General features: G+C 31.3%; 1 protein-coding gene across 4 annotated transcripts; it reads right to left on the bottom strand.

The window, feature by feature from the left end:
• Positions 1-568: 568 nt before the first annotated feature.
• Positions 569-44,882, bottom strand: LOC111041962 (protein Tob1-like). 4 transcript variants are annotated; one of them, XM_022326424.1, is made up of 5 exons: positions 44,630-44,882; positions 34,630-34,724; positions 8,559-8,970; positions 5,522-6,102; positions 569-1,818 (listed from the first exon to the last, which is right to left on the bottom strand). In XM_022326424.1, exons 3-5 carry the CDS (start codon positions 8,955-8,957, stop codon positions 1,221-1,223), a joined length of 1,578 nt encoding a protein of 525 aa, XP_022182116.1. In that variant the 5' UTR covers positions 8,958-8,970; positions 34,630-34,724; positions 44,630-44,882; the 3' UTR covers positions 569-1,220. The 4 variants fall into 4 exon arrangements, with proteins under 4 accessions (XP_022182116.1, XP_022182119.1, XP_022182118.1 ...); XM_022326427.1 differs by having other exon boundaries at positions 5,549-6,102; XM_022326426.1 differs by lacking the exons at positions 34,630-34,724; positions 44,630-44,882 and adding an exon at positions 11,186-11,326.
• Positions 44,883-60,948: the final 16,066 nt, after the last annotated feature.

The raw sequence follows: 60,948 nt of genomic DNA, 5'->3' as shown, positions 1-60,948 counted from the left end.
AATATTTTAACTCGAAAAATGAATATTTATTAATTTAATATTATTATTTAATAAATTTTTTTTTTGGTTTTTGTACCTATTTAGAGAACTGAATATTTGATGTTCACAGAACACATATATTTTGATATAACACATTAATGTAATGGATCGTAAATCAATTGTTTAATCAAATATTCAATTGTATTTCTATATAGTATACGTGTATATAATAAGTATAATATTAACCTAGACGTAAAGTATCTTTAATTATTATCATCGGACTCTAGGTATATTATATATTTATGTATATAATGTACGTGTTATTATTATCATAAATTAAGGTCTAATCCTCTCATTGGTAAAAATATTTTATTTTTTTTAAAAAAAAACATCTCATTAAGTCTGTACGATAAGTCATAAATTGCTTAAAAAAAATAAATTTATATATGCGTTAATTTAAAAATATTAAAAAGTTTTAGTCAAAAATAAGAAAAGAAAAATAGTGTAAAAAAACTAATTATAATACTTGTGGGTGATCAATCACATATTATAATAATATATGCATTGATGTTATTAAAATTGTATTGTATTTTTTTTTTTTTTTGTTATTATAATATATTTTATTTTATTTTCCCGAAGAGAATAAACATTTTTTTAAAGTGTCTGCGCGAATTGTAGAATTTATTAAAGTAGTTGAAGTATTTTTAGAGCACTTGGCCTAATATTACCTATATCGATAAATATTTAAAATGTTGTCAATAGAGATAATTATAGTTTTAGAAGCCGAATGGTAACAGCAGTAATATATGTATATAATGTTTTAAAATGATGACGACGGGCGGGATGAGACAAGCTCGCTGCAGTCACGCAATTAAAATACAGGAATTGGAAAAACGGAAATAATATAACATAATAATAACGGATGTACCTATACCTAAAAATGTAATGTAAATAACTTTCATTATTTACGTTTAAAGGCTGAGAAGGGGAAGGCGCGCCAGGGGGTTTACTTATGTATGTATAATGTATATAATATGTAATATATTAAAAGAGGGTATTATATAAAAAATAATAATAATGATAACAAGGTGGGCGGATGGAGGGGGATGGGGCGGGACGGTCTTCAACCGTTTAACTAGGTCAAGAGGGAGGGTGGGCCACATTGGGCGGCACAAGGGGAGGGGGTTTGGTGGTGAAAGGGGGCGCTCTTAACCGTCTCTTGTCGGCCAAGCCGGCCGAAATCAGTTGGCCACCAACAAATGTTGGAAAGGGCTGGACCTGTACGACGACGACGTCGACGATCCCAAGCCCATGGCGTTGTAGTTGTCCTGCATCTTTTGCTGCTGTTGCTGTTGCTGCTGCTGCTGTTGCTGCTGTTGATGCATCGGAGTCACGCCTGACTGCATTTGAAGCCCCGTCCCATAGTTGGCCGGTGACAGCGGGCCCATGGGTGAGCCGCCAAAGTGCTGTGGCCCGAAATCGCCTCCGAAGTTCTGCCACCCGCTACCGCCGCCGTTGGCAAACTGCAATTGTGGTGGTGCATAATCCGCGCTGGCCATGTTGCCGCTGTTCCTGTGATAACCTCCTCCGTTGGACTGCCGTGGCCTTTGGTAACCGGCACCGACACCGCCGCCTTGGTGATTGTTGTTGTATTGCTGCTGCTGGAAGAAGTAGTTGGACGCCGCGTCGCCGTTCTGGCCGCCACGGTGGTGTTGCTGCACCGGCGACACCGGACGTTGCTGTTGTTGCTGCAAGCCACCGCCACCGCCGACCACAATTTGTTGCTGCTGCATGGCCGCCCGCTGCTTGATGTAGTTAGCGAACTCGGTAGGTGACATCCTGCGGAAAACAAAAAACGAAAGTCAGTCACCCCCATTATTCGTTGGATAACAGCGAAATTTTTAATTGTACACGATTATAACTCACAGTACCCACCACTGACGCATGCGCTAACGTTATTCGTACCGGTGTCATATATTATGCACCTACTTCCTTCGCGGAAAAATAAAAAATTACAAATTCTCCGAAGTAAATTACTGAGAGTAGCAATACTAAAAACCCTTTGGTTCGTGTAAAATAAACGGCTATGCATAGTTACACGGGGTCGCCCTATACCCTACATGGATAATTAATCAATTCGAAAAGGCAAAAGCTTCCACAATCCACTATAATCCAAATAAAACCGGAGAAGATGTTCATTTCAAAATCGGTGATTAACAACCAAATCTCTAATCTAAAACCACGATTCTCGCAAGACTTCTTTCTTTTATTACATCTCTTGTATAAGTACACATTTCAATTTGATAACGACCGTAGTCTATAAGACATATTTAATACTATTGTTCTATTCGAAAACACTGTAAAAACATTAAGTTGGCACCTATACCCTATGATGATTGTTGAAGGTTTGACGTCAAAAAATATTTTATTTTTGGTGGGTACTATAATTCTATCAGCTATAATTATTGTATTTGTATATAAGTATACACTTGATGCCTAGCTTCCTATATTAAGTACTGTAATAATATGTACTTTAAAACAATAGAATTTCGTCACGTAGGTGTAATATTACGATTTACGAGCAGAATAACGTTCGAAACGAGTGTGGAATTATAGGGGGTTTTAAATTTTGATTTGTCGTTTTCAATCGGATTTCGGCCGTTTTTATTTATTCAAGTGCTCAGAAATAATTTCGTTTTCGTCGATAAACAAACTGTAATAATTTCTCACGCTCTCTCTCCCTACCCCTCATTCTCTCTCTCTTTCTTTTATTCGTGTAAAATATGACAAACAGGAGCGTTTCTTAATTGAAAATGTGTAGGTAAGTGAAAAAACCTAAGATGACATACTATATTAGATATTTGAACGCGAACCTCGCCGTCGGTTGTCTTCTTATAGGTATGAATTATTAGATGTATAGCAACTATATAGCCATGCGAGTAAACTATATACGCTTGTTGTGTACATGTATATAGACATTAGGCGTTTTCGAAAAATGTTTACTGCTACTGTAATCGTTGTAAATATTTTAAGACTAATACAGTGGGTGTGCTGACCATCGTTACCGCAACATGTTGTCCAATAGAATTTCTCTGGGAAGTGAAAGTAGTGTTTTGAGTGGCTGCTATTATCAGTTATTACGCCCATAGAACTATGCTAATTTTAATTTATATACGATGATATCAGTTTGGTTATATTTATATTGATCCAAAGTTCAAAACACAACGAACCCCTTGTATAGGTATATAACTTTTACATCAGAAAATTAAAGATTTTGTAAATTATTTGTTTTCACTGCGATGATAAATCGGTTTATTTTTAGGACTCTTTAATCATTTTCGGAGGCTGTGGTTATTTTTACTCGATTTACGTAAACAGAGTAACAAAAAAAGGATAATATTTGTGTGGATTATGACCCAGATCTGAATTACGTCTGAGTTGCACACAGAGGACATATTATTATTACTAATATAAACACGCGTGTATTTTTTTTTAGGCACAGATTGACGGTTCAATAACCGAAGAAACAACCGAAATATTATCCGCAAGCTTTTGGGGACATCTGTCACAATTATAGGCATGCGCGTTTCGTATTGGCGAGTATTGGCGCCATTCGTTAGACACCTTTTACAGGCGCTAAGCCTCATCGTTCGTAGGTACATGGTATACCTACATGCATATAATGGTATAATTATGTTGTATACACACATACATAGGTATCTGCAGTATAGGCCCGCCACCTCGCAATGACGTCGTTTCGCAATACGGACGGACGGAGTGACCTCTGTGCGAAAAGAGAGAGAGAAAGAGGGGAAGTGGTAGAGGGAGAGAGATGGGAGTGGGAGAGTGAAAAGGTACACGCACGCCGCGATAATTCGCGTGCCCAATCGGTCGCAACGACCAATACGCGCACAATTAATTACACGCAACAGGTGCGTGTATATACAGGATGCTCTAAACGGCCAAACACATAGGCGGCACTATACAGGCGTGCGCACGGGGTACATTCAGGGTAATCCAAAATCCACTATGAATACTCCGAGAAAGGGCTCATTTTTATAACCTCGAATGATAGTCGATCAAATCGATTATAAATGTGACTTATAAAAAAAAACTCAATATTAATAATTTTTAAATTAAGTATTCGTAAATAAATTGTCCTCGGAAATACGCGTTTAAGAAGTTATACACATATATACGAGATAAATTGTAAATGTTAGAAGGCTTAAAACTATATAAATAGTTATAGTTTTATAAAAAATGTTATATTATTGTGACAGTTATAACTAATCAGTAATCATGTGATTTTGTTACTGTATTTGATTTAGCAGGGCCTTTCCCATTTTAACATGGATATGTTTTTGGGTTTTTTTTTCTCTCTTATTGTATCCAATACAACTTTTTTTTACTCAACGATTTTTCGTAACCCTTTGTTTATCACCATAGAATTGCAAATCAACAATTATTACTCTAAAAATCAATCTAAAATATCTAGTAGCATATGCTACTTTATCCTGGGAGGGGGTACTGAGTACTTGTAAATTTGTTTGTATTACACATTTACATACCAGCCAACGAAATCTGCGCACGCCTATACCCATATAACTGTATAAATAATATAAAATCGAGTGAAATCTCGTCTCGAAAATCACGTCTATAGTATATTTGTATATATACTAGGGATAAGATACGTCTCTATATACATTATTCCTTCCTTTAATATCATATGGGTGTCGGGTGATATCCATCGCGTTTTCGCCACCCACCCAAAGATAAAAGTATGATATATTACGTATAATATGTAATCACGTATACTTTTAAGTCGTCCGTGACCTTGTCTAACCCTCAACTCATGTACGACCATCGGCGTCAACTCTTCTAATGTCGTTATAATAAATAATAATTTACGCAGGGTGAAATCGGTAGACTACTAGACTCTCTACAACAAATACTATACATAGGGGATACGCCGATAAATAAATTATTGCGATAGTGAAACCATAGTTGGATCAGTCCATTCCATCAAACTCTATAATAAATTAATAACACCGGATGAGCTAATACATGATTTTTAACTGCAGTGTAATTTTATGGATGCGATTGTACAGCCAGGCATTATTTTAACGATAAGTAGAACTCTGGGCAGTTAGCGACTATAGGAAAATATAATATATTATCAAAAGTTCAATACCATCGTAACGAATTAAGTCGAGTTGATAGCAAAGCGAATAATAATACAAATCACATGATGAGCACGGCACCTAATAGTGGGATGTTCAAAGTTTCTACGGTTAATATTTTTCGAACCGCAACGAAAAAACGACGGAGGAAATGTCCATCTTCGTCAAAATGTAAATTTCAAATGATTATAACAATTAATGCTGTCTATGGGTATTTTCGATGTTTTTGAAGCAGCAGTCCACCCACCCAACCGCCGTCATAAATGACCACATCGCCAGCGCGAGCATTCAATACGGCACGCATAACGCATCGTCATGGTCAAAACTGTACTAACACTCATACTAGGTACGTGTCCGCCTACTTTTCTATAAAATCAGTCATCAGAAACCTGTTAGCTCGCTTGTTGTTGGACTTGAGTTTGGTGCTGCCGAACTTGGTCTGCGCGAACGAGGCAGTTGTGAACGTCAACGGCACGGACGGCTGTCGGCACGGCACGTAAGCGCCAGCCGCGACGGCCACTGCGGGGCCGCCACCGTTCGGGCTCCGCGGTTGCTGTTGCTGTTGCTGCGGCGACTGCTGACTGTTGCCGTTGCTTGCAGTGCTGCTGCTGCTGCTACTGCTGCTGCTGCTACTACTGCTGCTGCTGCTCCCGCCACACGGCTTGCCGAACAACAGAGAATTGTGCTGTGACTGTTGTAGCTGTATTTGCTGTTGCTGGAGGTGAGGATGGTGTTGTTGTTGTTGCTGCTGTTGTTGTTGTTGGTGGTGGTGGTGTTGGAGGTGGTTATGATGCGTCGGCGACGAGTTGTTGGAACCGCTGCCAAGCGTTGGCGAACCAACCGAACACTTGTCCGGTGGCGAAATGCTCAGAGAACTCAAGCTGGACGCTACTGAATCGATGGGCCGGAAACACTGTGCTTCGGGGTTGAACGTTTTGACGACCTGCAACACACGCAAACACAAATCGTTAAATAAATTAAAAAACATACTGCAGCTGAATTATAAAAATATAATTGCAGTCTGCAAAACACTGACTTGCATATTGTAGGATTATCGATTTTATAGTTTTAACATTTACGTGGCTTTTATTTAAAACCAGCTTTATCCTAAAGGCGTGACCCAATCGATAAATATACATACATACATACATACATACATACATATATATATATATATACATCATAAGGAGCCTATCATAAATTATGTAAGTACAGTGTGGTCTTTTGAACGTAAAGCATACCCTTAATATTTTAGACAGTTGTTATTTTTCAATTTTCTGCCAGATAGGTGCTTTTGATAATAAACATTTATTATTACAAAAAAAAAAATAGTGAAAATTGGTCTTTTTTATAAAAATGTAGTGTAATAATAAGTAGGAAGGTACTTCAACTTTTATATAATATATTATGATAATATTCAAAACCATAGAGTTGAACGAGAAAATAAGTGGATTACGTTTAAAAAAAATCACCCTGTATGCGAGCTCCGAAGGGATTAAATGTTTTAGCTTTTGTCGTATTGTTCGCCTCCACGCATGTATAGTATAATTATATACGACACGTACACTCGCACAGTATATTCAAACTTTCGTTTATTATAGCAACGTACGCTGAAATATGATATGCGTTACGATAATTCCAACGGCTCAATCCCCTATAGACTTTTATTTTCCATTATATAAAAATAATTTATTTAATATTTAACCTTTACCATCGCTCTATAGTCTATTCTCTCGAGGAACGAGTTTCGTTGCCCGCCAAGACAGTATTCTAATACAGATGCTTATTGTATTGGAGTGGCACCGTGACCGCAACGTGTATTTTAATATACGCCCATGTCTTATCTTTTAATACAATTTTGAGAATAGTACACCAGCAAACAATCAATATCTCCCTATTATACTGGTAGTATTTAATTTATAAAATTGCGTACTAAAATGTACTCGTTTCACCACTCTACCCATTAATTATAAGATGTTAATTTACAATCTTTCTTGTTCGTTTTCGAAGACACTAAGACTATTCAACTTTATAAAAACTACAATGCAGTATTTACCGAAAGAGTAAAATGTAAAAAATGTATTAATGTATTTAAGTAATTTTGTACCACCCAAATGAAAAAAAGGCTTCTAGGTTTCAGGATTAAAAATAGTATGGTCAGTATTTAGACAACTTGACAAGTCCAACCGCGGTAGACACGCGTCCGAAGTGACCGCGACCGAACAAATTGTTTACGGTATACTCGTAGGGAATGGTCAGGAATGCGTAACCGCGATATTTTCAGTCGGTCAATCTTATTCGAAAAGGTCGCGGCGGACATTGTCTCCTCGTCGGACTCCCCATCCGTCCTTTATCGTACAGTTTTCGCATTATTATTATTCCTAACCTAACCTACGAGTGCGCATAATAACGTATACCAATTGTGACATAGCCGAGCCCTATTGTGTTGTGCAGTGCCACGGAATTCCGGCCGAAAATCTCAATGAGTATACCTATGAGTAATGACCAACCGTTTTTGAGACGCCGTTCATGTTAGGTAATATATTATAGAACCCTAAATACTGTGTAGTGGACAAGCGATACTGATGATCATCTCCGGATCGATGACTCGTGTCGTTCTACTCGTTCTTCTAGGATTACGCGAGAGGAGGTGGGCATGTCAAGGTATAGGATGCACAAAGTAACATTTATAATTCACGGATTCCTTGTATAGGATTGTAAGAATATATTTTACGTGGTTTCGTACTCCAGATGGGAGTAGAGACCGTTATTTATAAATTAGAATTGAATGTGCCCAACTATATACATATTATCAAAGTATATACGAGAACTTATAGGTTTGGAAAATCTGAAGAAAACGTTGGTAAAAATAAATAATAATCGCGTAACGTGCTGTATGATGCCAATAACGCATTATTACTGCATTGTATACCGATAATCATGGTCAGTATAACATTATCACGTCATTACAGTACATACTATATATACCTACACTGCAATATCTACATAATATATATGTATTATCGTGTTTTTTCGGTCGAATTTCTCTAAACTGGCGACACATATGCGCATTTGGTATATATGTCACTGTAATGACGTACAAGTCAGATGTTACAGGTAAACTGCAGAATGATTTGCTCACGTTGTGTAATAATATTGTCGTGCCCTGCGAAAATGTATCCGTCACTCTAGCACGCGCCCAGACTCGCTCCACATTCACCTCAGACCACAATTATTATGCGCACTGCATCAAATCGATTCTTCATCAATAAATTATAAAAAAACATATTCGTATTACGGGCATACGAGTTCGGTTTTATATAAAAAAACAAGCAGGAGGCAAGTCAGTTCTAGACAGATCCCTAAAATACATATAAATAGGTTGGGAACACGCATTACCTCTCGGTCGGCGGTCCGGTCGTCGTGTGTGTCGAACTGGAGGCCACCGCTGTTCTCGTTGTACAAGATCTTCACAGCACCCTTTTCGCCGATGCGGTAACTGACTTCGCCAGGGTCCACCCACACGGCCAAATCCTGCGGCAAGTTCTCCAGGATGTCCTGTATGGCCACGCCGCTCTCACGGGCCGCTTTCTCGAACACCGGGTCTATCGGAGATCCCGTTTTGATGCACCGGTACGCCGAGCCGCGGTACGGTTTTTCCGGGTACCAGTGCCCAGCGAATTTCTCAGTCAGGCACTTTTCCAGCTCTTCGCCGAATATGTTCACTCGTCGTCTTGGTAATTTGTTGTACAGGTACGAGATCACAAAGTTCAACGCTACGCTAACCTCGATATGCATCTTGACGCGATTTCTGGAAAATAATATTTAAATACTTTGTTAATATCAATCGATATGACGAATTGCATAAAATAATGTGCAAAACATAATATAGTTATAGGACGTGCGAGTGTGTGACGCACATAGGGCATCAATCACCTTAGGTCCTTAGTTATACATAATATTATTATATTCACGCTTCACATCATATAGCCACTTGTGGGAACACACTATTAACTGGTATAGTAAACCTCCGTACTACTGCTATTTAGAGTTATTATTATTATTATTTACGTTTAATTTATACCTAAGTTTTTAATTTCTAAATAAAACCTCGGTTTTTTGTAAGTTTAGTATATATATTATAAAATGACGCCAAAAAATTGTCTAAATATGCAAAGAGTATGCATAGATGTTGTACCTATATGTATATTATGTAAAAACATACCGATAAACCTTATCCTATCTATACGCTACTATACACGAATACTACATGTACGTATAGTATGTAGTATATATGTTCCTTGCAGTTGGCAGACGATCACTGCATATTTACATAAATGTAAATCTGAAATCTAAAGCATAAAGTAGGTACCTATTGTAATTTTGTTTTAAATAATTTATATTTACATACATTTAATTTTATTTATTTAAATATAATTGAATAATCAGGTATTCATAAATTGAAAAGTAAAGAAAAATCAGGGGAAAAAAATTGTTATACATTTTATTGAAATATAAAAGGTATTAACTATCATGATATAAAGGTATCTACCACCTACATAGTCATTTATAATACAACAATCACGCATGGCACGCACGATCAACTTAAAGCTTAAACAAATATTATGCTGTGGCATTGTTAAAAATTAACATATTTTTAATTAAATGAGACAAAACCTCAAATATCAAAGTATAGCCTGTTTATGACCTATGTCATACGTCATGTCGTCATGTTTATTACATCCTAATCCTCAACATATATTATAATATTCACGGTGGATAAAATTGCAAAAAATGTATATTTATAAATCATTGTTGAGATAAATATTTTTATTACATTTTTATGCTAACATATATGTATGGACATTGATATCTATAGAGGCCAAAGGCTACACACATATTTAATATGTATAATATTATATTATAGACATCGCCGTCGATTGGAGCACAATAATTATTAGTTATTACCATTATTACTCTCTCAGACGCATTGCGACCGTCGCGATCGTACACACTCCTACTAATACTGTGCGTATTCAGACGTCGGCCATACTTGTATAGTATTATAATATATTATTACGTTGAGCCTAGTAAATATTGGTTGATTCGTAATTATATGGATTAGTAGCCAAAAAAACTATACATCGCAAAAGCCAGAAACATCACTATAAGACATAAGTATAGTATAGTATACTGCAGTGCTGTATAGTCTAATGCCTAGGTAACTAGGCATTGCCATAATAGGTAACTATTTAGTATTTAGGCAATTTAAACGCTATACAGTGCCACACGGTCGATTTAGGAAATATGGTGCGGTGGCGAAAACGTCGGCAGAACAGCTTATAACTCATTGACCTAGAAACACATGACCGATTGTGTGTGTACTCGTACACATATGTGCAAAGGTCGTCATCATGGAACAATCGGACGATTGTTTTATTTTTCCAAGAACTTGGCGCCGCTTTCGGCCAGAAAAACAATATCGCCAAAACTTTAATATGCGGTAAGGTAAGTTACCTATATTTATGTAACAAATTGTCAATTATATAATAATATCATATATTACTATATACACATTGCAATATACCTGTATACATAAATTGCTAAATACATATTATAATATAGAATTGCTGACAAATGACAACCTACGTATATTATATAGGTACTACAACACTATAGTGTAGTTGTGACTTGTGGACGTAAATGTAATGTGTCAAACACATTACACCTCCCATGTGTACATAATAATATATTATTTTAGACGAATAGTTGACGTATGAACATTGCATTAATAATATATTTACCGAATTCAAACGTAACAGGTCAAGATCGATACGGTTTTATCCGAACGAGTGCAGCAGCTGCTGCACACGTCTGCATCGACTGCAGAAACGGTTCGCCTACATAATACGGAGGTACGTCACCACGGGAGTATGACAAATCTATGATATTCCATATACACCTACTAGCTATAATTTTTCTACGGGGTTTTACGCTACCATACACGCATAATATATATACGTTACCGATATTATACAATTTAAAATATGACATATTTCATTGTCACTGTACCGCGTTCATCATTACACTGCATTACACACCGGACTGGGATTTACACATTGACGCGATAATATTTCGTTCGCAACGCTGCGCACCGTTACGCGCGCATACCTACACTGAACGATATATCCGCAGTCCGCGCGGGTCGACCTAACGACTAATTAACATCCGACTACTGGGCACAATATTGTACCTACGTGCGCATTACGATTGGGCTCGCACACGCACACACGAATGTGTTCCTGTGTAGTCAGTTCTCGTGTGTGTGTGTGTGTGTGTGTGTGTGTGTGTGTGGGTGTGTGTGTGTGTGTGTGTGTGTGTGTGTATAAGTGTATGTGCACTATGACACTATGTAGTACATGCGTTTTATATATTTCCAGATAATTGATACATGATCGTACTAGGCAGTGCATCGTACCATACATACCTGTATTGTGCGATACACGCGATAATGGGTAAACGCATTGATATAATATATAATAATAGGTATATACCTAAATGATAGTATGTATTTATATGTATATATATATATATGCGCGAGTGTATGACATAACGCGAAGAGCAACACTGCTCTAAGGTCGTCGCATGGACTACGGCCCGTTTGGCTCCGGTTAAAACGGCCTAACCTATATATTCGCGCAGCGTCGACGGATATATATATGTATATATATATATATACACTCTTCTAGAATAGAACCGTTCAGCCCTAACCAGGATGTTTGGCATCGTTATTACGGCCATTGTTCGTATCGCGACCGAAGGTCGAACTAATATAATGACACAAATCGCAATAATATTACACACACACACATATATATATATATACATAATAATAATATACAATATATATTGTACACGCGTAAATGTATATAATGGGCCGATTTTCGTCCGTCGCTGCTGCGGTGACAGTGCGTTTCGTCAAGTCCTGTACGGCAGCACCGCAGCCAATGATATGCCTGTCCTTTTTACGGTTTATAGGTTATAGGTACTTGCCTATAGATAGTTACTGATATCGATAATATATTATGGGTAATAGAATTTGTAATTTTAAGATATTCAAAATACCCATGGTTATATCATACACCCATATTTGTCCTCGCCGTATATCACAGTCACCCCTCGACCCGCGTATCCGTACTCCTCTGCAGTATAATGACGGATGCTTCCGGTCAAAACTATAAAGACTTCCCCGCGACTGTAGACATATTTTGAATAAGAAATGGAAATCTACGAATACGGCTTTAAAAATATTGACATAAACTATTGGTTACTCCGCGGCCCTCCGTACAGTAATATTATTATAGTCCAAAATCGAATTTCAAAAATATATTGATTAGAAAAGAGTTGTCGGGGAAGGGACTGACGCGATTAGACATCCTATGCATTATGCAGGACGATTATAGTTCATAAACTTAAGGCTTAATATTTTTAACGAAACCGAACGACAACCGTCGTCCGTCCGTCGCACACATAATATTATACTCCTATCTCAACTCATTATGGCATGACGAGGAAACCTGCCTCTCCACTCCCGACCACAGCCCGAAACCAACACCTTCACCTTCACCGTATATGCACGCACACACATCACGTGTAAGTATAATATAGTATTTATGCACGTCGCCAACGGTATATTATATATCACTTTCGAGAAAAACGTAAAACATTCGAAGAAAAAAAAACGTTCAAAACCAAACGAATGAACGCTGTGTACAATATTATAATATTATACCATATTATACATTTACCATGGTAAAGGTAATGGGCGTTCGAACAAAAATGTTCAACGAAAATTTAAATAATAATAAATATATATATATTATATATACAATATACATGTGTACATTGTACACATTACACACATAATATAATATGTCCATCGGCGATTGGCTGCGACGTGGTCGCATATATATTGATCCGTTGCCAATCGTGGCGGACGTTTTTAATGTTCTTAAAATAATATTCAACGGCGATTCAGCCAAGGCCGATGGGACAAACAAGACACTAATTTGTTTTTTTACTTTAAAAAATGTTTGGGACCGTTTAGGCTTGAGTATATTATTATGTAGTTAAATACGAAAAAAAATAACATTATTATTTAAATGCACAGTATATAGTAAATATATTTAGTAATAAACTTTGGCACTTTGCGCTTTATACATTACAACTGATATTATATTATATACATTGTAAATTTGTAACTAAAAATAAACACACGTCGTGTCTGTGTTGTTTGTCCGCCGCCGTTGTCCCCAAATTCAAGCACGTTAAAAATTGTCAAAAACACTCTTCTGTCAAATATTTAATAATCGAAATTTCCACGTGCGACGTGCAAGTATCTATATTGGAAGAATAGTTTGGTAATGAAGAAACTAGACGTATAAATCCATGATGCACAGTTCAATATCAATATAAAAGTTTTTATTACGATTAAATTAGATGGATTTGTTTTTTTAACTGTGTTTAAACTCTTTTTTTACCTAACATTTAATACTAATTGCATTTTTAAACCTAATTGATTTATTTTCATCGTGTAGTTTGGCATTTTTATTTTAAGAATTTTCTTAAACTGTATAAAACTCGTTTTTATGCTAAAATATGGTTTTGTTATAGGAATAAATTGTATTTTATTTAACATTTATAAAAGTGGATTTAAATAATTCAAACAGAAATATTATGTTTCGCAAAAAGGTGTTAATTAATATTGATTATGCAATCTTCTAAAAACATGTACTACTGTGCATTATTATTCAAACGAAATTGATTAAAACGACGGCAGTCAACACAAAAATGAAATAATACAATATTGATTCGAACCACCTTTTATAATATAGAGCAACCTCTTATTTATAATAATGACAATAGAAATTAATCGATTCTGCAAGTGAAATGAAAAAAACAAAAACAATAATAATTCAAGCATTCGATGATGGACAAGTCTGACGGTATATTATTCATACACATATAACTCCTAATAATCATAGTAATAATATAATAATCACCACTCTGTACACAAATGGTTTTACGTATACTTTTTGTTTCAACACGCTCGTTGACTGCCGTGGTTCGACAGTCGTCGTTATTGGGAATAGGAAAAAAAACATAATTTCGTATTGAATATTCGCACCTTGAAAAATTGCGCACATAACGCGACAGACTGATGGTAATTAGAGACGATTGTATTGATAGACACGTGTGCCCCGAGGTATAGCGCATTAGCGTGTGCAGCACAGCAAGCGTTTCCAGAATTAATATTATAATATTATTGTGAATGATGTATTTTGTCGAAAGCTAGTTAGAAACATCCTCGCATTACTATATTATATACTACCACGGTACGTACATATTATACGACTTAAGATAACTTACTTCAACTTATTTATATATTATAATAATAATTACAATAATGTGTAGGTGCGCTTCTTCTTTAACGCTCACGAATCACAATATATAGGTACACAGCTATTATTGCACTGCGTTGTTATTCGTACAATAAGTCATTCGGGACATTCGTGTGCTACATAAGAGCGCATTGCATAACTATATATAAATACAACAGCATGTGCATATACCTGCTATGTATGATCATAGGACGTACTTGCATGTGTATACATTTTGTACAGTATTGCATATTATTCTAGTTTCGACTAAAAGTTAATCTATTGTGCTTTCGTAATAATATTATACATATACACACATAATAAACATCAAACGAAATCGGTGCAAAAACGATAGTGAAATAAAACCGGAATTTCGATATACATAATAATTATTATGAACACGCATGTACAGTATGTATATACCTACTCCGGTCACCATTATACACTTATTGTATTTAAGGTGCAATTCGATTACAAATTATTATTATTATTATTATAATTTCTATTTACTATTATATCGGGCAAGTATTTATAATGTCATGTTGATTGGCGAGTCTGGTGCAAACGAGCCTGTCTACCAGTATAACGACGAGCAACAAATAGGTCGAACGAGAATATTTAGAAATATTGGCCTTCGTCCGTCAGTGCACCACGGTTGATGGTTTTTTTTAAATAATTTTAAACATCCATAACTTCTATTGGAGGCTAAAACAATGTACACACTTTACATTTTATAATTTTGATTTTTACACTGTGACGTTCGCGAGGAATCGATAGTAATAACCAGTAAAATTCGCTGGCAGCAAAAAAAAAAAAAAACGATCTGAGACCTGCCTGCTAATACTTTTCTCGCACACGAACGCGTATAATGTAGCACACAGCTCATACAGCTTTATAAAAGTTTTCTAAGCATATAATAACTGAGGTGTATAATATTTAGCGATCAAATCACAATATAATATAGTATACGTATATCGCCCTGTATGCAAGACTGCAGCTGTGCCGTGTTTCGGCCATCAGCAAACAACGAGAGCAAATGTGTAAATCGCGTAAGTCCACGTCAAGTAGGCAAAATCGAATAAAATCAAAAGTAATTTTTTGTGTGAGACTTTTCACACCCATATTGTACAATATATAATAATCGAGTACTCGGCCATCACGGGCCCACGCGACGATCCTGCAAATGTAAACGGTCGTCGCCCAAAGTATAGTATTGTACATCAATTATTAATATAGTACGTCTCTGAGGTCTGATATCCAAGTGCAGGGGGGGGGGGGGTAATAATAATTTAAGTGCACTTCTTGTTGCTTGCACAACCACGCAGGAAAATTTGATGTAAAATATACATATAGGGTCGATCGGGCCGACCATTTTACATATTTTTATTATTAATATGTTATGGACTGAGCGTCCCTCGCATACCTACCCTGCCGCGTGGGTTGTCCATTCAGTGCCAATATTAAGCTGATATGGCCAACAACCTTGCATATTATGATAGGACGCAAAGGGTATTTTATGCCATCGTTTTCTAAAAATGTGATTATCACTGTTGTGTAACTTCTCTCTCGCGGCTATCGGTAAGTTTCTTTTTATAGGTCCAGGCGGCGGGGTCGACGTCCAAAATCCAAAAAGTTAAACAACCGTCGAGTCGCGTAATTGTTCATAATCGTACGGGCGTACGCATTATTGTCGACGGTGGACACCTATTCAGCGATTATATTATTTTATCGTAGACGATGTAATAATAAAATAACGTTCGGTTATCGCAATAACGACGACGGTTCTAATATTGCGATAACCGTATATACCACATATCGTACGCGGCCGAAGGAGCAGGGTTCACACTCCACCGTCGTATATTAACTCGCCCGTGCACAGCGTAAGATAATAGTATACAGGGTGGGCCACGGGAACAGGGTCAAACACGTACGAGACACGACTCTATTCTGGCGGCCCACCCTTTACGACTCGGTGTATTCCATAGACCGTGTGTTCCTAAATTCATCAGATCGGTCAGCCGCTGGAGGGGAGGTAATCAAGCCGATTGACTTATCAGCAATCTGCTATTTTTCGGATGGACTGAAATGAAACTTGATGGATTTGATAACAATATGCAAAAGTTTAGGAACACGCGGAACGTAAAGGTGCCTTTACACCGTATCGTGTCGTCCATTTCCAATTTCGTTCTTGGTAGAATGGTATATATTTGGTATATACTAGGTTAACGAATGTAACCGCGTATCATGTTGGCATGGTTTTGATAACAATTATATATTAATAAATAGGTTTATAAAATTATTTATTATTATCAGGAGGATTGAACCACGACTGTTACCGCACGATGACAAGTTGAACTTATTTCAACTTTCTGGTAACGCCTGGTAACATGGTATATTAATTAGGTAACCACAATATTCAGCCAATCAAAACACTGTAATTTTAAGACGACATCCTAAATTATGGACGACACGATACAGTGTAAAGGCACCTTAAGAATGGTGTATTCTCTACTGCGAAACTCGGTCGACACACGCCTCTCGAATATTACAGCCGGTCGTACCTGCAGTGCTCGCGGCGAACGGTGCAAAAATACACACTCCGTGTACAATAACCGTAATTGCACACGTGCGTGGTACTGCAGGTGCCACAGCAACAATAATGTTGTGTACAGAGTTGGACGTGCAGATATTGTAATACCGGCAGGCAGCAGTTGACGGCGTCACGGCGACGGTAGTTGTACAGACGGTCGCGGCGGAAGCGTTGTGGTGCGGGGGAAAGAGCGGGGGAACGGGAGGGGGTTTGCGCGTAAATCGCACGCGCCGCGATCGACGCGGGTACGGGGAAAAATCGTTTTTAAACAGCAGGGATGGAAAACGTTTTAAAAAAACGTTAGCAAACGAAAAAAACTCAAACACAGAAACAACAAATAAAACGACTACTGTAAAAACGACAGCAAAAAGATACCGAAAACCGAAATAAATATAAAAATGAAAATAAATTATACAATGATAGCAAAAAAAAAAAAATACTTATTATGCTGTATCGCAAAATTGGTTCCCCTAATAGCTGATTCTTAAGTAACAGATCAATGCGTATAAAAGCAATTTTTTGAATTTTAGATTTATTTCTTGTAGGTAATTGCGAGTAAAACTTTTGAGTTCGGGATTATTTGTTTTTTTTTTTGTCTAGAAATAGTGCTTCACTTAACTAATTCACTTTTAAAACTTAGAGGCTTTTTAATTTCCATATAAATTATAAATAAGTATTTTAATTTAAATTCAAAACTTTTCAGTTAAGAACGAAAAACAAGACAAAATTATCAAAAAGTTTATTTGAAAACGATATAGAAAAATAACAAAAACTATACTCTTTTAAATCGAAAAACAAAAAGAAAAAAAAAAGTTTTCCATTCCTGGTTTTTAGCATATTTTAATTTTTTAGTGCATATATCTTTTGTCATTTAGGTTGTACTATTTTGTCAGCATCGCCTCGTATACGACGTGTAACACCCTAACCTAACCTAACCGAGGGTAGAGTGTTCACGGGTGGCCATAATGACGCCCAGATAGATCTGCACCCACGTCACGACCGCGTTCCTTTCATTTCCACGCCACACGTTAAGGAAAACGTTTTTATATTATGCTCAGCTCAGCGAGACGATAGGCGGCTAAACGAAAATTTCGTTTCCCACTCTCATCCCTTACCCAAGACACCCCGCAGCTTGCAAAGTGAAACCGGTCTCGATCGAGGCAATTTGTCGCTGGTCGCGTGGATTGACTTCAAGTTTTTTCGCTGGGACAGGGCGTATAGTAATTTTATTATAACATTGTTGTATTTTGCTCTTTGGGTTTCAACGAAAATAATTTGATTTCATAACATTATCACATAGGTATGATTCTGCGGTAGCGTACCTAAGGGGGGGGGGGGCTAGCTAAAGCCCCGCTCACATTGGCCGTGTTGTGGTATACATATATTTTAAACTTGCTATATGTAGTATGTACGACTTTTTATTGAAACTAGTTTGTTGGGATATCAAATTCTGATTTACTTTGTTTTGCTCCCACCGCCCCACAACCTTCTCCCAACGAAAAATCCTGGGTATGATTCATACAAAATGTAGCAAACATGCTACTGCTTCATATATCATAATATATATTATATTATCTCGTATCTCGCAAGTTTATAATATATATACTTACATACTTGCAATAATGCAATATTATTTGTACATCGTAAAGCATTCGTGTTAGTAAATGGTTAGGCCACCCATGACCGGAATCTCGGGTGCGTCTTGTGGTGTTTTTAATTTTGAACCAGTTGTCCTCAACGTTTCTATTTATTTTCTTGCAAGCAAGCCGTTTTACCTTTGGTTATAAACCTTACTTTTTGTGCGTATTTTAAGGTTACATAAATTATTTACTGGGCGCTCCAAAGTATATGTACTTACCGATAGGTACTCCAAGTTAATTTCTTTTAATACATAATTTATTACATGTCATCACGCAACCACAGCCTAAAATGTTTGAACTTCTTGTGTATTGTGAATGATATATTATTATATAATATTTGGTTATAATATTAGTGACGTAGATAATTTTGGAGGTTCGGTTAAAACTTTTTAAAGTATTTCTCAAATGAATTGCATCCCCTTCACTTACGCAAACTGCGATCTTGTCATGTCCAAATTACGACACGTTCAAAAACAACGTTGTTTACAATACTATATACTCATATATTGCTACATACTATGTAGGTATATAAATTATATTGCGCGATGACGACGATAAATATGTTAATCATTAACGATAATTATAGTGCTATTGCAAGTTTGATAGAAAACTGCAGTTCGTAAAACCTACATAATTATATACATATATGTAATTTTATTATAATATACAACCTATAGGCTTACTGACAAACGCCAATTAGATTAATATATTTTGTTAATATAATTTGTACGCATGCACTAATAGGTATAAAATGAAGAGCTATCATAATATAATATTATTAATTTAAAAATGCCAAAAGCGAGATCTTGCAGGAATTATATCGATCATACATTCTTTATTATTTTCCACAATATTATTGTATCTATATTACCAACAAGGCATAGCAATATTATGTAAAACGAACGTCGTTTTTATCTTCTATACACACTTGATAATATTATACTGAAATCTATATAATACTCATAATTTTGGTACAATCGTGAACTCTTGACAACAACTGAGCATAGAAGTGTAAAAGTAAATAACAAAAACTGAGCGATTGTTTGTCTTACGATAACGCTAAGAAGAATTTTCATTATGAAATTAATTTAGAAATAGGTGTAGAGGTACCTATTACAACATTCATTAAAAGCTTATTTCATTTAAATCGAACAAATACATTTAACAAATCTAACACAATACGCGATAATTAAATCACTACGAATTACTCGAGTTTTGCTTGGTAAAATAAATGTACATATTATTATTATATTATTTGATTTCAGTTTGTCTAAAAAAATCAGCATTCCATAGTAAATACCTTTTGAATAAATCACAACATGTACATTTTTGTTATTATTCTGACGTAATTCTTCTCGGGTCAAAAATATCATAAAATTTCTTTTCCGAGAAATAAAAAACCCATGAAATAATATCTGTATACGAATATAATAATTTATAATAATTATGTTTAGTCGTGTAGTATAGGTATATACCATCTATCAGATATTCAGATGCTTACATATTATTATAATATAACACGGGAAAACTTAATTTGAAAATAGCAAAATTATAAAGACATTTCTTAATCAATGTCTATTATCATCTAAAGCGCGTAGATTGTATAAAAAATATTATGGTAGGTACACCTATACACCTATACTTTTTACAAGTCTTATCCATATTTTATGGATATACATCTTCGAGACGGTTATGAATATTTAATTACCTACATTAGCTATTGGCTATTGCGAATTTTTCAATTGAATACGTACATATTATTCACGCATAGTTAAATCCGAATGTATGCCGTATATTGTGTACAATGACACGTAATGAGTGTCCTCTGTTTTTTTTCTCGAAGGTTTCTGATTAGATATTTTTGTGAAATATTTTTTACATGCACGACGTAAAACTGGAAACAATAAAATTAATATATACCTACATCATAATATATGGAATATTTTTTACGGGATAAATATACACGCGTATAATATATGTCTCCGACCATATAGTAATTATACCATTGTTATGGTTGTGTGTGGAAATTCATAAAGCTAACCTTACGCAAGGTCGAATTCATTAAAGCACATATTGTAAGCGCCACGCGAACCGCGGACGTTATATTCGTACATTATGATATAGTGGAGAGTCGTAGAGTATATAGTAATAATAATAAATGGCAATAATAATGTTATTTTTTACTACTCCGGAAAAGCGTTCTTGCCCGAATGAAAGTCAAGGTCGAAAAGCAACCACTCCGCAATCGCCATTCACCCTATCCCGGCTACCCCTATATAACCTACACCTAGTAATTTATTTAATTCTATAAATGTGTAGGTATATGTGTGTGTGTGTGTGTGTGTGTGTGTGTGTGTGTGTGTGTGTGTGTAAACATGCGATATTGATTTTGTTTTGTTATTTTCCTTTAATACAATATAGGTATTATGTTCAACGATACGTATATACAAATCGAAACGAATATTTTTCTCATTCCGTAGTAACCAAATATTTTTGCATTTATTTTTTAAAGTGTGATAATTTAGTTAAAACTGTCATATTATGTTTAAAATGAACAATAATTATTCAGCGCGTGTGTGTTGATGCGACTTGTGTTTATGTACATCTGAAGTACGTGAAACTCGAGTCTGTTTAGTATAAAAACGATATAAAACCGAATAATTGCATTTTTATAATAATATACTCGATTCTAAAATGTATGAAAATAATTAAGAATAAAATAATTTTTTGATCAACGCAATGTCGTATAATATGTCACATCGGTGTAATTGCGGAGAAATATTGTTGATCGCACATTGCCAATAAAAAATAATGTTAAAATAAATTAACACCAAACGATAAAAAAGAAAAAAACACCATTTTAAAGATAAAACCTAGCGACGAATAAAGATATATATATATATATGTTTAGGTATGCACTAAAAAGTCGAATAAAAATAAACATGTAAATTGGTATTTTCATGTTAAATCGATTTAAGTCAATTATTATGAAAATGTTCCGTTTTGTTGATAAAAACATAGCTGGTAGCTACATGAATAAGAAAAGTATAATAAATAATAATAATATAATCAAATGTATTTCGTTTCGTAATTTATTTCAAACTACGTGTGGAAAATCATTTATAATTTTTGAAAATTATCAGTTGTGAGTATTACTATAACTATAATGTGCCTGTCAAGTCAAATAGGTAGGTGGGTATACTGCAGTAGTACCTTGAATATACTATCAAATTGGTCTTATAGCTAACAATATTTCCAATAGTGGCACTCCGTGAAACCATATAATATAGGCTTATAGCATATATGACGTATACAAAGTGGTCAGTGGACCACAGGGTATAATTAAAACTGGGAAAAGGGGAAGAATAGACTTATCATCCCGAATTAGTAGGCAATGTACCTCTGTATAATAATGTAATAATAATTTAGTTACAGATTTACTCTCCTCTTTTCAATATATTAAAATCGTTAAAATGAACTCTACATAATAATATACGCTCTTTGCTCGGTAATACATATATTATTATTTTGATGATAATCGTTATTTTGAATTAAAATATTAAATATACTCGTCCGACGTGCAGCGTTCAAGGTTGAAGAGCGGATCGTATAATACTTGCGTATTGTGTTATTTTTTTCGCAGTTTTTTGTTTTTTATCGACCAGTTTCAAACCGCACGCGATACCTCCACAGCAAACCTGACTACACAAGCGCCTGTTGTTTTGGACGCTCGTTTTACGAAATAAAAAAAAAAAAAATGTACCTATATTAAACTGTTTACAGTCGACGGGCTCCACCGATGACTTTGCACTATTTGCACAGTTGACGGTGCTCGGCAGCGTAGCTACGTGGCCACGGTATATATTATAATAAAATAATATTATATGCACGTCATAGGTATCGTCACCATACTAATAATGACTACGGGGGCGGCACACGCGCATACATAGGTATTCTGCAAATATTATATTATTATACTGCAGCGCGCACTTAGAATATTACACAATATTTATTAATTGCCCGTCGGTGGGTTATTATTACAACAAGTTGGAGTATAAACGTTCGGTCGAAATATACCCGGACAAAAATAATGTTTTTGCTCTAACAACATCACGTCGGCATCGACTTGTAAATTATAAAGTTAATAACAACTAAAATAATAATTAAATCAAAGTTCACCACCAAGTCCAGCTCACCGTGCACATATAATACATACAATGTAATATGTATTAATATATGTGTGTAATATATAGATGAGTCTATAGGGCTCGGCAGTCGGAACAGTCGAAAAACTTTAATCTTTGATGCAATCTATAGTTGTACAAAAATTTGTATAATATATAAAATCTCATTCGAAACGCCTGTGTTTTATGCATGATTAAAAAATGCCGCTGATAGTACAAAATAACACGACGTGTATACCGTTATTGGACCACCGTCATCAAAAATATTATTATTTATAATACGAGTGTTATGTATTAATACCGTATTATAAAATTAAAAATATAAAAAACAATTTCACTGAACTTGTAAATTTAGATATTTTGCCCTTGCATATTTTAGTCTGGATATTTTTACCTAGAATCACGTTATCATTTCATACTTATATAGACTATAGAGAGATATAATTTATACACCCGTTGATAAATATGTATATGTATGTGCATTTTATACGCATATTATTATGTATAGCCGTATAGGTATACGTAATATCATGATTATCCTGAATGGACTTCAAGTTCGGCGGCGAGGAGAGGGGACCTCGGTGGTACACAAATGGGGCTGCGAGTCGGGTGGTGGTTCTACGATCCGAGAGAGCGTAACCGTTGGCAACGATCGGCGTGACGTCACGCCAAAGCGGTATCGTTACGTCACGCGTGCGACGGCTCCGACGAAATGTAGAGTAGGGCAAGAGTGTAGTAGCACGCAGGGGCTCTATCGACTATGCGGGCAACCCCATCGCAACCCCCTCGGAAGCCACAGCCGCCACCCCCCCCCCCCACATTTGACGGTAGACGCGTACACGAAGGAGGCCCCCACCGACGGCTCGCGCCAGGTCGACCGTACGCCACGCACACGCACACGCACAAGCACCCGCGAGAATTGTCCAACTGTGAAATCGGTAGGTATAAAATACTACGACGTCGAAACGACTGTCGTCCCGTTAAAATATTGTATTACTCATCGCCTGTGATGTCGTAGAAAAACTTAGATATTCTTCCGTAAGGTCGTAATCGAAGTTTTGGCGATATTTTAACATTTTACAATTTACTTTCGACGTTTTCGTTAAGCGATCAACGACTACGACGACGACGACGACGACGACGACGACGTGTGTACGAGCTTCGCAACACAATATTATTGTTGTTAATGTGTTCACGAGAGACGTGAGGTCAGTGAGTCAGTCGTAAGTGTAGAGTATAATATGATATTGTATGGCCAGACGTAATGGACGAGTCGTCGAAATTTTGATTCACTCGGACGCCAATAAACGCATCTATTACACTTAATACACGCGTATTTGCACGCGTGTGTGTAAGATACGAGTATTTAATATCTTATAATACTATACTATTATTAAGGCGTAATAGTGTGCCCATCGCTTTCGCCATTATCCGACGTTCTGCGATCTTCATAGAACTGCGATATCGCGCAGTTTTTTTTTAAAATCATTACTCGAACATCGTCTCGCGAAAATTACTATTTTTCGATTTTCTTTTTTCCTACCAGCCACCCGGAGTGATTTTCCCGTATACTAGCTACTCCATGAATACACGCAAATAATAATAATATGTATAAGCTGCGGCTGCACAGCTATAATACTCGACATTCGGGTTTTTTTCCACCTCGGCCTTGTTTATCACACTTTTTCCTCATCGTCAACCGTATAGTACGATAACATCATTATAATATTATTAACATGCGGTATGATATCAATAGGTAATAATATACCTACTGCAATATTATAGTACACACACATATTACGGTACCTGCAGTATAATAATATTTACAATAATTTGTTTGTAGGTTTTTTTGTATTTTTTGCGTAATTATAAAAGAGGTTCTCACGTAATATTGTAAGTACATTAATTGTAGAACAGGATAGGTTACGTAACTATAAGCAACTTTAAACCGTATCGCTTAACGTTATGGCGCCATAATCCGGATTGTATGAATATTTTTTAATTGTTTTTTATCTGCTTCTCAAAGTATTAAATATTAATTAGACTAACAAAAGACAACACCGATTATTTGTTCAAATATAATAATAAATATTGTATCTTCTGATGAAAACTTGGCAATCGTTACCTTGCTGCAAAATAATTTATCATGAATATTTATGAAGTATAAAACTGCGGTTTACCTTTTATCAAATTCCCATAAAACTTTACGAAGAATTGGTCAGATTTAACTTATATAACTATTAATTACATAAGCAAATTATTATATATTTTGCTTTATACCAATATTGCATTTTATTAGATAACATTTGTGGTTTTTCGTTTCCCGATTCCCATAACTTTTTGCAGAGGATTAGGAAAATGAAACTTATATAAATATATAAAAAAAAGTTTACTCATATACTATAACATAGTTTATACTTTATAGTTTTTATACAGAAAAAAACCAAACATTTTTTTATCCATGAATATGTATTAATAAAATAAAGTTGAGTTATAAAATATATAATATAATGTATGATAGGTATATATTGGGTACGTCGTAATACATTTTTATTATTTTCGTCTTAATTGTGAATAATAGATACAACGACGTTAACATAACATTGTATAATATCGAGAATGTATAGAAGAAGAATCGTACGAAAAATAGATACCTATTTATTACTTATTACTAATACAGTATTAGTAATTAGTGCGGTAAAATTCACAAAACTATTTGCATGAAATAATGTTGTGAAGCAAAATGTTGATAAAAGCTAGAACAATCTGTATTTCATTGAACACGAACACAAATTAAAATATGCTCAAATGATTTAGACCAACAGTGGCACCATTTGGTACCAGCAGGCTGCAGGCGTAATCGAGACAAACAGATGTAGAACAACCGCATGTGCGTGATAAATTCAATATTTGCTAAACATCGGTGATTTCTTTAAAACCGCAAACAAAATTAGGAAGTGAATACCACATATTTAGATTACATTTTCCAAAAAAATGTTTGAATTTATGCAAACGGGTAAAAATGGAGATAAATTGTGCAATAATATCAACGAAGACAACTGTTAACGACTGTGTTATCGGTAAACGTTAATTAGGCAAGCCATAAAGTCATACCCGGGTAACTGTATAAAACAGTATAAACGATAAACGTCGCATCAAAAAAAAATCACAGGTTTTATTAAATATATCGTGTGCGTGTTGTCAAGTACAAACGGTCGGCCTGTAAATTGTAATTTTATAATATTTCGTAGTATACGACACGGCGAACACGTATAATATGTCGTATGCATAATAATAATAATAATACTATGGAAAACGACTGACGAGTATCATATGACCGCACGTGACAGAAATCCAAAGGATAACTACGCGCGGCGATCGTGATGCGATATAAGTATAGCTCGCTTCACTGAGCGGGCACAGGCGTCATCGTTCTTGAGAAGTATGCGAGGAAAAAAAAATGTATATAAAAATTAATTACGGCAGACAAAACATTTGTCGCGTGGTCGTGCACAAAGGTACCGATTGCCAATTATGTCGTTTTTTCGGCGTTTATTATTATTTTTTTGGCAAGCCTTTTTGATGTTTTTTGTTGTTGCGAAAACAAACATATTATTATCTCCGTTATAAATATAACATTTATTACACACGCCAAAACCACGCACACCTCGGACGGACCACGGACGGCCAGCTGCTGCTGCTGCTGCTGCGGCGGTGGCGCGCGGTGCCGCTCGCTATACCATTATTACTATTATTATTATTATTATTATTATTATTATTACTATTATTATCATTATTATTATTATGCGGCCGCGCACACACACCTTAGGAAAGGATGGCAACGACGACGGCGGCGGCGTTGGACACCCGCGATTCGTATAAATAAACACGCCGACCTCTTGACGAAGAAGACGAAAAATAGACGTGCGCGATCATGGTCGGAGCATCATCGTCGTCGTCGAATGGAAACTTACATTCGACCCGACACGTTTTGCTGCGTTTGTGATTAACACCGCTGTTGTATAGAAGGTATACGGTCTCAAAAATAGATTAGACTATTTGCGGCCAACGGTTCTTCTCCAGCAGGGAGACATCACACACGCACGCATTCGAAAAACTTATTATCATTATCAATTCGTTATTTCTCTTCTTTACACGCCCATCGTCGCATAATTTGATAATACATACACGATACACGCATTAACGACGTGATTTGATCCCTTTCGGCAGCTCTGTCTCTCAGTCGCTCTGTCTCTGTTTTTGTCTCTCTATCTCTGTCTTGGTCTCTCTCTCTCTCTCTCTCTCTCTGCACATAAAACATATTATACGTACCATGTGTGTTTCGTGTGGTGTTTGCACGTTATAATATTAGTGTAGTGTGTAGATAATAATATACAGCAGATACGTGCATAGATAAAGATGACGGAAAGCAGAGCAGCAACACGGCTTTTATATTTTAGGGTGTTACACTGTAGTTGTGTGTACAGTTGACTTTGTATCTGTTTTATGACTGCTACGACGACGATAATGATATTAATATTTAATATTATATTACATATTAAAATATAAATTATTATATCTTACAATACACGCTTATACGATACCCGTGCGAGTATACGGCGACAGATTTAACAAGCCCCCGAAAAACTGCCATCTCATCGTGTTCTATATAATATTTGAAATAAATGATTGTATCAGCATTCGGTGACTATCAGCTACGCAAAATGTGTGAACGCGGCTTATGCGACTTACACACGAGTAGTGTTCGCACACGGAATCGAATATCGACGCGTAGGTCAAATGACAAAAAGTCGACGACGACGGTAGATGTGTAGATGAAAAAAATGAAAAATCGATTTTGTTAAAATTACATAACAATAGTTATTTATGGTAACAATGATGTTATAATAGGGAATCAAATGATATTTTTGCGATCGAGACGACAGCGGTGAGCACTGCGCATCCAATATTTCAAACTGTACCGAACAGCAGTTATCGTGATAATAGTATAGTTAGGTCGTATAGGTATAACGCAATAACATATTATTTTGAAATAGGAAATTAAACGAATTATTGCAATAATTTATTTTGAGTGAACTGTGGACGTGTAAAAACAAACGGATGATGGTCTGCAATAAATCGTTTTCACGACGATTATGATTTATATCGATGTAGGTACATCTTTGACCATATAATATTACAATACTATATTGTCCGCGTGGCAGTGTCGAGTTAATCGCCGTATTGACTGACACGGTTCCATCCAAGTACGAATATATATGATATTATTATATATGTAGGTCATGGGGGCTGCAATGAATCGATATGACAACCACGGCAGAGCAAGTAAGCCTTGGACGAGTTCCAACTGACGGACAAGCTCGCACATTTACAATATGCACGCACATACCGGCCTGTGGACGCGGACGTGATGATTAAAATAGTGATCGCTTTTCGGCACGACGACGATGATCGGAAAACCATTTCGATATCCATATCGACAGATTACGGCTAAACGGCCGTCTCGAAATGGGTAGGTACAGTACGACGATTGAATAATAATATTGAGTTTATCGGTACCATATTGTACTACAGCAGACTTACAGTCGTCGTTGTGTTTCTATGATCACTTTTTCTAACACGTTTTTTACTGCACTAGCGCGCCGGGTGGTTTAACTACGTCCCCTAGTCGAACGTCACGTCTACAACAATATTATAATATAAAGTGGTGCTACACTTTTATTGCTCGTACCTATTATATTATGTAAAATCTCAATTCAATATTTATATTCATTAAATTTCGTTTTTCTGTATCTTTTTTTTTTATACTCATAATACAGTAATATTTAAATCACGAATCAGAGACCAGAGAGTACCTATAGTAGAAACAAAAAAAAAAATCAAGAAATGAATTGAACCCTACAGCAAATATTATTGCACGGCCGACTCGATGATTCGAAACGTTTGCTGCCGTCATTCACAATACATCACACAACGCGTGGACGGAATCCGTTTAGTTAGCTATTTTTGAGCATTGATCTTATAACAGTTTCAAAACGACAATGTGATATAATAATACGAATAACAGCGACATGTGCACAACCGACGGAAATAGACTACGACTACATAATATGGTCTCCTACACGATTTTTATATTTATAATAAAACAACATTATATAATATTATACATATATCACTATATATACACACATTTTATGCTATGACAAATTCCATAATTTGTTTTCTTGCTGTGGGTATAATATCGACCAACAACTAGAATGTATTTAGGTATTAAACATTCTGACGAATCCGAAAACAATGTGTACCATGTTGAATGTTGATACGTATTTGTTTTATACCACAGGGGAGAGTATTATAATATAGCAGATACCTTAATATTATCATAATACACGTTCGTTAAAATAAAAGTAAAACTACTTGTACAACCCATATTAAAAATAATAACGTTATTGCATTATTTACCCACGTGTTGATCGTGTTAAAAAAATACACAGATGTCTCAACTCTTCATTGGAACGTTGCGTATACAGTCAATATAATATAATATAGTTCAAGAGTATAATATTATAGATATTATTTGGTGTAATAATTTAAGTGATTTTGAATTTCGATAAAGTTATGTATTATTATTCTGATAGATACCCACATCTATAAGAACGAACGATATAACATAATACATTAAAATCAGAAGAATAATAATTATAATATTATAAAATAATTGAATTTTATCATGTCAAGTTTAGTTATACAAAGCCTTAAAATATTAAAAGATATATTTTATGATAATAAACATTAAACTGTATATACAGAAACAAAATAAGAAAATTAAAACCACTTTACAATATCTGTTGTAATAATATTTGCTATATGGTATAGATATTATAATTATATATTGCTATTTTTTTTTTCATCAAACGATTGAATGATTAATAATTAATGATGAATGATGATCATTGCAATGTTTCATTTTACACATTATTTCGCAATTATTAAAATCGTTTTGTTGATAAGATTAACAGCACTTATAGAATGATAGAAGAACATATTATAATTATTTATACTATTAAACATTATACTTATACATTAAAATAATAAAATTAATAGTTTCGACATAGCGGACGAAAAATAACTTTTTTTTGCAATAATGCATTTAACGTTTTCGTGTGTCGAATCGAAGTCAAGGCGAAGAGTTTAGTTCCGTTTGTTTGCTGCCATACATGTGTTTTCGAAAAAAAAACGATACTTTGATAGTTTTCATAGTACAAATTATTGTTGGACATTAATTTAAGTAATAATCGTGATGTCTTGCGATTTAGTTGGTTTGGTTTCAAAATAAAATACAATTAACCTTGCGAATGACACTCTCGTGTGACTTCTTGTTTTGTTCTGCAATCACATACGATCCAACATTTTTCGCCTATCTGTTAATCATAAACAACGATTGCATTTACGTGACCAATTTTATATGCATGCAAGACCATTGACCGGTTAAGGAGGTGGCCGCTGCATTTTTAGACCACTGTTAAGCACCAATTAATTTCCATTTTTTTTTGTTTTAGAACATTTGCCTACCTGTGTGTTTTAACTTTTAAGTGATATTGTTAGTATAATTTATACCTAACACATTAAAGAAAAATTTTTTTTTTTATTTTTTAAATTTATTAAGGCTTCAAAAACTAAGGCTTTGTTTTAACTAGGTATTAAAGAATGAAATATAAACTAATATACATTAAATCTAAAAATAGTAAGTGTATACAATTTTTGAGAAAAAACATTATATTGTTATTAAATCATAACATAATGGCTAATGTAAATAATTAATTCAAATTTAATGGAATAAAAATATTATAATTCTATGCCACTGTATACAAGCATAGGCTGATTATGTTTACTCTAATTATACATTGGTATTTATAATTTGATTACTTTATCATTAGCAACAAATTAAATATTCGATTTATTTCCACGAAAATTATGTTTCAATTATTCGATGTTTGACCTTATATTATTACAGTCTTATTACAGTTTTCATTAACGCTATGTTTGGTGTTTATAAATACATATTTTTTATTGATAAAAATCAACCATATTAAAAACAAAAATATAATTGAAAACTTTTGTTAATTTTTGAGTTATTAATTTTACAATACTAAAATGTATTTTTTATCATTTTATATTACTTAATAAAATATAAATATACTTCATTTTTATAAAAAAATATTTTAATGAAATTATAGATATGGCTATTTTTTCAGTAAAAAAAGCTTTACGTTATAATTGTAGTTTAATAGCATTTTAGCATCTACAAAGAATTATCGGTGCATAAATTAATAATATTATTAATCACTTCTTAAGAAATCTGTTCTTATAAAAGTGAAAATTATAGTATTTTACGTTAACAACCGACAACCACATTTAATATACTAAATACTAGAATATATTATATATATATATATATATGTGTGTGTCACACGAATGTATAGTATACCCATAATCAATTTTACGAAATTGACAAGATTACAAGTATGTGTTTCTATAACTCAGTCAAAAGTTATCTTCAAAACTAACTATTTTTTATCGTTAAACGTTGCAGGCAATAGGTACCTGTACAACCACAATATAAATTATAATAATATATAAAACAGTTCAGTTTTTCTACTCATAATCTTATGTGTGAGCATAAGGTTCATTGACAACATTTATTATGGAATATAATAATATATGTATAATGTATATTGTATATGTATATTGTATATGTGTATGTATAGGATACAAATTCCTCACCTTCATAAGTTCAGATAAAGAACTCGTGTTACATTTGAATATTATGTAATATCAGTAAGCTAGGTGAGCATTGTTTGAATTTGAATGAAACATCCTGTCAACTTTTTTTTAATATTTAAATTTTTACATCAATTAGATACAAATTTTAATTTATTTTACATGTATTTTTTTTTTTTAGAGAAAATTGTTTTTCTTATTTAATAATACATTTTTTACATATTTTTTTGCAGTTCAAGCTTGGAAGTTAGGTAGGTATTAGATTATTTCTGTGTAGTTACTGTATCTATATATAGTATGCAGCAACCTTAAACTCTTTTGGAAAGGTCAGACACATTGAAAAATGAATATCACACAGTGATTAAGCAACTCGTTCAATATTGTGTCTACAACGTATAAAAAAAAACCAATTTGGTTATCGGTGGCGTATAAATAATATATAATTAGACGTTGTAATTTAAACACGTGGTCCGGTGTCCGTAGAAATTGTGCGTCAACATCATCGTGCTATTATGTATGATTAATAAAAATAACTTTGAAAAAACCTCAAGTCAAATATATTTGAAAATTATGCAATCAACTATGAATAGTACATTATAGAGGTACAAAGGGAACAATCGTTTTACTTGATCTATGGAGAGTGAAATAGCGTTTGTGTGTGTGTATGAGAGGGAGACAGACAGACAGACAGACAGATAGAAAAATAAAACCATCGTCCTATACCTACATGTCGATCTAAACGAAATGATAGTAAACGGTCGTTCACGTTAACCCGTTGACCCGCAGGTGTACGTATTACATATACAGTAGTAAGTAGTAGTTATAATATCATATAGGACCTCGCGCACTTATTATTGATTTATGTCGAGGTCTTTCACCCGTTGAAATCATAATAAAGTGATCTATAGGACAAGGTTTATCGAGTTAGAAATGGTCCGAAGTTTCGAACGAAAACGAAACTTGACATTTTGCTTTGGCTGGGGCCATAATGGTACTTTCAAAATAAAACGAGTTGCACTAATGCACTATTGTCTATTTCTTGTTTTATGTATACTGTATCAGTCATCAAGTACTATAAATAGGGTACTGCAATAATTGTATATTTATTTCACAATATACAATAATATTATCTTGTTTTTTTTTTAATTAATATAAGTTGATATTTTATTTAAGAGGATCACAATAAATTAAAAACAAATTGCAGTGTTTAATTTGCATTGATACAACATATTATTATATCTAACAAAGAACGAATACAACAATAGTAATATTGCTCGAACGCTACCTTCATAAATAACAGAATAATATCATAACGATACATGTTGATTTAAACTATTTTATTCATTATCGTTCAACACAATAAACTCGTTCGAATAATAATTGTTTTGAACTGATTTGGAATGTCGGCGGCTATAATATGGTGTCAGAATAGAACCTATATAGGTAGGTAGTACGTTAACGTTTTAATGAAATAATATAAAATTTGTATAGATACTCAATACAATATTATAATAATATATAAGTATAATATTTAATTTATAATTTTAAGTATTCGGAGATTAAGTATTTTTTAAGCAAGTGATTTCGTTATTATAACGTTTTGTGAGAATCAAAGCTATTTCTTAATTTTGACTACCTGTAGTATCGTTTGTTTACCCTTATATACTAGCATTTTAATAAATCGTCCTTGAAATACGTTATCAGTTATCACATGTCAATACAAAAAGTCAAGTGACATTCAATAAAATGATTTCCAATAAAATGTAGACTATATCACTATCTGTCAAGTTTAAATTAATTATTCTGTAGAAAATACTATTCAATTAGTTCAAAAATATAATAGTAGCCAATCTTGTTTCTAAAATTAAAATTTTTTTAATGATAATCATATTTAATTCATTATTATTATTTTTAATACGATATATAACTAAGGACGGAAATTATATGCCCTAAAATAAAAAAATATACATGCAATTCTTAAAAGTACACAGATAAATCTTTAGACAATTTCAAAGAAATTTCAAAATGTTTATGGCAACAATATTAAATAAGATTGATTTGTTTTTTTATCGCAAGTGTTTGGTGTGGTTGACAATTCGTATTATGACATTTGTGATTTAACTACGCAGTTGCTAATAAAATAATTGTGGTTAGCCTATTCAGTACGAGTTCAAATTATTCTTTTGAGTTTGATAATTAATTAAACTTTAGTTTCCAGACGACCATTATATAGTCCAAATCCTTGGTATGTAATACATATAAACCTACAAATTTGAAGTTTCGTTTCTTAAAAAACCAAAACAAAGTATACACAATTGTAAAACAAATTACAAGTCAGCTAAACTGGTGACAACGTTTTGAAAGCGTTTATTTGTATGAATATAGGTAGAGAAAGCAATAAGTCGGTAAATTTAATGTATGCAACGGTGACAAAAGATAATTGTGTAGCGAAATTGGCAGTGATACGTGATTTAACGTATACACTGTTTATGACAATACACTACGGGAAATATTATCGAAAATGAGAGAAACTTAGACATTTCTGTAGATAAGTTTGGATTTTTAGAGAAACTACAAAGACAATAATATTTTGCTATATTATTATGACATTCTTATTTTTATTGTTTCTTATATTCCTTATGACTAAGTTATGAGTTGAACACTTGCACTTTTAAAAACAAAAAGTGTTTAGAAAATATTTTTCTAATTTTCTAAATAATATATTATATTATGTCTACCAGCTATAGCCTGTTCTAAAATTACTAAAATAAATGTAAAATTTAAGAAAAATAAAAGTATTTAGTAATTACTTACCGAGTATATGCTGGTTGAAATAGGTTTAAGTATTAATTATGACTGTCGTTCTCAGCGTAATGGCCTCAACGTTTTTATTTCCCAAAAGTAGTTTCCTGAAACAAAAGTTTTTTATTTAATTAAGCTTTTGTTATCAGTCTTAAGTTGTGTTAGTAGTAGGTACAACATTATATTTTTTTTAAATATTAGATTGATCAAACACTTTAAATCGTATATCTAAACTTTGAAGTCCTAAAAAATGCACAATTTATCAATAAACAATACTGCATCAAGTTCGAGTTGGCTAATATACTTATTTAATTGACAGATTATTTTCTGCTTTGTCTTTTTATTTGGTGAAAATGTATTAATAATAAGGTATACAATTGTTTTTACTTTTTATAAATTAGGTGTACCACTACATTAAATAAATAAAAAAATAAAAGTAAAGAAAGACAATGCAGTACCTACTTGAAAAAAATTAACTTTTAAGTTTCAAATTACAAATTAAAAGTACTCTATAGATGGTAGGATAGGTAGTTATTTTTTTGAATAGAATAACAAAGTATACTGAATAATATGAATAAATAAATGCATTACGACTACCTACAGGATGTGTACTACCATTAAATATAGACTATATGTAGTAATACATACAGAGAGATTCAATACCAAGCATGTTCACCCTTTTTTTAAATTATTTCAATTAAAAATATATTCTTATTCTTGGAATTTTTAAATATACTTTCAGACAATATTTTAAAATGTTTGTTAATACTAAGGATATTAGTCCTTAAAAATGATTTTATACAAAGATAAAATATATTTAATATATCATATTGGATCTAGTATTTACTTTACTTTGAACATTTTTACAAATTATAAATGTTAAAAGATTAGTATTATTCACTAACATTTTCAAATTGCCATAGCCCTATATCCCTCCTCCATATCTTCCAAACCTATTATCTTGGATACCTTTGTCTTTAGACCTTAGTACACAAAGTTAAATAACTCAAAAACTACTCTGCCGAGTTTTGATTATGATACTTCAAAACGTGGTACTACTTAAACATATAAAATGTAAATACCAAATAAATGTCAAACCCACAACGAGGGTAGTAGGTAGTAGGTACCTACCAGTTGCGAATTTATTTTGCGAAAGGGAGATCAATTATTCCAGTCATTATTTTTTAAAGAGTTCGTCTTTAAATGGCAGCATTAGGATATTTTATTTTTTTAATTTTTATACCAATACAACATATACCGTAGAATAGATATGATATCTATTATCTACAATATTCTTATTATTCACTATTAAGTATTTTTATTATAATATTATTAATATTTGTTGAATGCTATTTTTGTTTGAAATTGCTAAGTAGAAACCTTATGAATATTGACATTTAATTCAGAAGTCAACGAAATAGTATTTTAAAAAATAAATAATAATCAATATCATGTTTTTTTGATATTATTTTACATGTAGTCTTTGCACTGAAAAACAAAGTTTAAACGCACATGTGAATTTTGAATTTGAATAAAAATGTCCTTTCTTATGAAAATATAAAATAAAATAACAGAAATATTGGACGAGAAAAAAGTATTTTGTGTGGAAAAAATAATCAGTAAATGCATAAAACAATGTAAGTGAACATTTTAAAATCTAAAAGTGCAATCAATTATTGAGAATAGTTCGCCTAAATAGTTTTTTTGGTAATATGTCAAAAAATATATGTATAAAGCAATATAAGTAGTACTGCGGTACTAAATATTATCATATTAACACTTGATGATGGAAAATATAAGTATATCTGTATGAGTTTATAACTTTGGGAAGGTATATAATTTATATTATGTATTTTTCAATTACATAAAATGTACATTGTTACGTACATAAATCCTAGAGGGCTAACAACAATTTTTCCTTTTAAATGTATTTATAAAACGACAAATGGCCAATATTTCCAAAATAGTCAATTTCACATATTTTATTATATCGTATAAATTTAAAAGCTCATACAAATTTTAAATTACACATTCAACTCTTGAGTTATGATTCTAAATAGATGTACTCAACGATCGGAAGTGCAAAACGGTTTTGGGTGTTTTGGCAACGATCATTCAATGTATAAGTGTGTGCACTCGAACTATACCCATATTCTATACTTCTCTAGTGACAGTAATATTATTATTTTTAGGCAAGCATTCCTGTCCCACGTGTCTATTACAGTGACCTCTGCCTAGGCTAAACTGACGTAATTACAACGAACTTATCAAAAATATTTGAAATTTAACTATGCACTCTTTCTGTATGGTTACGGTTTAATGGTTTGCATATTTTAAATTCACAAATTTAAAATACACACTACACAGGTACAAGATTCATGTTAATTATTTGAAATATAATATTCTATTGGTCTCACAAACCATAATAAATAATCAAATCAATAGTTTTATATTTTACGCTTTTCTATGAAAAGGTAAGTAAATTTCTATGAAAAAAAAAATGATACGTATATTGTTAAAATAAAATATAATTTAAAATGTCTACCAGTGGATAGGATATAATAATATTGTAGAAAATAGAGATGTAAGGTGACAAATTGTTGTTGTATCATAATTTATTGTTTTCATTCATTAAGTTTGACTACCTATACAACGATTATTTATTAATCGTCTTCGTTTTATAGTAAAATTATTATTTACAGAACTATTAAATGCCGCGGGGGGAGGAAAGTCCTCATCCATGCTTCTGTCCAAACATGAAAAAAGGACTATTATTAAATTATAGAAAACATATTCACTTTACCATTAGTTATAATTTAATAGGTGAAAATGATGAACCTAATTTTTCATTGATTACATATTATGTACAAATTTTAAAAGTTCAGCATTATATAGTTTTTATAAAAAAAAATTTATTATTAACAGCATTATATAAGTGTATTTATACCATAGAATCGTTCATTCATTCGTGTGCACCGTGCATACATAGCACGATGAATACAATTATTGCTTGGAACAGTACAAGTAACTACATATATATTAGATGTACATATTTTGCAAAATACTTTAAAAAAACCATAACAATATAATAGAAATCATTGGCTTAACAACACTAGAACACGCGATATTATATGATATTATTTTGTAGGTTTTCTAACAATAAGGACATCTAAAGTAAAATTTATTAAATTGCACAATGGAAATGAATAATCGATACAATTTATTGTGCAGTATTTATTGTTATCGTTTTGAGATAAAATATAATATTTTGTGAGTAATTTATTGAAACAAATACCCGGTAGTTGCAAGTTGGTATGTGTAAAATAATTACATACGTCTGATGTCTGCAAAGTGCAGACACAAGTGTCTAGGCTGAACGATATTATTTAGTAACGATTAATAGACGAACCGCGTTTTAGAGAATATTCTATTCTCTATACAATATAAATTATCTTAATAATTCTTATAAGTATGTTATACACACACACACACACACACACACATCTATCCATATAATACGATGAGACATCGGAATTATTATATAGTGCCTATAATAATATGTATTGGATGGATGTACGAGGTAGGTACTTACACACTAGCTGTACACTATACGCACTTACACATCTGACACAAAGATAAAAAAAAGTAAAATCACCATATAGTATATTTTATTAAGTATATATTGTGTTTATAGTCTTTGTCTTTGGACTTTGATCGTGTACATTATTGTATCCGACTATAAAGTGAATGTATTTTTAACACGTTTGTCGTGGAGGGGCGGCAGGGGTGTTAGTCGGTAGATACACCCGAATCGATTGTATTTTAGGGCACAAGTTTACAGCTCACACAAACAAACCGTAAACTCACACACACATACACACGCACACACACGCACACACACGCACACACACACGCATGCACAGAGCCAATCCCTCCGTGTATGAAGTTTGGGGAACCTAGGGAAGTATCTGGGTCAAATCCCTCTTCCACCACACGACTAACTATATACAACATACCACTGCTCTACAACCACCCCTAACCGACCGGGACATCACGACCGCGAGGAGGCGCGTCACGCACACGCCGTTCCGCAGACGCTCGTTTATCACTACGCTGAACCCTCCTCTCGCCGTCGTACCCCCGCTGACTATATACACGAATATACGATGGTATTCTTGGTGTCCTAGGTCTTTTCGACCAGCCAGCAGCACGAAGAAGGCGTGCAATTATTTATTTTTTTATTTTCTTACGATAACAAGCGAGGTTGGGCTGAATCAATTTCGCTGTTAGTTGTTATACGAATTAATTGCCAACAACATCATCCGAACATCCGTCATAAAACATATAATAATTTATAATAATTACATTAGTATTTTAGACATATTTGACAGCTACATAGACACAAGGCGCATTGTTAGTTAAATACGGTGAAAGTTACTCGTGTCAATTGTCAATATCGAATAGTGTTTTAGTCGTTAATTGAATACCCAATTCATATTATAAGACACTAAATATATACTATTTACAAGTTAAGATTCCGAGTGGAGTATGAATGTATTGATTTTACAATGATATTGTCTGTGTGGTTTTGTTTGTGTGTCTGTCATCACCCTTTGGGGACAGTAAAAAAGCTTGGATTTTCTCTTCAATATTTTTTCTGGTGGAAAAGTGAATCTAGTTGGTACTTTGAGAGTATGGGACTTATAGAATTGGAACTACTGAACCAATTGGCACCAAATTCTGGAGGCATATTCCTTGAAAATCGCGGAGTGTTAGTTTCTCAACCCTTATAGGTTGCTATAAATTAAATACACATGAATTTTGTTTGGGCTCTTGCAAATTGAAATTTTTTTTGTTTAAATAGAAGGTGGTCATTGGTTTTGACTATGAACTGAGGTACACTATAACCGATATGATATGCCTACATAGCACCGTATTATAAATTTGTTCATTTTTTGTTCACGGGCATTGAATTCAAATTTAATACTTACATTTCAGTGATTTGCTCAATTTCAAAGTACACTTGACACCTACAACTGCACATAAGAACGGTTATAACAATCCCCCTGCCCCCATTTGTATATATTTAACTAACAATAAGAAATTCAATTATTATTTTCGGATAAATGTATTCATATTATAAAAATAGAAATTGTCAATATTTAGTGTGCTTAAAATACAATAGGTACCTAAGTACCTAAATATACTTCAATAATTGTGTACCTATACCTTCATACATCGTGCTTCACCATACGTGCTAGATATAATATAATGTTATACTACAGTAATAGAAAGTGCCTACCTAATAAAATTAAAATAATTGTAAATTAAATTATTATGTTTAATTTACATTTTGGTTAAATAAATATTTAAAAAAAATAAGGCATCAGCTGTAAAAACAGATTACAGCTGATACTTAACAGTTTTGGTGGTGAATCACTTGTTCGTTCCATACAACGGCAGCACAATACCGCGGTTGATTGGGTAATCGATCATGTTGGGTTATGTTGGTAACCAACTACAACTGCATGCACACGGGTGATAATCAGAAAATCAGAAACATAATGCATATATATTATAATATTATAGTATGCTTAAACAGGCGCTATTGTTTGAGGTTAAAAATGAAGCGACCGAATAATGGATACGAATCGATTACTAGGCCTGTAGCGACTTGGTATTTCGAAAAAAAAAAATTACACACCGGTTTACATTTAGGTAGCCAGGTAGGTACGCATATTGTATTGTAACTTGTATAAGCACACGACCGAATACTGCCGATACACATCGTTTTGACGAAGTGAACGGAACTTGTGAACTAGAGCAAATTTTAACACAATATACCTATATCACCAGTTGTAGCATAATATAGTTAGTATAATGTTTTTCAATTGTCGCGTGTGTTCAATAACTAACATGTTTAAAATATGAACAATCGGTTTTAAATATTGAAAAGTTTCAGAGATATCGTAGAGACTATACGCCGGTCGATTTATTACGAATTAATATAGCCTTGGTTTAGTAATGATAATTAATGAACTGCTGTTGGATCGTTAATTGGGTCAGAAATATTTTCTGCGCGCACTGTGTATACACACACGCACACACACAATAATAATATAATATCAATCGAAAACCCAAGTGGTGCTGGTTTGCCGCTCTATTGTATATAATAATATACTATAATATAGGTACGTCATATTACATATTATTGTGTGTACGGCGGCGTTGATAAACGTATATAATAATATGTAGTTCCAGCGTAATGGCATTGGATATCCGGCAATGGTTCTATTGTGTTATCTGCCTGGTGCGCTGATAACGACGATACAAATACACACACACACACACACACACACACACACACACACACACACACATATATATATATATATGTATAAAATATTATATTGTAACTTATAAGTTGTCGAGGAGATTACGTAATAATATATAAAACAGAAACGACGAAATTCCCACGGAGGACTAGGCCACATTACGTCCTAATGTCCTATATATATATATACTGTACACGTGAAAGGAAGTAGGTAGGTACCTACCCATATATATATTGTGTACTATAAAGTGTCAAAATTATTAAAAACGTCGCAGTCATTCATCATCATAGAGTCTTTAAAAAGAGTTTCGGATGTGCTTTGGTGACGTTTCCATTCGACCTTGATTTCGGCTTATATTTTTTTTTTGCAAATATTATTAACCTTGAACAAGTTTTTCATCTCCCGATCATAACATAAATCACGATAAAAATACAAGTTTTTGCGATGCTTTTCATATTATATAATAATATATTAATATTATATTCTTGTCAGGCTGGTTATGATATTGATATATTCAAATAAATACAGAAAAATACAAACTGCGATGATATAAATTACAATATTAGTATTATTTCAAATAAAAAAACTGAGATTGGTGAAAAAAATCAAACCAGGCTAAATCTATTTTTGGACAAGTTATGGAATCGAGTTTACGACCTTGACTGAACCTGAAAATATCTATGCCATGGAATCTTGAGACATTATTCAAAATGCCTATAACTCTAATGCTGGATAGCCCAAGTCAATTATTTTTTTATTAATTAATTATACGAAGATGTTGATTATTGGCAAGTAGGTCGGAAGTATGTTTCCAAATCCCAATCATTCCGCAAGTCACTATAATTTTTATAATTAGTAAAATTTTTGAAGATAGGTATATAAATGCACATTAAAAGTTGGCTCCTCTTCATATTTAATAGATATGAATACCCGTGCCGACTGCACTATTATACACAAATATCGAATAAAAAGTTTTGAAAAAGTTGAACACATTCGATTTCACAGAAATCATAGGTAATAAAATTAAAATAAAGTATATTATGATGTATTTAAATAACTTTTTACCCAGTAGTCATTCAAACAAAGTTATTGATGATTATACTTACATAGGTACTTGATAAACTAAATTAGACATCAAATTAAAAACAACAATAATTTTTAACATACAGTAACTGCATTTTTAATGATATTTTAAATATATTATACTTTAATACAATAAAAAGTATTAGTCAATACCATATGTTTTGAAATATCTAAAGCAATAACATTTTTTAAAGTTATATACTTATACGTAAATATGTTTAGTAATATTAGAAATTGAAAGTGTTTTTTGGTCAATTACGATTAAGACTTTTAGGTATTTGATTTTTACTAAGACAAAATAACAAACACTAACCTGACAAGGCGATACCTAGCTATAACTAATTATTTGATTCCTTATCGTTTAGAATTATCTTCATTAACATTGGCAAACTCTTTCATTTTAATCGTTGTTAACTTAATGGTTTTAATGGTTTTATCGACAACGAATTTTATGGGTCATCATTTTCTCATTGTTTTATTAGCACGTGCTGGTAATTAAATAGGTAAATTAAAATTATCAATGTACATTCAAAAAACTAAAAATGTAAAAGTTCATCCAATAGAAATTTGGTTATAAGTGTTTTATTTTATTTTTATCATTTGCCTTAACTTGTGTGCAAATATACAAACAATTTATTTTTTAAGCTAGATACTATAATCACTGGTTCAAATTTTAAACTTTTTAAGATATAAACTGAAATTACTTCAATTTATACTTGTTTAATTCATTGTTCTGTATTATTTGAGTAACAATTGTTTTTAAAATAAAAATGCCCTTTAAAAGTACCTATATAGGTAATATATTATGTAATATGTATATAATATAATATGAAGTGTCAATTCGAAGTCAATAAATGGGCAGTTAGAATTAATAATACTATTTATACATTTTAAATAAGTTAATAATAATATTATAATAACGCCGTAACACATTAAGTATTAAACACACAATAACCACACAATTTATTAAATTGTATAACTTATTTTTAATTTTTCTTTTCTCACCTTGAACATTTGCTTTTAATTTCTGTCAACTGCAAAATAATTGCTCAATATTTTGTAACGATTTTGTCAATAATATTAAAAACATTATTGTGAGTACTTAATACAAATGAAATGCAAATATTTTTAATTGTTCAAATTCTAGGTATATTTAATTATTAATGTATAATATATTAACATGTAAAATTTACAAGACATAATAATATTTTGCTATTTTTTTTTTAAGTATTATTATGCAATTCTAAGATCATTGGATTTAATAGTTTATATTCATTTTGAATTTATTCATGTTGAATCAATAAAATATTCAGATAGAACTATACCTATAGCAAAAATTAAAACGTTTTGAACTAAAAAATAGTGCATTTTAATAACTTTCTTGCTGTAGTTTAATCACTTTGTGTAGTTGTATCTATTATCATACACGCACTAGTTGAAAGTTATAAAATAAATTGCTATTGGTAAATTTCAAATAGCGTGTAAGTCACAAAATCCGTTACATTAACGCTTTCCCATTAGATTACACACACAATTGTATTAACCCGCTGGTATCTTCTCTATTGGCCATTGACCTATATCGTTTTCGTTTTTTCTTAATTAACCATTTTAAAAAACGTATAACAACAATTGATGGCGTTCGCGGGGACACGTCCTTTAACGGTCGGTGCTTCACCCAAGGTGAAATTTTGTATACATGGTGTTTTCCCCTCCCCGTTTGTAAACCAAATTCCTCCACCCAAAGAAAGTAAACGGGTTCCAAGGCAAATACCGTAATATCGCCAAAATCTTAAAAATAAATATTATCTAGAATGTATACCTATCTACTTATATTATTTTTTTTTTTTTTGAAGAAATTTTAACTAAAAATAATTATAACTACTATTGTACGAAAAATATACAAAACAAATCACCTATTCTCATTATTATTGAATTTAAATTAACAACGAAGGTGAAAGTCAAATATGAAAGAAAGTGGGGATTAGAAAAATATATTGCTAATAGGTTAAATGTCGACGCCTAATCGATAGATAAACGTGCTCTGATTACGATCGAAGTCCCTTGATTTTATTTAAAAAAATCATGGTTTTTCATTTCAATAATAGGTATAATAGGTATAATATTTACAATACTGAGAACCCCCATGTCAATAAAAATGTATTTTACTCATGGGTCATAAACTTATTAATTAGATAAATCTAATCAAAAAAATATATAAAAGTTAATTCCCAGTACATTCTACAAGAGATTTTTAAATTCAATTTTACCTACAGCATAGGTGCACATATTTTCCCTAGTGTTGGAATTTCCAAATGCATCGAATTGTGACCTCTATATTACTAAATAGGTAATTACAGGGGAAATTCGTGTAAATTAAAATGATATAAATTAAAGAACAATAGTATTTTGGGTCAGGATAGATTTTGTACACTATATCAGCTTAATATCCCGATTACCGAGGTGTTCAACCAACCGGTTTTGTGCACGTGTTCCGAACAGTATAGTATTTTGTTAACGTACCTATAATCCTTTTAATGTTACCATAGTATACTTTTTTTTTTAAATTTATAACTCAGTTTAAATAATTGACTTACCAAAGGCGGTTAAGTAATTCCTCCGTTGGAACTGTTGGGCTGCCAGCGTTGAATTTTAATTCGAAATCAAAAAGACCAAAAACTATGACGGTACATAAAAAATATGTAGAAATATATTATATGCTTTATGATATTATTATGTAATGTTCGGTAAATATATGTATAAAAAAAAAATCGATTTAGTGATATTTCAAAACCGTTAGCAAAAAACACGACACTCAAAAACCGTCCGAAATAGTTTGTGTGTGTTTTTTATTATTTTTTTTTTTTTTTTTTAAAAAAAAAAACAACGTTTTTATTAACAACTAAAGGAACAGAACGGCAGAGCGTACGGAGCGCGTGTGACAGACCGAATGCAAGGCGGCCCGGACGGCAGCCACGGCGAGCGTCGCGCCTCGGGGGCTCCGGCCAATATGATGATTGACGTCACAGCCGTGTTATACGTCACGAGCGGCAGCACCGTTGCTAGGGGGTTCTGACGTCACGGCGGCCCTCGCGTAGGCGTACACACTCGCACGCCGCGCGCGTCCCGGATGTGTCCCGGGGGCGGTCCTCGCTTGGCCGCGGCGGCGGCGGGGGCATAATTGCCGTGTATCCCATGCTCCCTCCACACCGAACCACCCCCTCGAAAGTGCCCCCACACCCACACGCACAACAACCCGCCGCAAAACGCACACCGCGAGATCGGCACAGACTCGCGAAATATTTTCGAGAGAGCGAGCAAACGGCGGTGGCGGCGGCGGCGGCGGTGAAAACGAAATCCCGCGACACAACGAAGTTGTTATTACATAAAGCCTCCCACGGGGTGGCGGTTTTTAAGTCGGAGGCGTTGGTCGGGAGGTGGCGAGGGCGAGGGACGATGTCGGTCGGGTCGGGTACACGGCGGAGCGAGATAAAATAAAATAAATAAATAAATAAAACCCCACAGCCAGCGAGCTGATGACGTCAAACGTTTTGTACAGGATTCACGAGGCGAAAACGGCCGCCGGTGGTGGTTGACTCGGGCGGGGGGCATTGTGTGCTAGTTATTTCGTGCATAGTTCAATGCGAATTTTACATCAAAACACACAATACAAAATAATATTATAAAAACATGTGGGAGCGGTGAAATGCAAATATAAAATTGTAAACAATAATTTACATGGTCTTTTAAAAAGTTGAAACCTACGGAGAACGTTACGATTTGACACAATTTAATTTAAAAATATATTATAATATGTATTGTTGTACATAATTAATTAATATCCCTTTTCGTCACTTTTTACTGACACAACAATATGGTATATTTATTTGATTTGTTTAGATTAACTTATTAAGGACATAGTATATTATATATACTATAATATAAAACTCCAAATTATAGAAATGAATAATTTATACTCATATTTCAAACTGCTTACATGTAGGTACAGGGTGATTCACCAATCATACTCTTCAATCTCTTTTTTCGTCAATAATATGCAGTTATTCAAAATCCTAAAATAATATACTCAAACTTCAAAAACTGTTGAGTATATACAAATAGTATGTAATAAAATAAATAATATATATATATATATGAGTATAATGTATACAAATTCTTAAAATTAGAATTTAAATAAGCTTCGTTACCAAAGGGAAATATGAGGGTGAGCGGGGTGAATCACCCAATATATTATGTACCTAACTATTTTATGAATCATTATAAAATTATTTATCTTATAATTTTGAATCTTAAGTCGTTTTGACTACTAATAATATATTATATAATATACATAACTGAATATTTAATAATATTATATACTATCTATATCGAATTTCCTTTACATGAATGGTACACCTACGTTAGTGCTACTAACAATTTATATTCACAATTAAATCTTTAAAAACAAATGTTACTTAAAGTACTGTTGTACAATTATTATTAATGTAGGACTCGTTTTTTCACGAGAAAATTATATTATACATTTATGCATTTTCTTATTGTGTCTTAAACCTCAAAGCATATAGTGTATACACATTTAATATGTATATATATGTAGTATGAATGCACTTAATTTATTTTGATCAAAAAAATTTGTTTTTTATAGTTATAATAGTTTATAAAAAACCTAGGGCGTCATACTGCTGTATAGTATAGGTTTTGAATAAACCTCGTCATCGAGTACGCTGCTGTGGTGGATGTGTTAATTGGAATTCAATTATAAATCATTGCATACAAAAAACGGTTCTGAGCGGAGGCGGTTAGCCTCCATTTCCATGGATATCTATAATAACATTAATTGTATATAATTAAAATACGAATATGTTAATTACTTAAAAATAAATAATATATTATTGTATTAATTACTCAAAAATACATTATTTTATGATGATATACACTGTACATTATATAAAAACTCAAATATTTACATCGCAAAAGTATAGGCTTAAGCTAATGTTAGTTAAAAGTTAAAGCTTTTAGTTCACTGGGTCAAATCAAAATGTTTACGCTGGTGGTCGTTAACAGAGGGAGCGCTTGTACCACGGGTGGTGTTGCAAATCATACTCTCTCACCAGATCTAATACAAGTGCTGGGCAGTTTGATGGATTAGAAAATCATTTTTTTGAGCATACAATATTTGTATACAAAAAAGTATCCGAAAAATATGTATTTCTTATCAGTTCTAAATAAAATGCCACTCAGTCAGCCATATAATTCACCTTTAAATTATTCAGGTCATTCAGATAACACACCCTCAGCGAATACAAAAAAAAAACCAAACGGTTCACAGTTGTAGATATAAAGTCCAATTTCAATTTTTTAGGTAATATCAATTAAAAAATAATAATTCTGTAGTCAAGATTCAAACTGCATTTCGTATTTACGCCTATTAACTATTAAGTGTTAGTAATACTAATGTATTATACCAGGAACTGATAATATATTTGAAAAACATCATTAAACCCAAAAAAATCAAAAAAAAAAAAATTTAAATAATGACGAAAAGATACCAAAAACCGAAAGAAATATAACCAAAAATAAATTACAAGGCGATAAAAAAAATAATAACCCTGTTAATGGAAAATTGATAATCTTGATAACTAATTGTTAAGTAGAATGTAGAGATGAGGTAAGTAAGTTAGAGGGTAAGAAGGCACTTTTTGATTTTTAGATCACTTTACTAATGCACAAATTTAAATATACTTTAATTTTTAATTTCCATACAAATTATAATTAGGTATTATAATTTAAATTTAAATATGAATAATAATTCATTTTAAGTTTTAAGTACCTATACCTATACGGCTATACCTATATATTGCTCTTTTATTATAATAATTTATAATAATTTAAAAAAAACACAATTATCAAGATGTTATTTGGAAACTATATACAAAAATTACGTTTAACAAGAACGTTTAAAAATGTTAAACCAAACCATATTTTTTTAATCGATAAACAAAAACGAAAACAAAAAAATTAAAAGTTTTCCATCCCTGCATTACACAATAGTATATCACTTAATTATAATATATAAAGGTACTTGTACAAAAACTTAATCGGAATAATTATTATGATAATATAAACACTTCAGATTCATAACTACATAAATCTGATGGAAATTTTGTATAAAAAAAATAATCCAATTTACACATAAGAGACAATTCAAAAAATTTGAAGCAATTCAATAAACACTATAACAATATTATGAATAATATCTATAATAAGTAGCTATACGGTGCACTTTTTATTAAAAAATAAACATAAATTTCAGCTTTTAAACCAATGATCAAATAATATATAATACTTGATTCTTATTCCAAAATATATTAGGATCTCATCCAAAAATAAATATTAAGATCGTTCATTAAAAATGTCCTAAATAAAATATAGGTACCTAGTTCATCAGAGTAAAAAGAAAGGAACATTTTTTTGGATTTAATTGCTTATGTATTTTTTGCATGTGTCAATGTGTCATGAATTATTATATTTATATATCAGTTACCAAATTTTGGATTTTGGTTGAAACATATACTAAGGTTGTAAATATTTTCAAGATTCCCAATATGGCAATGTCCATGTCTCTGAATAACGAATAATAACCTTAAAAGAAAGCAGGTAACCGTTCTGTACAGTTGTAGATGTCGAGTGTATACACTGGACATTGAGTAATTCGCTGTAATGTATGCGTAATTTAATAATAAATTATAGCATGCGAAAAACAATTCTTAGCAGAGACGGTCCGCCAACCCATATAATAAAGTACTATAGGTATATTTTATGATATATTTGTATTGCTATTAAAGTTTTACTATTTTACTATTAGTATTTAGTTATGCCACTTAAACACTTATACTGTAAGTTGAGTTAATTTTTTTGTCAACAACTTTGCATCTTAAAATGTTACTGTGCGCAATAACTATGCAATAATATACGTTGAAAGTTATAAGTTATAGCAAATAATATTTTTCAATTGAAATGTTTATATTAGATTTTATCATTACAGTATGAACTACTTGTGAGGAACCTTGTATTAAATTTTCAAGCTTTTTGACTAGGTGAAAAATGTTTTAGTGACATTTATGGAACAATATAATTAAAAAAATTGAATGGCTCAAAAATAGTCAAAAGTTGTTCCATGAGTAGAAATTACTTGAATAAACATTTGGGGAAAATCAAGTATAGTTAACCACAAAATAGATTTATACAAATATAACTAATAATTTTGTGTACAAATTCACATTTTTCCTTATTTTTTTTTTCGGTTACTTTTAAAATACTCTAGAAATTGAGCGTTTAACCACTGCATGTACTAATTTAATTTAATTTGCTTCCATAAATTACCTTCAAAGTTGAACATTTTTTAATGCCCCAAAAGGTAGAGACATAACAGCTTTTTTTTAAACACACAAGAATGTATGTTAAATCAATATATTTATCGTTTCATTTGGAATCCAAAATTTCATGCCTTTAAAACGATACAATTATTGTATACTTAAACGCTAAGTCTTTTTAAACAAAATAATAACAAATCAATCTGAATTATTTATAAAAGGATTCATAATTAAAATTGTATTGTTTAACGGTCTGCACTTATACATATAAACATATTATTATTTGCAGTGATTAATTTCTTGCTATTCCACGTGTTAAATGACGTGGAAACACGAAACCATCACGAGTTTATTTATGAGCTCATTCACTTATTTTTTAGAATCCAATAGATTAATAATTATTAATTATGTGTATTTTTATTATCTTTGATGTACTTTAAATTGTAATGCAACAACTGGATAAGACAATTCTTTGAAAATGATTTTTCAAAAATAACTTTATTGGTATATTATTAATATATCTAAAGATAGAAACAAAAGTTAAATATTAAAACATTTATTCAAACTTTCATTACAATCTACATTGTTATTATTTGTCTTAGCAAAGATTATGCAACAATAAAAATTCAAACATTTCGAACCATCTTCATAATGTTCAAATTTAATACGCCACTCACTGTTTGAATAAATACAAATAATAATTTTACTTTTAATTTCGATACCTAAATAAACAATGAGCTAAGATTTGAGATGTTTTTTTTTTAAACTTAGATACTTAATCTTGAATATTGAAATAATTTGTATTTCATTTTTTGGATTAAATAACAAAGTAATTTTTAAATTAACAAGATTAATTTATTGTTATTGTTACCTAAAATTTAGTTTATTTTAATTTGTTTGTTAAATAATTATATTTTAGTTTGAAGATCTACTAAATAGTTGACAATAAATTCATCAAATTATATCAGATCACATTTATGGAAAAATAAATTTAATTATAAATAGGAAGTCGTAATCATATTACACGTAGATACCAGTTGACAATTTTTTTACTAGTTAATAAGATTGAAGAAAATAGATATTGTTATATGAATTAAATTAAATAAATTGTTTTATACTTCTATACCTATACAAAATAGTGGATACCTATTACCTACATCTTAATAACTAAGTAGGTACCAGATATTTTTGTGTAATCGTTGAGCTTGAGTAATAATAACTTCTTATTGAAAGATTATAAATATTAATAGAAAAAAATATCAGATGTTGTTTCAAAAAGTACAAAAGCATCTATATTAATATTAAATGTAAGTACAATTTTCTTGCAATCTTTTCAATATATGTGTGGTAGATAAGGTGACATCAACTAACCATCGAATGCTGGGCAATTATAATTAGTTAAAGATTAATTTATGAAGGTTTGGTAACTTGTGGGTCCACATTAAATGATCATTATATTATTATGTTTGATATAAAAAAAGTGGTGTGGTAAATTAATTTTAGGTCGAGGTCAAACCTAAAGATTAATGTTTTTCAATGGCATCACTAAAAATATTTAGTGATTATATTTTTATGAAAGTAGTTTATCAAAATCATTTACTATGTGTTTTGCTGAAAATTATTCTCTTCAGATTTCTAACTCAAATGTGTTACCTTTCAATTTCGTTTAAATATTATAAGGGAAAATCAATAGCATACAGAGAGCTGGTATTAAATAAAAATATGCATTCTATAAGTGGAAATAATTAAATACAGTTAATCTATACTATGTGATCAGACTTAAAATAACTATGGTATGTCTTTGCAATTAATTATAAACAAGTATAATCCCAAAACTTATTTAAATATTTTTTAGATTCTGATCGGACGAATGTATTGATTTTACTGTGAAGTTTGTTGTTTTTTCTTATTTTTTTTGTATCTGCCACCTCGCCTTTCGAAGAAATAAAAATTTGATTTTCAATTTCAATATTTTTCTTGGTAAGAAAGTGAATTTAACTAGTAATTCTAAGAATCAAAAGTAAAAATCCTCAGTACTTTTCTCAATAATTGGGAAAACCTTTACGCAATACCAGGTTTTGACAAAATAGATTTTCTTATTTTGTTGTAATTCAAAAACGAATAACCGTAGATATTAGAAATTTTCATAATATTTTTATAATATAAATGATTATATAATCTCCAAGAGGTTATACATTTTTGATTTTTTTTTTAGTTTTTTTTTTTATAAACGTTGATAAATTATTTTTTGCTCTGTCAAATAGCTTAAAATGTAATATAAGGTTCCTCGTAAGGTTTACTTATCTCCATTAAAAAAATATTGAGGCGTATTTTTCTATAGAGTATAGACAATTGAATGTAATACAACAGTATTATTAACTAAAAAATAAATTACTAACAAACAAAAATATAAATATAATATAAAATATCATAGGCTGACAGAGTCAGCTCAGAATTGTTTTTCGTATGCAATGGTGTATCATTGAATTTAAATTTAACACATCCATTGCAGTGCCCTACTCGACTTTCTCACCTTTTTAAGTTCATATGAGCAGTAAAAATATTTTCTGGTGATGAACTATTATACATACCTACGTCTTACAGAGGTAGTATAAAACTATAATAATGTAATATTATACATTTTAGCACATTTTTAGTATTTTATCAAAACAATAATATAATGTTTATAAATAATAATATAATCCTTCTTGATATTCTAGGTGATATTATACTTAAAAAATTTAATTTTTTGAATTTCGAATTACATTTTATTTCTTTGAGCAACCAAGTTTTTATCAAACTTATATGAAAATGGTATAAATTATCGGTTAAATTATTATCACTATGCGTTTATCTTTAAATCTTAGGTAAATTGTATAACCAATAAGTAAATTAAAAATCAATAGACATATAATAAGTTTATCTAAAAATTACTGAATTAATTCTAGGTACCTAATACCTATCTATACGCACAATAACTTGACAATCAAACACATCTAACACATCTTGAGTTAAAATAATAAAATCCTTATCAGAGACGTACACTTAATATGAAGTACCCACCTATGAAGTTCCAAAAGATTCCTTAAGTGCTGCTACTTGCAGATAAAATTAATTCACCTACTCTCCAACGCAGGTAGGCACATGATACATTTTAAGATTCATTAGATGTTTTGCCCTATTCCACATTCTTTTATGTACCGTGCCCCTTTAAATTGTTTACGTAACTACACATTTTCTGTTTGATTTATTTATTTTTGGACGAAATGAGCAGCCAAACATATCATATTAAAAATAATAATGGCATAATTTAAATGAATTTAAAATATAGAAATTGTTATTGTTCAACTCACGTATTTAATCACCATTTTACTTCTTCGAGACTTCAGGAATGTCAACAGTAGGTCTTCATTCTTAACCGAAAACAAATAATATTTTTTTATAGGAAACGAAATAACCACTTTTGACATCCAAAGCTTTTTTGTGTTATTACTAATTTGTAGAAATTTATTAGCTTATAAATAAACAATATTTTGTAATTTTAATATAAATATAAATATTTTAATTATTTAATATTTATGTCTTATTAAATATATTTAATTATTATTGGCATAAGATTATTATTCTAACATTATACTCGTATATTGTATATTGTATAATATTTAAGTCATAGCTGCTTCGTGAAATCTATCTTATCATATAATGGAAACATGTTATTCACACTTCACAAACTAAAAAAATATTTCATGAAATAGTCACTCCAACATTGACATCGTGCAGTTTTTTTCACAACGCGGTCATTCACTTTGTGAAATCAAATTTTTGCCCCACAAAATGAATCTTGTTATTTATTTATGCCATATTTAAAACCATAAAATAATTTTTACATAATATATGTATAAATTTAAGATAGTTTATATGAAGATATGTTAAAATGTATACATAGTTATATTTATAAATATTTAATTTAAGTCATAAAATATAAATAATACAATAATATTATATATAATATAAATACAACAAAAAAATAATTTAAGAAAAAATATAAGCACGGACACGCATTAAAAACAATTATATAGATAAATAGCTAGGCGCTTCCAAGTCGTAGGATACGCAATTAAATCGTCACAGCACGTACTTTTAATTTTTGTATAGTATAAAATCTAAATGCCATTAAGCTGATAATAGCGTAAGGCTTAGAATTATTATTTTCGTTAACGGTTTTAATATTTAAAAAAAGAAAATTAATTTCAAGAAAAATCTTTCCTACAACGATATCCAAACCTCCAAAAATGGATATGGATGACAATATTTCATTTATTAATTAGCTACATTCATATAGATAGTTGTTACATTAAAAAATATATTTTCTAATATAATAACACTTTTTCAAACATGCACTTTTTCTAAAATATGATGAAATATGCAAAATAAAATTTAGGATTTAGTTTCAATTTTCATAAATCAAATGTTACATCTTACTTAAAATTAATTCTGAATAATTTACAACCACCCCAAATATCAAGCAATTTGCATCATCTCCACTTACAACTATAATACCTAATAATAATGATAATAATAATTCTGTTCGGTAAATATTTTATTCCACAGAACAAATAACCTGATTGTGAAAAAAATATAATATGTCAAATTTGAGTGACCATTTCATGGAAAATTTAGGGTTTCGTGAAATATTTTCGTGTTCCACAGTGTGAAAAAGCCATTTCCACTACACGAAATCCACAACTATTTTCACGAAAATATCGATTCAATGAAGTGGCTATACGGCATGTTATACATATATGTTTTTATAAATGTCTTAATTAAGCTTAATATAATACCTAATGCGTACCTAATAGGATAGTAAATTGTTCAAACGACTACCGATCTAAGTAATAATTATTCAACAGGGGATGATTAAAATAATATATTTCGTTAAAACATATGGATGGCCTATTGGCCTTCGCTTTAACCTCATTGGTACTAAATTAATTTAGTACCTATATAGCTCCACTAGTACAAAAGTGCAAGTGTGCTAATATACTTACATAATATGTGTTTGTGTTAAACCTTCAAGTCTTTGTGTAAGTGGCCAATGATCATAAAAACACACGTGTTATTGCTTGTTTTTTCTTAAGTGTAACTCATATCTAATTAGTAATTTGCTTATTCGTTCGGTATAGTAAAGCAGTTCCCGCGGCGCCGTCGGTTCAAACACGAAAAAAAAAAAAAAAAAAAAGTACCTATATTTATATATATTTATCGATTAAAATTGTTTTAAACAGTGGCATGCAAAACCTCCTTATAATCTAAACTGCATGTCTGCACCGGTATAAAAGATGTGTGTTTATATTAACCTATAGCTTATACATATTATAATATAGACTATGATCAATATTAAATTTTATAAACCGACGTACGGACTTACGGATTGAGATATAATTGTTAATACGTTCCATCCGAGGTTTGTTAGTTTGCTATATAGATACGACGTTTCGTTTAGTATATCATAATCTTAGAACTTAAATGCTATCGTAAAACGTCACCCTATAAAACATAATAAAATTATTGTTGTATATATAGGCGCGTATAGCATTTATTATGCACAGCATTATAATACGCTATATTATACGGAAAACAGATGGTAAAGCGAACCCTGCACACTCCAAACAGTCTAAACGATATGATAATAAGAATACTATGTGTGTAAATACTGCCATACCAATATATATGATATGTCTATATATATTATAAAATATACTATCTCTCGAATTATACAGCGATAAATTCTCTATATCTACTTGTATATACTTTTATATAATTCGTAACTGTTCCGCCCCCCGTTGACCCAAATATTACAAAACGTATTTAGTCCTGCGTGCAGTATAGGATCAAAATATATAGTATTCGGTTGGATGACGGTTGTGTGCCGTGGGGATTTGAATATTCACTAAAATATATTATAATATGACACACTGATTAACTTGCAGTTAATGGCGTTTAGAATATTATATTATTATCGAAATATTCTTTTATACCGATAGACTAGCAGACTACCAATTAAACAATACTATGTAACATTATATTTTAGCTAACGCAGCTGAATTACCATAGGTTGTTTGTATGTAGATTTGTAATACACATTTGTATAACATGGTCAGCTATTTGAGTGTGAATTTTTATCGATTCGTGTAAGAAGAAAATTATTTTGCGAAGGAAAAAATAGTTAATTCAATCATATTCTAATCATTTTCTTCATTCATTTCTGTGTGGTATGTTCATAACGAACATTAAAAAAAAAAAAAAAATACTATTGTTAATAGAAGATATTTTTTGTTTTATTTTTTTAAGAGTTGTAATTACTTGTACCCCTCATTAATTAAACACTTTTTCCTGTTGCTACTATGATCTTACTTTTCGTACATCAATTTCGAACTTAATAGGTAAATAAACTCATAAATTATAATCAAAAGAAGCTGTAATGACAATTGACAAGTTCAAACTAAACGCAGGTACTTAACAAATAACACGCATATACAGATTGTACCTACAATATATTATGTATAATATGGTTTAATGGAAAAAATTTTGTAAGCGTTCTGTCTACTTACCTGAATAAAAGACCAAATTGGCCACCGAAATCGCGCTCATATAACCAACGATTTTATCTGAACAAGTTCAAAGTTCTACTTCTACCTAAACATAATAGTATGTGAATTGTATATTTGCATCCGATAAGTACCTTATAACTTATAATAAGTACCTACTAATATAAGTAATTTTTTTTTTATAGTTTTTATTTAAAAATCTAGATCAATATAAGTTATAAATTATATAACCGATGCAGAGGTAGAAGTCATGTGCCCATCATTGGGTAGATAAAGTGACTATAGTTTAGTTAAATGTTAGGTACAAAACAAATATTATTAACTGTCGATAGTTCGGGAGGAATCTCGAATCGTAACAATTATGAATAACAAGATATTCGATGTATTATTACTGATTTATTAGGCACAGCCACAGACGTATAATCGGTATAAAAATATGAAATAATATATATTGATCAAAAACTGTACCGTCGATATTAATAAAATAATAGCATTATATGAAAGCTGTTATTAATTAGTAATGTGTAAGATAAATAATTACTAATATATTGACTATAATTTATCAGATAGGTACGACAAATTAAAATTAAGACTTAAAATTCAACAATAATTTAGAAACAAATTTAAAATTATGTTTAAAAATGTTATCTATTACACTAATAATTATAGTTTCCATTAGACATTTTAAAGTATAAGAACTTTTCCTAAATCCGAACGCCCTTTTATGGAATTATTTTAACGTGATGTATTGAACTCAGTCTTTTCAATACGGATAGATGAGCGTCTATTATATACTTTTGACATGTAGTACCTATGGTTGCAAAACGCCCTTTTAAATGGTTAAAATATTTCCAATAATAAATTTAATTTTTATATTTTTGATAGTTTTAAATTTAGTTTATTGAACTTTAAATGTATATAATACATATTGTGGGCCTATACTAATATAACAAATATTTTTATTAGTAGACCTATTTTGTTGTGTTTGCTTTTTTAAATGTTTACAAAATAATATATCATCGAACTTTAAACTTAAAAATTGAATTGATTAATATTCTTAAAATTACACTACGATTAAATAAACTTATTAGTATTATATTATATTTTTATTTTTATTATCAAATACTAATCGTTGTAGGTATGTATTTAATACAAATCTATCATATTATAACAATTATTATTATTTATTTACAGAAATAGATTTTTATAATTTTTTAGTGATCATTTGCAAGTACGAAATAACAATGAAATTAACAAATCTAAACTGATTATCCTATGATATTCAATACGCGTAATATTACTAGGTAGTTAGTTAAACGGGTGAGTACCTACTAAACTGTCTATTATGATTTTCATGAATATAAATTATGTACAAGACGGAAAATTATAATAACTTATACTCAATTGCTGAACTTAGTGTCACCAATCACTAGTAAAAATTAATAATTATTTATTTATTTAGAAAATGTATGAAGCGTGAATTCTTCTCCATTAGAGAAAATTATAACCAAAACATTTTAAATTTTCTCGGAAAAATATTTACATTTAAAATTATATTCAAAATAATATAAGTAAGCGTTATACACACTATATATTATACATACAAGTATACTATATAGCTATACTAAATATGCTCTTAACTTTAATTTTTGTTAAATATCACGTTAAAAATATTAAAACAAGCGTAATTGATCGCATGGAAATTGAATATATAGGTACATATATATATATATTTTATACATAGTTTAATCTATAAATCTGACTGTATAATACTGGTTGAAAAAAAAATAACTCGCTAAAGAAAAAAGTACGACTTATAAATCATGATTCGTGGCCATTGGCTCGTTGCTACAAACTACATATTTAAATTTATTTAGGTACCTAAAAGCTTCCTGCATTTTATCTCGAAAACCAACTAACAGCATGTCACAATATGAGTATTATGATTATCTCGTTTAAATCTGTCTTATGTATGACGTATGCACACATGTTTATCATGTCAAACATGTAAAAAGTAGGCTATAGGCCTAAAGGCTACACTTATTCATCTTTCGCGTTAAAAGAGTTTATAAAGAGTTTATTATAATTTATAGTTGTTCAATGTTAACATTATATTATTACAATAAGTATTAGTGCATGAGCACATGACCTGCACACTGCACAGTGATAATGGAAGACTCAACACTTTTAACTTAAGCCATATATATTAGAAGTGTATCCAATATATATTTTAGTAAGACTATTTTTAAATCATTATTTGCATGTATTTAAATAACTAGACAAATAATTATTGATCGTTATCTAAAACTTAAAGTCAGTCTTAGTATAGTAAGTTACTATGAAAATCTGTAATGCATTGAAAATGTAGCGAACATAATATATTAATATTATATACCATATGGCGTATTATATAGATTATCGTATTTTATCAGTTACCTATATGTAAGTATTTTTAAATAGGTACCTGTATATAATAAGGTTCTTTTAAGGTTATAGACCTTGTTATATCATAAAAAGTAAAACAATTTAGAAAAACTTCAGTTTTTTTTAACCTTCTAATGTCTCTCATCAAATAGAACTAATAATTATTTTATGAATAATTATGAAACTAATTTGGTTTTCAGGAATAGATACGTACCTAATTCATATTTGTACTCGTTAATCGAATATTAAAAAATGTATATTGTCTATTTGTCTACACTTAAATAATTACTTCTAAAATGTATTATAGGTATATGCGTCACATAACATCACAACATAAATAGTTAATCATTTTTAATTATAATTTACACTTGTACCTATTTCATAAATATATTTAATTTTTCAATACTACAATACTTCAATATTTGTAAATCGTTTCAATAATTTCATCGAATATTAACAAATTATTATTATATCCCTATCGAAACAATACAACACAATCGTATTAATTTGCTTCTAAGACATGTTATTCACGTATCGTTAAAAATAATTTATTATTATGATGAAGCAAAAATATTTTAAAGCGATAAATTTACCTAATGCAAAAATAGTTGATTAGGTAATTTTTGTTTTCATTTGTTACACATTCGTATTATACCTACCATTTTCGATATTATATTATGCTTACGTACGTGGTACGTCTTACGATTTTTGTCATAAATCTATGTATAGGTATTATAATACATACAATTGAATATAAAAATGGTGTTCTTTTATAGAATGTGCACATTCTATAAATGTCAAAACGTAGTTTATCGGGTGTTTTTTATCGTTTAACTACGAACAACGATAATACTTAGTGTCTCCAGGACATAGGCAACGCAATATTGTAACGCTGAGTTCTGGTACCTAGTGTTTTCAATTCCAATATACATTCTTATCTGAACAAGTGCGAATTAAAACCACGATAAGCCACTGCGCCGGTTTATCTTTGGAGAGGTCGTGTCAGTTATCAGCCATCACCTGGACTTGTGGAGTGTATCATATATTATTATTGAAGTAGTTTGCCAACTAGCAATTTTTACTCCCTCCTCAAAACCTTCAATAATATTGAAGAGTAAATATGCCTACTCTAGTTAGGTTAACCATGCTATACCGCGTATAGCTATACGTGCTATACCGCCACTACCTGTTGTACATACTACTAAAGTATCTATAGTCGAAGTTATAATATAATATTACGTCCCTACCTATAACGTGTTACAATATATATTATAACCACGATAAAAAAAGCAATTAATAAATCAATTTTATTGCAAAAGTTTTTTCTTAATATCATTATTAGAACAAAAAAAGTATAAAATGTTATAAGATTTATTGGCGATTATATTATACGATATTTATTTGAATTATGTGACTATATCGTCACCGAGGTAAATTGTTATCACGTGGTTTTATGGCACGTGCGAATAATAATTATACGATTATTATTTTTTTTTTTTTTTTCATGAACCTTAATGTAACATACGAATTTACTTTATAGGTATTACTAATACTTCTTTTAAGTAAAAAGGACAATAATATTATGAGCAATATTAACAATAATTAATTGCCCAGGTACAATAATAATACAATCTTTTAATAAACATATTACCAATGATAATGTACCTATATTGTAACTGTGTTACTCAGCTGTATTAGTAGGTATATGTAACAACTTTGAATCAAGGTGAAAAGATAAAAGTATTGTAATTTTACGTTGAATGTATAAAAAATACTATAAGCAATAGTATTATACTAAAATATTATTTCATTATCTTATTATAATCTGAATTTTTAAGCAAAATTAAGAAAGTAAAAATTCAGTTCCTGCAATTAAAAATTATTAATAATTAATGAAAATAATGTTACAAATAATGCGACATGAATACTTCGGTAGTAGTTACTATGTTATCACTTATTTACTTATACTTAAAATATTATATTCAACTATAATTAGCAATTCACGAAAGTATAATGGTTCAGTTAGCTTAACAAACTATCTTATTATTCATACATTTGGACCATTTGGTTGTATAATATTAAATTAAATACAATTACAAACAAAAATTAAACTATCTTAAACTAATATCAACAATAGTTATAAATTACTAATCAATGAAAAATATCAAATCAACATTATGCCTGTATTTATTTATAATATTTATTTAATATATATTTATTCAATGGTAAATAATATATATATTATTATTTTATATATACATATGTGTATATCCTACTTACCGCAACTCACAAATTACCTCCATATTTTAAAGTAAAATTAAAAATATATATTGTATAATGATTGCTAACCAACTATACAATATATTTCCAAATTAATTTAATGACTATTTCTTTATTAATTATTTACAATTTCTATTTGAATGTCACAATGTACCATCAATACATCACTAACATCTATGTATTCGTGTGTATTTAATTTTTAGTTGGAAA

The sequence above is a fragment of the Myzus persicae genome, unplaced genomic scaffold (genome assembly GCF_001856785.1).
Source record: "Myzus persicae strain clone G006 unplaced genomic scaffold, MPER_G0061.0, whole genome shotgun sequence".
Lineage (NCBI taxonomy): Eukaryota > Metazoa > Arthropoda > Insecta > Hemiptera > Aphididae > Myzus > Myzus persicae.
This window is presented reverse-complemented; position numbering and strand designations above follow the sequence as displayed.

Bases quoted from the DNA above. Each gene is read 5' to 3' on its own strand.
- LOC111041962 (XM_022326424.1), bottom strand. From the start codon at position 8,957: ATGCATATCGAGGTTAGCGTAGCGTTGAACTTTGTGATCTCGTACCTG. The intron at 6,103-8,558 runs GTAATGCGTGTT...CGTGTGTTGCAG, and splicing joins ACCGGACCGCCGACCGAGAG to GTCGTCAAAACGTTCAACCC. The intron at 1,819-5,521 runs GTAGGCGGACAC...TGTTTTCCGCAG, and splicing joins ATGACTGATTTTATAGAAAA to GATGTCACCTACCGAGTTCG.